The sequence below is a fragment of the Chenopodium album genome, chromosome 15 (genome assembly GCF_948465745.1).
Source record: "Chenopodium album chromosome 15, dcCheAlbu1.1, whole genome shotgun sequence".
In the NCBI taxonomy this organism is placed as follows: Eukaryota; Viridiplantae; Streptophyta; class Magnoliopsida; order Caryophyllales; family Amaranthaceae; genus Chenopodium; species Chenopodium album.
Genome location: NC_137848.1, coordinates 5,774,914 through 5,846,508, shown reverse-complemented (window position 1 = coordinate 5,846,508; position 71,595 = coordinate 5,774,914). Strand labels below are relative to the sequence as shown.

Below are 71,595 nucleotides of genomic sequence, written 5' to 3'. Positions count from 1 at the left end.
CTTTACTCAGCAGTCAGCCAGTCACTACTACTGAACAAAGAGAAACTCCAAGTAACTGCAGAGATTAAAACTAAGCATATTACATATTAATGAAGAGCACAATGGAATTCCTTCTTTAGTCAGACTCAATGATACCACCATACCTTCAAGACAAAAAAAAGCCTTCGCATGGATGAAAAAACACCCCCAAGCAATCACAAATCACAAGCCAGGCTGAATACACTCCCAGTACTACTAAGCCCAATTCTCCAATAAAAAATCAGCATAGTGTTTAATGGGCTTGATTATGCTCCCAGTATTACTAAAAACAAATCCCAACCTCTACCGAAATAAAATTAAGAATCCTAATGCTCGAAACTGTTCAAGATTCTTATAGTAAATAAGAACCCAGACACAATCCAATTCAAAACATGTCAAGCAAACAGCAAATATTAATTTCAATAGAAACAACATAATGAGACTAGAAGCAGCCAGGGATACTAACAATGCAAGCACAGTACATAGATCCACATAAAAATCTACTCTTAAGCACCCATTAATTAGCCACAATTCACTCTCTCAAACTGCTAGCATAACACATAACCCAAACATGGACCATAAACCTTCTCTCATAACAGAATGTAATCAACAGAAAAATCTAAAAAGAATCCTGGCAAGTTTAACAAATCCAAAGAAAATCAACAATAGCTGCTCTTAAAAACAAAATCAATCCAGGATGTAAGCAAGTAAACAATAGATATAAACCATGTGATCACAGCATATCCTCCACACAAATAAAACCTCTTTTCCTCAGTAGAACAAATTATACTCTACTTTTAAACACCTACTTTCTCCTGTATCAGTGCTTCTCATCACCCTTAGACTCCATTATCACATTGCGCAACACATCAAGATGAATAAGCCTTGCACCTCAGAACATAATTTCACATTCTCAACAACTCAAGGATAATAATAACTAACTTCAAATATATATAGATAAACCTTTGTATCCCAAGACAATAACTTTCCCCAATGTTCTCCCATTCACAAAGACCAGCCGTTACTTAATCAACAAACATCAAGCCACATATTAAACCATAAGCTAATCACCATACCTCAAAAAGGTCAATTTGAAAACTTGCTACCTATCACACCAATCACCAGCAGCATGGCCAATTGAACCATATATATGTCATTACCACAATAACGACCAGCAAAAAAGCTCCATAAAAATTGAACAGTCTTTATTGAACTCAATCACAGTATATCACCAGAATGCTCCTTAAAACCTTAGTACCCTACTTTCAATAAATCAATCAACGCCTTAATCCCATAATTGGGGTCGGCTACATGAACCAAATATGATTATTCTGTGTGTTCAGTACCCTACTTTCCTACAATAAAATAGGGCAATATGAACAATATAGAGGTCCTAGACTGGCATAGTTGGAAAAGAAAAAAAAAAAAAAAAAATCAAATTGCAAGCTTGCTAAATCATACCAAGCCTGAATAAAGCCTGCTAAATCGTACCAAACACAAATGCAAACTTGCTAAACCATACCAAACCTGAATGCAACCTTGCTTAACCCCACATTTAACTTGAATGAAAGCTTGCCAAATTGAATCAAACCCAAATTTGACAAATCATACCAAACCCAAATGCAAGCTTGCTAAATCATACCAAACCTGAATGCAACCTTAACTGGTTAACCCCACATTCAACTTGAAAGAAAACTTGCCAGACTGAATCAAACCCAAATGCAAGTTCAACAAATCATACCAAACCCAAATGCAAGCTTGCTAAATCATACCAAACCAGAAAGCAAGCTTTCTCCACATTAAACTTAATGAAAGCTCGCCAAATTATATCACCCAAATGCAAGCTCAGAGAATCATACCAAACCCAAAGATATTTGTCACCAAACACTCCTCAAAATGCAAGCAGTACACAGTCCCTTAGTTCATTATCAAGAAAAATCCGCACACAAACTACCACAAATTCCAGAATCTTGATACATAGATAAAAGCATTCAGGTCACAGAATAGCAGAAAGTGCCTAATTCATAGCATCAAATTGCTATCTCAACAAGTCATACTAAACCCTCCAATATTCTTCATCATCTAACACTTCCCAAGTCAGTACTAAGCCCACAATTTACCATATAATGCAAGCATAACACAACCTCTTTCTCCTGAATAATAATGAAAACCAACACACAAACTTTCACAAGTTCCATAATCTCATTTAAATGCATTCATGGGCCACAAAATCATAAGTTCCACTGAATTCGTAACACCAAAACATCATTAAAAAATACATCTCCTCAACAACCAATCACAAAAAACAGAAAATGAATCATAAAAAAGCAGTAAAACACAGAAAAGCATACACCTTAGGAAAACACACAGAAAAGCAACGCCCAAAACAAAATCAGAAAATACAGAAACAACAGCAGTAATACGATAATAACAACCATTTAACAAGACCCAAAATCTGATCATAACAAAATCCGAAAACAAGATTAATAATAATTATCTCAAATACTCAAAAAGTTTCCCAAGAAACAAAAACAAAAAGCACCTTACTAAATGTTTCTCAAACCCCCACTTTCTCCTAAGCAGTAAGAAGAACAGCACCACCATTCTCCTTAATCTTCTTCTCAGCAATCTTAGAAATCAACTTAGATTTAACAACAACAGCTTGATTAGCAGGCAAAACACCCTTACCCAGAACCTTAAAATACCCAAATTGCGTGACATCAATGACAGGCGCTTTCCCCTCTTTTGAGGCCTTCTCCTTGACATCTTCAGGAACCATAGACCAGAGCTTGTCGAGGTTAACAATGGGGCAATGAAACCTGTTGCGAAGCTTGTGAAAGTAACGCATACCAACTTTACCGAAATACCCAGGATGGTATTTGTCGAAGAGGATACGGTGGTGGTGCATACCTCCGGCGTTACCGCGACCTCCGGGATGTTTGCGGTGTTTTCCGATACGACCGTGACCGGCGGAGACGTGGCCTCTCTTCTTCCTGTTCTTCTTCAACCGGGTTGTCATGGCAGATTTTGATTGTTTCTCTCTCTCTCTCTCTCTCTGTGAGTGAGTAGGGTTTTTGGGGGAGGGGGAAGTGTGGAGGCCAGAGAAGAGGGATTAGGGTTTCTGCTTTTATGGAGTGAAGGGAAATCAGGAGATGGGGTTTTGGGTTTGTAGTTGGGCTTTTGTCAAAAGGTTTTGAGGCCCAGTTGGTGTGAGTGCCTGAGTGTGTCCATTGGTATATGGAAATTAAATTTTGGTTTTTTTAAGAAAATGAATTTTTTCAAAAAAAAAAAAAAAAAAAAGAAAATGAATTTTTAATTTTATTGTTATTATTAAATTAAATAATCGTTATGGATTATATATTAGTCACATCTCAGAAGAGCATTTTCAGAACATAAAGGTTAAGGGACTAAGGCCCCGTTCTCTTCACCTTATTTTTGTTGAACTGAAATTATTTTTACTAAAATAAAATTATATTTGCTGAACTTAAATTATTTTTATTGAACTTAAATTAATTTTACTGAACTAAAATTATTTTTCCTGAACTGAAATTATTTTTACTGATTTTCTATTATAATTCTTTTTTAAGAAAACTGAATTTTACTGAACTTAACTTATTTTTACTAAAATGAAATTATTTTTACTAAACTGAACTTAATTTTACTGAACTGAACTTATTTTTACTAAAATAAATTATTTTTACTTAATATTATTATTTTAAGGTGAAGAGAACAGGGCTTAAGTTTTTTATCTCACACTAGAAGTGCATGAATTTTTAAGACATAAAGGTTAAAAGGGGTTAAGGGACCAAGTTTTTTTTAACATCTTTGTTATGGAGTAAAAATTAAAATTAATTCATACTCTAATTATGTTGGTCGAAAATACAATAATTTACTAGACAAATCAAGCTCGAATAAGAAAATTTAAAATCACTACTACAAAAAAACCCCTATCGAGTCGCCTATAAATGACCTAACGAGTCGCTTTAAAGGCGACTCTATAGCCACCGACACAATAGCTTCCAACTTTAGGAGTCGCCTCTGAGGCGACTTGATAGCTTTTATATAAGTCGCCTATTAGTTATTAGGCAACTCTATTTGTTAAGCTATTGTGTCGCTTGTGTTGAAACAGGCGACTCCATGGATTTATCTATTGTGTCGCTTGTGTTGAAAGAGGCGACACGTAAAAAATCAACATTTTTTCCAATTATTTTTATTAGCTCATATAATGTCAATGTTTATGACACTCAGCATGCTTGATCTCTGGTTCTTTGCCTGGAAGGTTGAAGTTCTTGCCATTATGCCAAAGTTACTTTTCATATATATAAGATATTGTAACTATTTTAAATACACTCTTAGAATTAACCTATCGAGTCGCGTCTTACGTATTAGGCGACTTATTAGGTAGTGGTCATATAATAAAGCACCTAACAAGTCGGACATTTAAAGTTGCCTGTATATAAGGTGCGACTTGTAAACATATTGAGTCGCCTCATACTTATTAGGCGACTTGTTAAAATCAACAAAGCACTTAATGAGTCACCTAATATACATGAGGTGACTTGATAGATTTACAAGTCGCACCATATATGCATGCGACTCTATAACCCGACTTATTCGGTGGCTTAAATTAGATTTTCAAAGTCACTTGTATATAAGGTGCGACTCATTAACCTATCGAGTCGCCTTATACATATTAGGCGACTCATTAGGTGAGAGTTATAGATAACAAAACTCACCTATTGAGTCGCCTAATATGTAGAAGGCGACTCGACAGGTTTTCGAGTCGCACCTTATGTACAGGTGACTTTGAAAATCTAATTTAAACCACCAAATAAGTCGGACTATAGAGTCGCATGCATATATGAGGCGACTTGTTAACTTATCAAGTCACCTCATATATATTAGGCGACTCGTTAGGTGCTTTGTTGATTTTAACCCCAACTTAAAGAGTCGCCTAATAAGTATGAGGCGACTCGATAGGTTTATAAGTTGCACCTTATGTACATGTGACTCTAAAAGTCCGACTTATTAGGGGTTTTTTGTAGTAGTGAATCTTGTTCAATATCCAGCATGCTTAGAACCAATATACCTTACCAGATTCAACTCGAACACGCAAATACCCAACTTGATTTAGTTCGTTTGTACCTCTGTTTATATGTATTGAAAGATGAGCAAATAAAACAATGTTACACTATGACATTGCTAGTTTTAAGAAACTTTGTTATTCCTCATTAAGTGAGAGAAAAAAAAAAGAGAGAGATTTAAGATGAAGTGTTAAAGAAGGTCCATAGTACCTTTATGTACAATTAAAAATGACAAGTATTTGTATAAAATCACTTTATCATTATAAGACCACTTTTGTGAGTCATTATAACTAGTTAACTACATAACCCTATTCACTGGCGGACCTAAGAAGGCACATGTTGACTCATAATTTTAGGCAAAAATGTTTTAGGCAAAAAAATATCAACCAGCATGATTTTATTTACAAGATTTACGTATAATGGGTTTTGGCGTAGTTAGAGCACCCACAATGGTGGGGTGGCTCACAATTTTCTCTTCCCTACTTTTCCCTCTCCACATCATATTCCACTCTCTTGAGTCACTTCCCTTTTTTTGCCTACAATGGTGAGTAACCCCACCACTCTCTCTCCTACTTTTATCAATACCCCACCATGTTTTCTCTCTCCTACCAATGGAGTTTATGTTTAATTATTCTTTTAATAAACATATTAGTCGAACTAATGACATCTATAAGTTCTTGAATTTGCATTAATTTAGACTATGTAATAATTATTTGTACTAATTATCAAAGTATTCGTAATAATGACATGATTAATTTAAATATTATTAAAAAAAAAATATTGAAGACTTAACTATTATTACTCTTAAAATAACAATATCACATTTAATTCATAGATGGAACTGAAAAGAGGTTTCACAACACGGGAAAACATTACATAAGAAAATAATTATCCGACTACTTGTATCGTCATTCATTACCAAAACGACTCCATACGTGCTCAACCAAGTCTTTTTTCAATGACACATGAGTCTCCCTGTCTCGGACATTATTTCTGTTTGTCATGTAACCCGTTAAATTGAGATTACGTAGTCGTCCTTCTCTCACAGTGAATGGTTGGTTAATATCTTGGTTTGAAGATCCGGCTATATTTTGACTTTGATCAGTGATAAATTCAGATGCATCATAATGCAAATAGTTTTCTCACTCATCTTCAACAATCATATTGTGCATGATAATGCGTGCCATTATAATTTTCCATAGGATTTTTGTCGACCATGCGAAAGATGGTTGCCATATTATTGCGAATCGAGCTTGTAACACTCCGAAGGCACGTTCAACATCTTTTCGATAACTTTCTTGCTTCTGCGTAAATAATCTTCGCTTAGCGGTTTGTGGAAGCTTGATGGCTAGGATAAATGCTGCCCATTTTGAATATATACCATCTGTAAGGTAGTATCCCATATTGTATCTATTTCCATTCACATTAAAACTCACCTATAGGGCTCGACCTTCACAAATATCATTGAACATTGGCGACCATTGAAGGACATTTACATCATTCAGTGAACCAGGTGTGTTAAAAAAAAGCGTGCCATATCCACAAGTCTTTGGAAGCAACAACTTCTAAAATTATGGTGGCAGTTTTACTTCTTCCTTGGTACATTCCTTTCCATGCACGTGGACAATTTTTCCACTCCCAATGCATGCAGTCAATGCTCCCCAACATACCGGGGAATCCACGAACATTACTTTCACAAAGAAGTCGCTCTACATCCGCGGGTGTTGCCCTCCTCAGGTACTCTTGTCCAAATTTAGAGATGATCCCTTCAACAAAGTGTTGGAGACAATCTCTTGTTGTACTTGCCGCGATTTTGAGATATTCGTCAACTGCATCGGTTGTTGTACCATACGCCAACATCCTCATTGTCGCAGTGCATTTTTTGAAAGCGGAAGCACCAATTCTCCCAGTGGCATCAGGCCTTAGTCGAAAGTATTCGTTACTTTCGCTTAGCTCCTCAACAATGCACGTGAAAAAGTGTTTACGCATGCAAAATCTTCGACGAAACATATCGTCATTATAAAGTGGTTTAGGACTGAAGTAGTCGTTATATAACTGGGTATCAGCATCTTCACGATCTCTTGGTACGCACCACCTTTGCTTCTCAGGACCGGGAGTGAATGTGTAACACCCTAGAAATTCCTTTCCTTTAAAAATACCTGTTTTGCTCTGTTCTAAAACTTTAATTAGGAATATCTAAGATATTACCGCCACCGTGATAACGGCTAGGGCAACTATCAAAGACACACAGCGGAAGACTAATTTCAAACCCTTTCAAAACAAGTCAACTTAAAAAGTAAATCAACGAAAATAAAGTCAAACCAAAGTCAAACAAAGTAAAATAAAATCAACCTACAACTTGGAACCATTATAGGCCCTTATTAAAACCAAACCAAATTTAAAACCTTTTCGTTAGTCGCGCATAATAATATTATCATAAATAATTAAAGCGATAAACACATCATAAACTTATGGAAACTAGCATGATACGCTCTTCACTCATGCCCATTCATGAATATGCTTTAACATCTGAAAAGCTTATCTCTACCTATTTCCACTACTCTCCATTATAAATGGGTCATCATAGGGCCAAGATAAAGACAAGGCCAACAAACACACAAAACACACAATCAGCAAAGCTGAGTACATAAACGTAATTAACACACTAACATACAATTTACTATCAACACACTATTTACCTTGTTGCACCTGTTTTTCAAGCATACCACATTCAATAAAAATTCTCACTAGACACTAAATAATTTATTTAGCATTGATTACGCATCGAACGGGTTTCCCCTAGCCTCCCCCAATAAATTGAGGTTACTGACACGGGAGCTAACCGTGCCAGCATCAAAACCACACATAGGTGGCGGAATTCCTGCGCATAATAATATGAAAAAGGAATATACAGCGTCCTGTACTCCATTAGAAGTTATGGTTAAATATAAAACCCCATAACTCCCCTTTTATGTTCATACTCAAGGTATATACGTTCCAAAAGTTTTGGTGCGTAATCTCTTTCACTTTACGTTATTTACCGATTATTAAACTTGGTGATGACTCTCAAACCATAATCATTCAATCAATAATAATTATTCAAACAACCAAATACATCAATTTAATTCTTGAATAATTAGTGATCACATAATATTTAATGTTGAACCCTTTTTAGTTCTACCTTGGTGCCAATGACACCTTAAACGCATAAAGCGCCACAAATCCTATCCCTCGGTGTTAAAAACACCTTAAGTGCACTAAGGCACCAACATACAATTTATTCCTCGTGTACGTAGACACTTATATAGCTCCTTCCTCATGCTTAAAGCATCAATAAAAATTATATGAACCATAATAAAATTCCTTTTCAATATTCCAAACCAAATTAAACATTTAGTTTAATTAAACATGCTCTCTATCATGCCATAAATAAATACGTAGTTCATAAATAATATTCCAAACTATTATTTTCCATCCAATATTCCATCACAAATAAATCATGCTTCATAATCCAATCACCAATAACATCCAAATCATAATTTCCAATCCAAACCTAGCATGATACTACTTGCAAACACATTTAGCATGCTATTATATCGACATAATTATGCTAAGTACGCGAACGTACCTTGAATGCGATCTTAATATCGCCACAATTAATAGAAATCACTCACTTCAAAGTCTCCTACAATTTAAAATCATAAAAGGATATTAAAACCCACTCTACACAAATTTCCAGCAATATATACTATTATAAAACCTCTCATAATTTATTTAAAATAAGCTGAAATTATATTTAAAACATTATAATTAAATCTCAATTAATGGGTAATTAAAATTCCTTAAAGAAACTTGATTTCTAATGCTTTACCAAAAATTCCAGCACTTTATTTTAATTAAATCTTGCTGTAAATTGGTCTTAAAACACTTTAAATCAAAGGTTTACACCGTTATATATCATAATCCTTCAATAATTTATAAATCAAGAGCCTAGGGTTTCAAAAATTGGGGCTTTTTAATTAAAAACATAATCTGAAAATTAATTAATATAATACTTCTAATCAAACATCAAAAATCAAATCACAAAACCCATAATTAATATTTAGATCTAGGATTAAATTGATTTTTAAAACAAAATTAATATTTTTTTTTTTTTTGGTATTCGAAAAAGGAGAGAAAAAGAAGGTGGCAGCCACCACCAGCCGGCCAGCGGCGGCGGCAGCCACCTGCTGCCGGTGGCTAGCAGCGGTGGTGGTGGGGGGGTGGTCGAAAAAAAAGAAGGGGAAGGGGTGAAAGGAAAAAAAAAAAGAAAAATAAGGAAAAGAGAGAGAAGTTTACCTTGGGTTTTCTCCACTCTGGGCAAAGTTTGATTTGCCTCATATGTGGGATATTTATACCTCTTCTCTAAAACCCTTTCTCCCTAGACTTTCCCTTTTTAATTTTCCTAATCCCATCCATAATAAAACTTTACTAAAATAAACTTTCCTAAATTAAACCCCAACTTAATTAAAATCATTAATTAAATAAACTTTCCTTTTATAAAATATTTTCAATTTATTAAATTAAATAAGTAAAATACTTTAAATAAAACATTTAAATTCAATTAAATACTTCTCAAAATACTTATTTTAAATAAAATACGTATAAAAATATGAGGTATTACAGAATGGGACCTGAAAAGTAGAGGTGACAAGGGGGACAACAGCTGAATTGATCGCTTCCTCAATCAGTTCCTCTTCCTTACGCCTCTGAGTAATTGATTCGTGCCTCTCAACATAGTCGTTCACCATATAATCGAAAATACCAGTATTTGATGAACTAGATGAATTTGAATCAGAATTCATTTTTGGGTATATATGGTAAGAGTAGTGTTTAGTGTGAGACTGTTTTTGTGAGGAAGGGTATTTTTATTTGTGTGTTGAACTACAAAGTGAAAAGGCCTTACATAGAAATTTGTAAATGATTTAAAAACAATTATGGATAATATAATGTATGAGCACAAAACTGTAGAAGATGAGATTTTTGATAAGGTTTGCAGATTTCCATCCAATTACAAAACAATGCATGTATTGGCACACAACTCTAGATGATGAGATTTCTGATGATATATCTAGTTCTATCCAATTACGAATTATTATATGGGCACGCAACTGTAGAAGATGAGAATTCTGATAAGGTTTGCAGATTTCCATCCAATTGCAAACTAATATTTGTGCACACATCTCTAGAAGATGAGATTTATAATGTGGTTTAAAGAGTTTCTTCATTGACAAGTCAATGACTTCAATTATATTTAAACAACATTAATTAAAACAAGTTTAACATATGCTCAGAAAACGACTGTAAAAGCATACCAAAGGAACAACAACATAAATTAAGGCAAACGATGAAGAAGCTTAAACTAACTTAGAATAATATAACTAACAACATAAATAACTAGCCTAAAAGGTGGCCGAACTCCTCTTTCAATTTCCGAAACAGTTGTTGGTCGTCTTCGGAGAGGTTTGGTTTTGCAAGTAGAACACTAAATAACTTGAACCTCTTTTCCTCTGTCTCTTGATGACATCTAGCTCCTTTTAATAATCCAACATTTGTTTCGCTACATCAACTCGCTTCTCATCAACAGTTTTGTATTGCTCCTTCATCACATTCATCTTTGATAGGGCTTGAGTAAACGAATCTAAACTATTAATTCCAGAACTAGCTACAGATTTACCTTTTCTTTTTGCCTTCTTCACCCCATCTGGATGTCCACGCCTACCTACTTCCGTTGGAGTATCAGGTTCTGATCTTTTGGAGCTATCACTTTCACTAATATTCGGCACTTGCTTGTTTGTTGGCCTCCATTTATCAGATTTTCTCAACACTTCCCATATACTGATTAAAGTGAATCGGGCTCCGTGGAAGGATTGTTTTCCCTGGCTTGCTCATACAACTCATATATGGATTTCCACATCATAGCCAAACTCTGATCAGTTGCTATCTCCGGATCTTCAATCGTACATTCTATCCAAGCTGAGACAAGTGCGTCGTCTTCTTGTGCACCCCACTGCATTTGACGAGGTGGTGTTGCTATCTTGCGGATCTTCACCATCAACGTCATCATCGTCATTTTCATCATTATTGACATTTCTTTCAAGAGGAGTTTTGTTACTACTTCCATCTCCCCCATGAGTTGTTGGACTATTCTCCACTTGGTTTCCAACGTGTTGAGAAATTAGGAATATTAAATCAAAAGAAAAATTTTGGGGAATTTGATTCATGAATTGTTGTTGGAATTGGTTAGGAAACTGTTGTGGAAACTGGTTAGGAAACTGCTGATTAAGATTTATTACTGGTCGGTTAGGAATGTTATAATATAACATTCTTTGAACATTTGGATTAGCAAGACCATTTGGATCAAAGTGGAGATTAGCTTGAAAATTTGGAGAATTGGAATTAATTTGGTAATTTGGGTTATTTGGGTTATGTGGGGAGTAGAAATTATTTCCTTGATTATTAGGAATATTAGGATCCATAATTTGGACTAATATTATTTTTTTAGGTTTAGATAATATATAACTTAGCTTTTGTGGGTTAGTAGAGGGATGGTAAAAATTTAAGTGTGAAAAACATTGGCAATATTGGTCTCTTTTTATAGGAAAAAATATAAAAAAAGCCGTTGGTAAATTTTTTTTTTCAAAATTCATAGCAGTTTTTTTTTTCACCGTTGAAGGATATTTGAGAGACAAAAATCAAGTGAAAAATAAATCCCCAACAGCTATAAAATCAAAGGCCCAAAATGAATCAACACTCCATTTAGTGGGACACATGACGAAAATCTGTTGGGTCGAGTCCTCCTTGATGCGCGTCAAACATCTTGTCAATTTTTTATTTTATTTTTTAAATCAAACGGTACCGTTTTAACTCACAATATGGCAAAAAAAAAAATGAATTGATGAGTCTTGCTTCACGTGGGCCGAGGTGTCTGGTGACCCGCCAGAGAGGGCATCCCCAACCTATGGGTTACCCATGAGTCACCTCCTACAATGGTGAGGTAGTTCAAATGGAGGAGAGAGAGAGAGTTGTGGGGAGGGTGCTCCCGACCATTGTGGGTGCTCTTAGGAGGTCATGGGTTTGATACCTTCCTAATATCATTTTTTTTCAATTGTTTTAGAAGATTAGTAATTTAGTATTGATCAATTAAATTTCCTACGATCATTCATATATATTTTCAATTATATTGATTAAGATTTATTTTGGAAGAAAATTAGATTGATTAAGATAAAAAAAAATTCAATTAGTAATCAACAATTATAATGATAGTTATAGTTTTAGCAGTTTCACTCTTTTTAAAATGTTATTACTACCGCCTCTGTTCCTTTTTATCCTTTACGTTTTTAATATTGGACATTTATAGTTATAGTTTTATTCATTTTCACTCTTTTTAAAACGTTAATACTACCGCCTCTGTTCCTTTTTACCCTTTACGTTTTTAATATTGGTCATTTAACTTTCTTTTGACAAACATTTAAAAATATCGAATGTACAATAAAATATTGTACATCCGATTCAAAGTTACCTTTTTTTTTAGGAAAAGCTTCAAAGTTACCTTAAAATGAACAAAAGTTACTCTATAATGAATGAAAGTACCTAATATAATAAATTATCCTGATATAAAATAAAAGTTATTTAATCCTTATAGATAAAAGTTACCCTAAATTCAACAAAAGTTACCCCAATGTACAATAATATTACTATACACCGGATGTATACAAAAGTTAGTGTTTTTTTTTATGTTTTTTTTATAAAATAATAGGAATATTATATAAATTGATACTATGGAGTAGAATATATGAAGTAAATTATTTGTACGAGTAAAATAAGAATTAAATGTTCAGAATTTGACGGCTAATACTCTGCATTATAAGACGACAATACAACACATTATTATATTTAGTATATATAATAAAATTACTCATTTATTGTTTCAAAAAAAAATAAAATTACTCATTTATACTTATTCAATTTAAAAAACTGTCTAATTCTACCCTTGTTCAAAAATCCTAGATCCTCCACTGACCTTATTTGAGGTTTACTCTTTCTTCAACCTAACCCACCTACAAGATAGTCTTATAATGGTAAAACGGTGTTAAAGCCGATTTTATGGAATAGAACTGATATTACGAATCTGACATACTCGTATTATTCTAGGACGGCTAAAGAGAAGATGTGAATATTTAACCTACTTCATGATTTTTAAGGATGGAAGAGGTATGACTTATCTGGTTATCCCTCTTTATTTTCTTATATAGCCTACCAAAAATCTAAAATAATAAGGAAAAATTGTCAAAAATAATACAAACTTTGAGTGATTCGTTAAAAACATGTCAAACTTTAACTTATTTCTAAATAATACTCCCTCCGTCCCCGAATGATAGTCACTTTTGGGTGAAAATCACGGAAATTAAGGAGAAATAAATAAAGTACATGGGAACTAAAACCCAATCATTTGCAAACACAAAAAGAAGAGAGAGAAACTCATTGTCATTAAAAAGGGAGACAACTCATTCAATTAAGGCACAAGTACAAAGGCAAATATGAGGGTATTTTGGGAAGCACAGATAATACATCCAAAAAAAATGAGGGTATATAGGTCATTTTGTGTTATTGTGTGGGACCTAAAATTGTGAAATGTGACTAACATTTTGGGTGTCCAAAAATGGAAATAGTGACTATCATTCGGGGACGGAGGAAGTACAAACTTTAAGGACTATCCGCTTTAAACAGGATATTTTACCTACAACCTATATAATCGGTTAACTTTTTTTTTTTTTTTTATGAATTCGTCTAAGAATTTAATTAACTCCTAAGTAAAGATTTAATCGTAGTTAATTAACAAACAAAATAATTCAAAAAAAATTAAAAAAAAAACACATCCCTATCTTACCACCGGCCACCCTTCCTCTTCCATCGACAACTCCACCAATGGTTCCCCTCCCCCAGCCCAACTACCCCACCTCGTCGGCCACCGCCTTCCCCCTCCCTCGAACCACTATCACCGAAACCCCATTCCCCTTGCTCCAAACCACCATCACCGAAATCTCTCTCCCTTCCCACAAAAAACCCACAAACCTGCTCTCCCCACCACCAAAACCCCCAAACGCTCTTTCTCCGACCGTCGAAAACCCTAGCCGCTAGGTTTTTGGGGGTAGGAAAGAGGCTGTTAGGGGTTTTGATGGGGGATTCGTGGGTTTTTCCGTTTGTTTTAGGGGAGAGGATTCGTGGGTCGTGTTTCGTGGTGGTTGGAAATCGCTAGGGTTTTGGCTGGTGTCGCCGGCGCGGGGGAGGGGGGCTGGTGTCGCCGGCACTGGTAGGGGGGGCAGGGGCGCATACGTGGGGTCGCTGGAAGGCCGGGAAAGGTTGCTGATAGGGGAGGGGATTGGTTTTTCTTTCTTTTTTTTTATTTATATATATATATATATCAGATGTCTCCGAAGAGATTTTATATATATATATATATATATATATATATATATAATAATAATAATAATAATAATAATAATAATAATAAATATTATTTTATATCTTTTAAAAATTATAGCATTAATTAAATAAAAATAAATTCAAATTCAATTGTCAAACTAATAAAATTACAACACGTGTCCCATGTACCTGTTATTCTAAGTCACCAACCGGTTATGACTTGTTTAAAACGGATAGTGCATAAAGTTTGCATTATTTAAAAATAATCAAAAGATTGACTTATTTTGGGCAGACCGCTCAAAGTTTGTATTATTTTTGACAATTTTTCCAAATAATAATTGCAACTCACATATGAATATTAATTTTGAAAAATAGATACATAAATGCAAAGGGAAAGATGGAGCTAGAAGGATAACCAGAGCATATCCAAAAAAACCGAGACTGTAGCATATGGATCTCCCTATGCATCTCCATTCTTCGAGAATGAGCCAAGTCCAAGATAAATTAGACAGCAGAAACAAGAAAAAAAAAAATCATGTGATAAAACAGAATAACTAGTAGATGTAGAAGGCCGACCTTACGTTAGCCCCAATTGCAGAAAGAATGCAATGCTGATTCTGCTCTAACATTACTCACAATAAACATGCACATTGCCACATATATATATTATATATATACATATTCAACATGATGAAAACCTTAGTAATCAAGAATTGGATGGATTCTACTTATATATAGGAATAAGGGATCATCTCTGAAGTAATAGTGCAGCTCCAACCAAACCAAACCATAAAGTTACTGCAGCCCAGAAAATGCGATTATCCTGCAAGTCAACAGGGGGTTTCCACTTTAGGAAGTCCCCAATATAATCTCTGGATGAGGGGAATGCACTCGTAGTTGAAGAACCAATGAATTGTTCCTTGTCCTTGCTTTTGTCGGTCCAAGTCGATGCATAGCTGCAAGAGACAATAGAAGTATCCAGGTGTTAGCAAGGGTTAAGCGCCAATCTGCGGAAAGAAATACCACTCATAGACAAAGCGAGCAAAATTGCAGCAGTGATAAAAAAAAATGGTACAACTTAGATACGTAACACGTTTTACATTCCAAAAATCCATGAAAGCCTACAACAAGGGGGTGACCGAATACCATATTTTGTTATGTTTATAGTTTGCGGAGATTCACCTAAAAGACCCTATCAACAGATAAAGTGTAAATGTGTAAGCTTAATTACAGCTTTTGTAGATACATTGGATCAGATTTAATAAAAAATACTTTAATCAATACATAGTTAAGATAGGCTTTTATAGATTTTTATAAATAAAAGAACTTAGGAAGCATTAAATAATTTGGCATAGTCCCTAAGCGGTGTCTTTGATCCAAGACGAGAATTCGCTCTTGGTGACACTCTACATGATCCAAGAAGTCTTCTGATATGCTATTTTGGTGACTTCATTCTTGTGAGGGTCTTGTGATTTTTCCAGTCTTAAGAGTAGTTGTGGTCCACACAGCAGGTTCATATAGTAATTCATGTAGAGTATACCAGATTCATGGTCTGTCTAAGCCCCAATGGGTTTAATGGCGAAACCAAAAGCTTCATTATAATCAATGTGAAACTAAGAGTTAAAACTAGTGTCTACTCTTGGATATGTAATGTGCACATGAATAATATTAGCTGGTAATCAAAGATGAGTTATTTGGAGGTTGTCTTCATCAACTAGAAGATAATACACTGAAGTAATTTTCTTTGCCATTGATAAAAAAAAATTCGTGGTTTATACCTAAAATAGAGGAGGAATCTCCCATGTTATACCTAGTGTATAATTCTCGTGTTAAACTGTGTTAATCTCTCTTTTGCTTCTGTGATGCTAGATACACTTAAATTCATAGCAAGTGGTGAAAGTGCCCTTAATCCATAACATGAAATCTTAAGATAAATGAGGTTGAGATGTAAGTCCTGAGAATCACCTGTCATAACTATTACCAATTAGCGGGATTGTTACCATCTCTTCTTGGGTTATCTTTATTTTCGGTGCTTGCAAGATGTAACGAAGCTCTGCAGCTTGTCGGCGAATGCTGACACTGGGATGCTTTTTTTCTAATTGCTGATATAGATCAATGCAATCTGCATGCCGGTTGTTGGCCTCATACGCCATAGCAAGCCATATTTGTATCTGCAGACCATAAAAAGAGAATGATATTAGGTCAACCACAAGTACATTAACCCACTATAACAAAAGAGAACAGCCATATTTCATCATGTGCTAGCAGCCAAACCGACCTCGCCACCAAAAAGCGTAGGTCTGGGAATGATTGTCAATGCAGCTTCTAAAAACTCAATAGCTCGTTTATACATGCCCCTACCATAAGCCTTTTGACCCAGCTCAAACATCAATTTAGCAGTTGCTCTTTGTTCAGCTTGTTCCTTTGCCACCTACAGTATCATGGAGAGAGAAGAATTGATAAATTGGCTTCATTTAAAAAAAAAAAAAAAAGCAAATTCAACAGCACACAGAGGGAACAATAAACCAAACAAAAGCCATCAATCTTTATGCCTTACATAGACCCAACAAATTACAAATACTCTATGCATTAAGAAACAGTTTTAGTAGGAAAAATCTAGTCATCAACTCTTCATCATTGCCTCTAGCTAGATAAGCAAGTTGTAGTTGACAATTTTGTGCTTCAGTCCCTCACCTAACTGCTCAAATCACTTATCTGAAACAATTACATATCCACTAAAGGCTTGAGGATGTCCATAGGCGGCAGACCAGCAGCACAAGTCCTAACCCTCAACCTAACCAGTTTAAGATACGGAAAAGGCGATCCCAAAAAAGACATCCTGAAGACTCTCCGAAAGTATACAACACAGAGGAATGGATGATACTATTGGAAGCAGTGGCTAAACATTTTCAAGCAAGTAGCAGCTAACTTAATGCTAAATAAGAAAGATGATAATAATAATAATAATAATAATATGAACAGTCACTTGTCAATAAATAGTAGTGGGCAAAACAACTACGGATGCAACTCTACAAGTAATTGTCCAAAGCATAACTACGGATGCAACAGCTAAATCCTGTTATTTTACTATTCTGGTCACTCAGAAAGTCAGAAGGCTCGGGTAATGACTCGACAGTGCATAGCAGAACATATGCCAGTGCCTATGCTCTTAGGACTTAAGTATTCAAAACGGAACAGTAAGCTTATTTAGCATTCAACCATCATCTCTACAACACTACAAGGCATTAAATCCATGATATCATGCAACACTCAAAAGAAGCAATAGCAATCACGGCCTAAATTACTTCAACTTTGTATAGCTTTCCACTATCCTACTTGTCTGCAGATAAGGGGAACCAAAATAATAAAAATCAAAATAACCCAAGAACGGCATCAAGAAACAAATATGGATATAAATGTCAAGAATATTTCTTGATACTATCTTCTCAAATCATATTTGGCACAGATCATAACTTTGACTATGTGAATATCTTCTTAGGAGAATATTATATTTGATTATGCAAGTCATATCTTTTGCATGAGGATGAAGCATTGGATCGTAAGGGATGGAGGAGGAAGATTTTCGTGGATGACCACACGGAATAATAAATTTGGTTCATGTAGCCGACCCCACTTATGGGATCAAGGCTTTGTTAGATTGATTGATTGATTTTATGCAAATCATATTCCTAGAATTGTGCAAATCATATATATCAATTTCTTCCATTTACAATGAGATCATCAATGTGATGTTGGGAATTTTAATCGAGCTTCTTATATTATCAGCTAAGTGTAAGTGTTCATTTAGATGGTGAGATTATATAAGGTGGCACAGTGGCAGATTTTATCACTTAAAAAGGCGATGTGCCATCCATTCTACGACTGTCATGCTACAAATTTATATCATCACTCATTTTAATTCTTGCACAAGTAATAAAATACCAACTCTTTCCTTCATCTTTGCTTAAACTCAGTGCTCCTTTGGACTTAATATCCTCAAGATGGTAGAATTCATTGGTTCTCTCCTATGTTAACCTATAAATTCTACAAGATTTATGTAGATCGTTTTACTAAGGTCCTAATCTCTTCACCTTATTCAAATAATATCATAATTTCAGTGCAATAAAAAATAATTTAAGTTTAGCAAAAAGAAAAAGTACAATTAAGTAAAATTAAGTTGTACTTTGTAAAAATCATTAATTTTAAATAATAGAGAAATTTAGTTAGATTAGTTTTAATCATTCAAAATAATTCAAGTTTTGGAAATATAATTTAAGCTCATAAAAAATAATTTCATTTGAGTAAAATTAATTTAAAGCAAATATAAGGTGAATAGAACAAGGCCATAAAAAATAATTTCATCTGGTTTAGGCTCTTAATATAATCCAACATATCAAAAACATATCACCATTTCCACGCCCTTCATAAACTATTCTTCAATCCTCCCTTTCTCCAATTTTTATTCCAGCAATGGAGGCGAATATCTTTAACTAACCCTCTATTGTCTCTTCCATGGCACTTCACATCTAACATCACCAACTTATACACAATGACTGTGTTTCATGCTAAACTGCCAACTACTCATCGGCCTACCATTGTCTGCCTTATTAACCGCCTCTTATGCCCTCTCCAAAACAAATCACCTTACTCATATGCTTCAACACACCACCATCTTTACCAAACTCAAAGCGTTGGCCTTTGCTACCCTTGGCTTTACCCGATACTTCTCGTCTTCTCCTGAATTGCAGGCTCTACTCCCTCCATCTTTGTCGGCTATTCTTCGTTTCTACTCGCCAGAACCTCTATTACTGCCTTGAGGCCCTTGATCTAACCACCAACAAAGTCTATACTTCTTGTTATGTCAAATTCTTTTTATCAATACTAGAATAACCAAATGTCCGCCCCTCTTCTATCCTACATTCTTACCTGCACCCGATAATTTGAATTGGGCACCATCTTCAATTCTTCAGTAACTCTAAATCTATAACTGCGCAAAGTTTGCAACCCTCACTCATAAAACAAAATTGCTTATGAATCTGAATACTAACAAAACTTCCTCAATCAATTGATCTCCAAACAAAAACACAACAAAACATTAAAAATGAAATACAAGTAATTAAATAATAAACAAAACTAGGCATTTAAATATTTCTAAAAATCCACAAAATCATCAAACATCGTCAAAATTCAAAACAACATAAATTATAAAATCACTCAAATAACAAATACATCATCAAATCAAAATCAAAAGGAGAACAGATCACGAACCTTTTCCAGCTCTTTCCGAACTCTCATCTTCTTCTCCTCCTCAGTTTCATCAACACCATCACCTTCACTAGCTTCAGCATCAATCTTCCCTTGCAATTCCTCCGCCTTCTTCTCCAACTCTCTCATCTCCTCAAGCTCCTTCACTCTCCTCCTCATCTGCATCTCCCAATCAAACAATTCCTCATCATCACCACCATTACCGCCGCCATTTCCACCTTCTCTGCCGCCATTTCCATTCTCTTCGTCGCTAGAATATTCTACAGCGTTCGACTTCCTCGAGAAACTCACCCTTCCAAGTGTCGAAAACTCTCCCCATATCTGAAACTCCTTCTCTTTCTTCGGCAAGCCCAAGCTCAACACGACATCGTACGGGAGTAATCGGAGCTTTTTCCGGTGATCGGAGATTAACTTCGCCGGCAAATTTAGATCTACAGGTAAAACTAGGTTTCCGAGAACAGTCGCCATTGTCGCCGGAGAAGTTTGAGGAGAGAGAAAACTTTCACAGAGAGAAACAAAGAGAGCCGTGAAGGAGAGATCAGTGATGATGTGTGAGAGGTTGAGAGATATTTTGAGAAGTGGTGGATGAAAAGACGGTTTTGTCCTCTATTACAGGGTTTATAGACAGTGATTAAATGGGTGGTAAAGGTGGAATAAAGGGATTTGTTGAGGGTATTATGGTATTAACAGGTTTGAAATTACGTGGCGCGTTGTTAAGGCGGCTGCCTTGTGGCGGGTGTTTTATTTGGGAGTTTGGTCATGCGTTCAAGAAATGGATAGTCTTAACGATTAGGATCACGGCATTGTTACGACGTCGTGTAACTAGGATTGTAGAGTATTGATAATCCAAGCTTAGATTTAACAAAGATTTTGAATTACAACCTTATAAAACATTGACCGGTTAGGTCAACCCCGGGCCAACCTAATCAATCGAGTAACCCCAGTCCCTAGACCAAGACACCCTGATCACATATGAATTATAATTTTTATAATATACATAATTATAGCTTGAATTTTACATCGAAGTTATACTATAACAAAGATATCCAGGTTTCTACTCAATACTCTATCCATACCTACTATTTAGCTAACACACTTTGAACGGCACATGATTTAGACAATAAAATAATTGTGTGTGTGTGTGTTTTTTTTTTTAATAATGTAACTAAACCATTGAATATTATTTTGAACTATTTAAGCTAAAAATAAAGTAATGAGAATTTTGTTCACTACTTATGATACATCATTATTGCTAATATCACTTTTAAGGATCTGTTCTGATTTACTGAACTGATTGGAGCTGAACTGAATATTTTATGAGAGAAAGAAATTAGGTGTTGAATTGAACTGAACTGAATATTTTATGAGAAAAATAAATTAGGAGCTGAACTAAACTAAACTGAATTGAAATTAAGCTGAAGAGAACAAACCCTAAGTGCAATAATATGAATATATTCATTTAGCATAGTATATTTTTTAGCAAAATAATTTCACTATTATCTTTGAATTAAAATTAAAATAAAATAATTCTAACCAATGAAATTTTTTGACAACGATAAATCATAATAACATAGACAACATTTGTGATTTATTGTATAAGTTTGGGGTTTCCGCTCTCTATTAATTCTTCAGTTTTTTTTTTTTAAAAAATATATATATATATATAGCATACGTAGTATTATGTTATCTCTATTTTCGTAATTCGACTAATTTACTATTTATATGGCTAAAATTAAATAACTTTGACAACATTCTATGATGTATATAAAAGAAATAAATTAGCATGTGAAATCTTATTAGATTCCCTTTAATATAAATTTTTCAACTATCAATATTTTTTATATATGTAGTATAATATTTACTTATACATAGACGAAGATATTATGTTCAAATATATTAATTGGAGACCGCGCAAATGCAAAGTGAGTCGAACTTTTAGGAGCAAAAGAAAGTATAATTATATATGTAACAATTGTAACATATCCTTCGTTTCAGCTCAATTTATCTAATTGGTTGTGTTTGATAACTAGTTTTTTTTAGCAAAATTAGCTTATTTGACCAATATTAGCTTATTGACTATTAAATAAGCTAATTCAAGGTGTTTATGGGAAGCTTATTTAAAAAACTTATTCCACTAAATAAGCTCTTTTTCAAAAAGCTACTAAAATGAGTTTTTTCAATTAGCTTATTCAATATCTTACGGTAAATGACACTTACCCCCATTTAAATTAAAATCCAACCACAACTACCCATCCTCACAATTAGCTTATTAGTCATTTCATATACTCAAACAAATTTAAGCAATCGGCTATTTATCAAACACTTTTATACGTACAATTAGCTAATAAAATAAGTTAGTCAAATAAGTTAATACAACCAGTTAGTCAAAATCAGATAACATGATCGGCTTCAGCTTTTCACCAAACATGCCCATTATGTTTTGCTTAAATTAATTATATGTGTATTATACAAAATAACCAATAATTATAGTATTGTTAAAATCGTGCATCGCACGGAACTAGTCTACTTTTGATATTAAAAGCTACTCCACAAGTTATTTGCCGAACATGCCCTTGAAAAACATATATTAAGAGAATAAAAACATGTCGATCTAAGCAGTGTTTTGGTTAGCTAATACAAGGACATAGGTTGAAAAGACAACTTTACCCCCCATATAACTCCAAGACCCTAAACAACCACCACAACACACCAATACTCATTTTTCTTTTACTATCCACAACGCATTATCACTTTTAGGTAGATCTTACACTTAGCATATATGGTAATAAATATTAGGTTAAATTAGAAGATAGGATTAGACTAGAGCTAAAAAAAATCCTAACAATTTATTGACACGGTAAATATGAAAAACAACATGGCTTAGAAAGGATTCTTCGACTTTGCTTTTAGGATTGAGGAATTTTAATAGTCAGAAATGCTTTGAATAAATAAACACAAAACTCAAAGGAAGGTGTAATGTGTATTATTATTGAATGTTTGATGATGTACAATAATTGAATATGACAATTAATATTTATACTAACTTTTAAGTAATTCTAATATGCGCAATAGAAGAATCCAGTATAGGTAATACCGTATACTAATCTGACGACAAATCTGGACATGAGCTTGACTCGACTTTTGAGCCGAGCCAAGAATAGGTAATACCGCAAAAAACCAAGCTTGTTCATGAGCTTTTGAGTCGAGCCAAGAATAGCTCAAGCTTCACTTGTTAAAACCATGAATTAAACTCGAGTCGAGCATCAAGTGGTTTGCAAGCAAGTTCGACTCGCTAACACCCCCCTATAAGACACATGCATAGGGGTGTAAATGAGCTGAGCAGGGTCGAATACTACCTTGTTCATGTTCAGTTCATTTAACTTAGGCGAGTCCGAGCACGATTTCGAGCTTTCAATTGAGCTCAAAAATCTATTCAAGCTCGGCTCATTTAGTACAATGTATGTTCACGAACGGTTTATAAACAGCTCGTTTATTAAACGTGTTGATTAACGAGTGATTCATGAACGAGCTTAATAATAAACGAGCTTTTATAATAAACGCGATTCGTACTTTTGACATTTGAAAATCTCAAAAGTAGCATAATAATTAAATCTTAATCACACCATATAAACTTAAGAATTAAATTAACAAATGTGAATAAATTAATAATTCCTGAACATAAATAAATCAATAGTTCGTGAAAATAAATAAACGAGTTGTTCATGAACATATCTGAACGAGCATATCTATGTTCGTGTCCAAGCTCACTTATTAAACGAGCTTCAAAATTTGTTCAAACTCAGCTCATTTATTAAATAAACAAACATGAACGAGCTTCAACCGAGCTCGAACCCGAGTAGTTTATTGATTGGCTTGGTTAGTCATGCAAGACCATATTTGAGTCTTACCTTTGAGATATACTATGAGATTGTAATAAACTTACTATTAAACAATCTATACGGAGTACTAAAAATAGAGTTAGGGCCTATTTTGATTGATTGAATTGAGCTGAACTGAACTGAATTTCTTGGAGCTGAACTGAACTGAATTGAATATTTTACGAGAGAAGGAAATTAAGAACTGAACTGAACTTAAAATAATCTGAAGAGAACAAACCCTTAGACTTCATCGACTCATTTAAAGGTAACGGTGAGTAAGGCCATCCTTTGAGAATAAAAGATTGTCTTATAGGCCAAAGAATCTTGGCAAAGCCAAGACTTCACCAAGCAATGTTACCAATTACGATTGTTACCAACAGAGTTCAACACATTATTAGAGTGATTTCCATAAAAATAGTTCAAAGATGCAAAAATTCTCAAATTACATTCCTTTTACAAAAAATTCCTCCTATACCGTCCAACTAGGCACTCAACATTTAAATTGATTTTTTTTTTTCCTACTATTTACTAGTAAACCGCTAATTGAATTAGAGGTTTATACACATATAAACCGCTAATTCAATTAGCGGTTTAGTTGCTAGGTGAAATAATCTCCACAATTGTATGCACAAATTCTTATAATACCGCTAATTCAATTAGCGAATTAGCGGTTTTGTGTTGATTGAATTTTTTTTCTTTTTATTTCAAAAACACAACAAACTTGCTAATGTGGACGGTATGAAGGGAATTTTTTGTAAAAAGGGTGTAATTTGAAAATTTTAATCTTTTTGAGCATTATTTATGGAAAACACCCACATTATTACATAGACATAAAAAAAATAAAATTAAAAAAAAAAAAAAACGGATAAATGAAAAAACCAAGGAATTTCTGGTGTGTGTCTTCTTTACGCAGCATAATATCAACGGTAGACTTTGCATTTGCAGAAGTAATAACTACACAAACTCATACCTCATCATCATCAATGGCGCTCTCCACCTTCACCTTCAAACTCACCCCTCCACTTCCTCTTCCTCTCCGCCATACTCAACCACTTCCAAACCCTCGAATTTTCTCTCTCCTCCCCTCACCATGCCCAACTCTTCGTCTTCCTCCTCCTTCCAGAAACTTCCTCCTCCGCCGCCGGCGAATTCTCCCCATCAATGCGGCGGCGTCAGTGAACGGAATTCCAATTGCTACTAATCCAGAGAATCAGGAATTTGCGGAAAAGGTTGAGTTAGGAGAGAGAATTCGAAAGATTTTTGAATTTTTGCCGGCGATTTTGCCCGGAGGAAAATGGTGGAGGTTGTCTGATGAAGAAATCGAGGTTGATCTTAAAGCGAAGCCGGTGACTGTTTGGAATGCGCTTCATCGGATGTGGACGTTGGTTCGGAGTGATCGTTGGGTCATTTTTGCTGCCTTTTCTGCTCTAATTATCACTGCGGTATATTTTTCTCTCATATGTTTTATAAAATGGTTGTAGTTTATGCGCACTAGGTGTTTATGCTTTTCCATAGTTTTTGATATATGAATTGATTTAGTATACCAGTTATACATGTAATTGTTGCGTAATTTGCTAAGGATATGGCGAAAACTGAAAAGGTGATTTGTTTAAAGTTGGAGCGTTAAATTATAGTTCTAAAGGTTAATTGAAAGTCGAAAAGTTGTTTGAGAAGGCGGTTGGAAGTTGAAAACTTAGATGATAATTGGAGTTGAAGGTGGAAATAGTTTAGAAACTACATTATCTAGCTTTTTTGCAAAAGCTAGCTTTGTGTATCAAAATATGTGAGTATTATTTAACATGAGTTAGGGCCCTTTCACATTTACTGAACTGAGCTAACTAAATTGAACTAAACTGATTGGAGCGGAGCTGAACTGAACTGAATAGAGCTGAAAAGAATATTTTATGAGAGAAGAAAATTAGAAGTTGAACCGAACTGTACTGAAATTAAGCTGAAGTGAACAGACCCTTAGAGAGGGTTTAAATGCTGGAACGCCTAACTAGAAGTAATATTATACTCTCTCGGTTTGAATTATTACTTGTTACATTTGGCTCACTTTTATTGTTTCATAATACTTGTGTCGCCTCTGAAGAATATTGATGGAAGCATTCTATTTTAAACTTGCCACTTTATGATACCTTAATATAGATCATTTTTAGAAGTTTATACTCATTGTTTTAAAGTAATTACACATTTGAAGAATTGGATAAAAAAAGTATTTAATTCTTATCTAAGACATGCTTATTTTAGTTGATCTTGACTAGTTATAATTGTCATTATTAGGTTTATAACCTAATTGAAAGTGGTCGCTTAATAGTGCATTCAGTGACTCAGTGTTGTTACTGGCTCATGGTGAGGTGAAGCAAAATGCTTTGCTATTAAAATTTTCGTCTTTTTGGAAACTAAGATAGCAACTACTAGGGTGTCCATTGTTCGTATAAAAACTGAAATCCATGATTGTCACAATCTCAAGTTTACTGTGCTCATACTTTTAGTTTTTTATGAATGGATAAAGGGATCCATGTCTGATACTTATGCAGTTTGTATGACTTTGTTTGTTTAACAAGTCTAATTGATTAGAGATGTTCTGTTCGTGTGTTTGATGGAAAAATGGTGCTTTGTTTTTTCCTTTCAGCTTGCAGAGATCTCTATACCTCACTTCTTGACAGCATCAATCTTTTCAGCACAGAGTGGCAATGCCATGATTTTCCGTCGAAATGTGGTTCTTTTGTCTATTTTTTGCATCATTGCAGGAATTTGCAGGTCAAAATCTTGTATGGTCAATACATCCTTTTTCTCTGAACTATAATATAGGAGATGACACTTAGAAGTTTTCCTAGTGCTTATGCCTCAATTTTTGCTGATTTCCTGTCCCTTGAATCATCCTTTGTGAGTTTAGATGTTGGTCTAAGCATACATCTACACACTTCAATTGTAATGAATTTCAACAATGTTGCTTGGCCATGTTTTTTTGCAGCAATTTGATATCATGTTATGTTGGCATGGATTGTATGTTGGGAATGACTTATTGGAAGAAATTGAAATATGTAGACAGTGATGAATTGCTGCTTGATATATTTCATGTTAGTCAACTAATAGGTAATAGTTAGGTTTTATCCCATGGCTCAAAGTCTCAAACCATAGTTGTCAAAAATATTGAAATATTGTGTTAAATATTTGAAGGCATTACAAAGGTTCTTGCAACTGATTTTATGGTCTGAATCTTGTCAGTCAATGTGCCAAGTTATTATGATTGTTATCTAGTATCTACCTTATGAAATCCTTGACTGGCCTGCTTTTTACTAAGTATTATTCCTTATATTAGGTTGACAAGAGCTAGGAAATGCTTGAGAATTAGAGATTACTCAGTGGTTCAATTTAGTGTGATTTATTCACAGGACAACTTTTCATTGAACTGTTGACATGTTTAGCGAAAATATCAAGTATACAAAAGATGTTCTATTTGATGGGGATTAATTAGAACAAGTCACAAGAAAGTCCATGTTAAATGTTTAGTGAGAAAGTTGTTTAACTTTGTCATGTATTTATTATCTACTGTTGGCCCTTTATTGCTCATCGATGTTGTTGGGTGAAAATTTTTGTGGGTTTATTACACTGTTCTCATAAAACCATGTGAATTTTCAGGGATTAAGTCTTGGGAAATTTGAGTACTGAGATAGTGTGAATTTGAAAGCATAATTTGTTGATGTACAAACTGTTGTTTGTGTTAATAGTTTTAGTATAAAATATATGTAAATTACGTGATAGAGCAACTGACTTGTAACATGTTTATTTGAGCTACAGTGGCATAAGAGGAGGCTGTTTCAGCGTTGCAAATATGATCCTAGTGAGTGGAGGTTTTTTGTACATACTTTTCTTCTTCACTTCTTCTGATTTGTAAATATCCATTGGCTGCATCCTTTCAAAATTTATGAACTCCTGGTTTCAGCTGACTGAGGTCAACCAGAGCAAATATCTGCAAATCAAACTATATTGAAATTTTGTTTCTTCCTTTACAAACGAGCATTTACTTGGGGAAAGGGAATAGCTCAAATTCATAAAACCTCCTGCCTTTTAATTATTGTTTGGCATCTTGTATTGCCCATCTTGATCATAGTTCTTGCTCATATGCAGGTCAAGAGAATGAGAGAAACGTTGTATTCTTCTCTCATGCTTCAGGTTCTGAGCCTTCATATTGGTTCCAAGACCCTCCTTGGGATATAGAAATTTTCATGTTTTGATATGAGTCATTCTCTCTGTAGGACATATCCTTTTTTGATGCTTCAACAGTCGGTGATCTCACTAGCAGGCTTGGGGCAGATTGTCAGCAGGTGTCTCGTGTGATTGGAAATGATCTTAATTTGATATCACGCAATATTCTGCAGGTTCTCCTTTGCCTTATGCCTTTCAGGAATGTTTTCGTTTTTTTAAATTTTTTTTTTAATTTTTTGTATGCTTATTTTAAGATCTTTGTTAATGTTCACTCTTTGTTTGCTATCTCAGGGCACTGGTGCCTTGATCTATCTGCTAATTTTATCCTGGCCGCTTGGTTTGTGCACGTTAGCAATATGCATCACTCTTTCCTCAATTATGATTGTATATGGCCAGTAAGTTTTCATGCCATGCTTGCTTCATAAACTTGGAACATAGAATTCCTTTGCTTTCTTATGCTGACCGAAAAACTGTAATCTATTCACTTAAATTTTATTATGTGTGATCCGTGGATAATTTAGCATTCCAAAATTATGCTCTGAACAATTTTGTGCTGGTCGAAATTAAATGTTGAATCTTGCTTCCATAGTGAAAAGAAAAGAGAATTGATTTGTCTTGGAAATATTCCCTTTTAGGGTACTTTCCTTGCTTACCTAAATTTAAATTTCACTAGAGAAGTAGAGACTAGAGAGTCTAGAGACCCTGAGATAAAAAAACTTGAACATATTGCTGGAGTGCATTTCTAGTCTGACAGATGACCTTATGCTGATCTATTCATTTATTTGTTGGAATGAAGATCTGACTTGTCCTTTCATGGTCTTTTGTGACTACTAGAAAATTTGAGTCTCAACACACCCCTCCCCTCTTATATTCCTCATCATGTGATTGGAAATTTAATTTTAATATCACACCTACCAACCTAAGTGACTCAGAAGAGGTGGTATGTTAATCATGATTAGTGGGCCATGATTTGGACTTGGGTTATGCATGTTTTCATTCAGATTTAAACAGCTTTGTCACTTTTTTGTGAGAAAGGATTTGAAAGCTGTCTTACAGGTATCAGAAGAAGGCAGCAAAGCTGACCCAGGAGTACACTGCCTCTGCCAACGATGTAATGCGACTAATTCCCATAATTCTCCTTGTTTTTTCCTGGTAACATCTTCTTACGCAGTTTTTTTGGGACATAGGTCGCTCAAGAGACACTTTCTTTGATGCGAACTGTTAGAGTTTATGGCACAGAAGAGCGAGAATTAGGAAGGTGGGTATTCTTGTACAAAAAATTAAACCAGGCTGTTTGTGTGCTAAACAAATGAGCTACATTTAATTGTGGATAGGTATGAGGTGTGGCTGGAAAGATTAGCTGGTATCAGCTTACGACAAAGTGCTGCATATGGACTTTGGAATGTCAGCTTCAATACTCTTTATCACTCAACGCAGGTTTGCACAATATTTATTTATTTTTTTTTGTAGAAACTATTCAACTTATGCTTGACCACTTTTATGCTTGTGTGATTTGGAAAATCGTTGGCATTTTGTATACGACAAAAACCATTTTGGACCTAGCTGCGCACCATTACTTTTCTGATTATTGATATGATTGGATAAAATAATGAAGGGAAAACACAAGCATTGTCTAACAAGATGCTGATCTCAGATAGTAACATTGGATAACACTGCATAGTGCATACCTTTTGGCTATTTATTGTTTGAATGCTTGTTCTTAACTTTGGGCTGAGTTGATTTAAAAATTCTGGTACACTTTGCTGGTTGCTTTTGTCTATTGGTGTCTATCGCATTTTGCTCTCATACCACAATTCTACTTCTAGGCTATGTGCAATTAACCTTATTTGATCTGATGTGATTTCCTGATTTGACCAAGCTTTGAGTTTATATGTACTTTTTTTTTGGGTGTAGAGAGAGCCACAAGGGCAAATGATGTACACGGGATTTGATCCCAGGTCTTGGGTACCACCCCTCAACACTTTGACCTAGTTGATCATCCACTATATGTATATAAATCCTAATTAAATGTTAGTTAATGGGATGTATTTATGTGTACTTTCCAAAAATGATTTTCTTATATTTTAAGACCACGGAATTCATATTTTGCGCTTAACAAACACAATTAAAATGATATGGTTTGATCTAATCTGATCATTTTGGATAAAAGAAAATATTTACTTAATTAAGTTGAACGGAACGTAGCCCTAGTCTTGAAGCCATGCCCTTAGAGTAAAAACTTGAAGTCATGTCCTTTGAGTAAAAACTGCTGTTTGTGGTAATTGCTCACAACAGTGTCAGATTTTCTTTTTTCTAAACATTATAAGCCTAAATTCTTGGTATTGTGCAAACTGACATATATCTTTTCACTTTTTAGGTCATTGCTGTGCTGGTTGGGGGAATGTCTATTCTGGCCGGTCGTCTATCAGCTGAACAACTAACTAAGTTTCTTTTATATAGTGAATGGCTAATCTATTCCACTTGGTGGATAGGGGATAATGTATCATCATTAATGCAGTCTGTGGGAGCAAGTGAAAAAGTATTTCAGCTGATGGATCTTGTGCCTAGTGAACAGTTCATCTCGGAAGGTAGTTTCTCAAATTTAAGGTTTTTCTTGGTCAGAAAATTAGATATGTATAAAATAAAGGAGCACAAGATTCACCAGGATCTTAAGTATCTTTCTGGACCTCTCAGATCGATACATTCAATATTTTGCTTTCTGATCATGGTCCTGACATGCTCTCCTTGCTCCATTGAATCCTTGGTTGCACTTTTAAACTGAGACCACTTAAATAATTGTGCTCTTATGATATAATGGCTTTCCGCATTCTAAATCTGGACCTCTCATATCAATATTCACTATTGTGGATTTTGTGATCCTTTTTGCTTGACATGTATTAGTTGCTTGGCTATCCATCTCACTTTTTATAAGAAAATAAAACATGTCTTGCTATGCAACTCGTGTTTCATCTATGCTTAAGCCCTGTCTGCTCTTATGTGTGAATATGTGATCACTTATTATTAGTAGTTATTTACTATTTCTATTTTTGGAAACATGATGCAGGATTGAAACTGCAAAAACTGACTGGGCATATTGATTTTGTGGATGTCTCCTTTTCCTATCCGACAAGGCCTGAGGTATTTTCAATCTTCAGAGATTCTTCTGCTCGGTTAGCACATAACCACTAACACTGGTAGTGTCCTGAATTGTCTAACACTGTGCATATGCTATTATATGCTGGTGTTGCTTGGATGATGTGTGGAACTTTGAGAGTTGTGAGTCTTGAGACCATGGAAATAAGCAAATATGCAGGATCTCTCTATTGTAACTTAGATGACTTGTGAAAATTTAGAGATGCTGTTTTTGGGTAACTTGTCTTTCATATTTTGAGAAATGAGCTGTGGTCTATTCTTCTTTTTTGTCGCCATCTCTTCCAAATTATATTCTCAATCACTAAATTGCTTGAACCATTTGGTATAATACAAAATATTCTAGTTTAAAGATCATAAATGTAGGTTTCAAGTATCTCAGAACTGTAATATAGATTACAAAATTCCATAGTTTAGCACCTTGTAAATGACTTGTTCAATTGCAACCTGAATGTTTCTAGCTCTTATTTAGCTGCTTGCACTATTCTCTGTGACTAACATGCTAAGTTTAAACAGGTACATGTAGTAGAAGGCATAAATGTTTCCATGCACCCGAATGAAGTTATTGCTATAGTAAGGGACTACTCAATTCTTGATAATATTTTTTTGGTACTTTGGTGTTAACAACGGGTTTAAATTCTTTGCTGTTGTGTTTTTTTTTTTGTTTTTTTTTTTTTTTGTTGGGGGGGGGGGGGTGGGAGGTGGGTGGGGCTGTTCTGGATCTTTTTTTTTTTCTAAATACAACTACCTTTTGTGGAGTAAAAAGGAAGGGGAAAGTAAGTTGTCAAAAAAAAAAAAAAAGGAAGGGGAAAGTAAAAACCACATAATCAAAGATCTGCTAGTGACGTTAAAATTCATAAGCTATTACTAATGATCCCTTCTAGGGGGGAGAAAAACTATTGGAGCCCATTCTGGAGGGGTAGTCCCTGCCACCCATTGGTTCTTCCACTTAGTCCAATCAATCACAGACTTGTAGTCTTGCTTTTCATGTTTGCCAGGCTTGAACACAGAAGTTTTCAATTTCCTGGACCTAGTTGGGCCCTAGTAGGCAGTTTGTCCCCACCCCCCCACCCAACATAGCCCTGATAACCTTACATTAGGAGAGGAGGAGCCAGGGGCTTGTGTAAACACTTGAAGAATAAACCAATAGCTCATCAGCATTTGAAAGGGACTACTAACAAAGCTTTGATTTCCTGGCTGCATAATGACATTAAGGACCCATTTTAAATCAAGTTATTTTGTCAGGTTGGTCTTAGTGGCAGTGGTAAAAGCACAATTGTGAATCTTCTTCTACGTCTTTATGAGCCTACTGGTGGTGAGGTATGTGTATCTTAGATTCCGTATGCTTCTTCTCTCTCATACCAAAGGTTTACACTCTCTCAAAAGAATATTTTTTTCTTTTGTCTTTTCCTTTTCTGCAGATATTAATTGATGGCTTTCCTCTTAAGAAGTTAGACGCTCAATGGTTGAGAGCAAGGATGGGATATGTGGGCCAGGTTTTTGTCTTGCACTTTTGAGTTAAAGCTTGATGGATCAGCCAGGCAGCCAGTAACCTGCCTGTGTGGTAATAGAGATATAGTTTTCAAAACCTACCATGCTCACACATTCTTTGAACAGGAACCTCGGCTTTTCCGAATGGACATAAGCTCAAACATTAGATACGGGTGTCCCAGAGAGGTCACACAAGAAGATGTTGAGTGGGCTGCTAAGCAAGCTTTTGCTCATGACTTTATCTCATCCTTGCCCAATGGTTATAATACCATTGTTGATGATGATCTGCTCAGCGGTGGACAAAAACAACGGATTGCTATTGCTCGAGCTATCGTTAGAGATCCAGCCATTTTGATTCTTGATGAAGCTACTAGTGCCTTGGATGCAGAAAGCGAACACAATATCAAGGTTTGTGTGTAACTCAACCATGGGATTTATCATGAGTTCCTTGAAACAAAAAAATTGATAAATCCTTGGTAGGCTCTGAGTAAGCTGTATTAGATTTCCTCTTTGTCTCCTCAATATATACTCTGCTTACTTAAAAAAAATGGGAAAAAGAATATGAAAGGAGGGTATTTTGACATGGCTATTAATATATCATTTTGTATGTAGGGCGTTCTTCGTGCAGTAAAAAATGACTCGCGATCGAAGAGAACAGTCATAGTAATTGCACATAGGTCTGTCTCTCACCTATAAGCCTTTAATGAATAGTGATCACACACAGTTTCATGGCTTCTCACTGTGTTGAATATGATGCTCCATTTATGCAGGCTTTCCACAATACAAGCTGCTGACAAGATAGTAGTGATGAGTGGTGGTCATATTGTCGAGGTAGGTCATGTCATAAATGATTGATGATCTTGATTCTCAAGCCTCTGATTTGAAGCTTTCTAATGTATAATATGTCTTATTTGGCACAATGTTCTAAATTTCCCACCAAGTAATGGTAGAAAGTTGATGAGATGAAAATCTTTAATTGTAAATGCAGATTGACCTATAGGAAACTGTAGCTGTAGCCTGTAGGTGAACTTTATGTGCAAAATTATCCTTTTGGCGTCCAAAAGTGATGTTAATTTTGTTCTTCTGTGGCTGTCTTTACGAGTCCAGTTTTATCTGTGTAGGTGGGTTGTCACAAGGAACTTCTTCTAAAGGACGGCTTGTATGCAAGATTAACCCGTAAACAAGCAGATGCTGTGGCTTGAAGCATTATGAGCAATTCCATGAAAGTTACTTGGTATGAAGTACAGAACACATTGGTGCACTGTTTTACCTTTCTTAACAGTAGTCTTCTACTGCAGTCACGACCCACGAGAGGTTGAAGCAAACTGTTCAGCTGCTGATCTATGAATTTGGCGAAAGTCAAAATTTTCATGCAACAGATCCAATGAAGAAATTGTGCATTGGTGCTTTGGTGGGTTGATGGTGGCGACCACATGGCTTAAAAGGCGCAGCTCAAATTTTTGATGTAGCTGCGACACATATTGTTTTTCCTTCCAATTCTTATATCCTTGTGTATTAATAACCCAATATATATAAACTAGTTAGTTCAATCTGGAATTTGACTAACTTGCAAGTGTACATTATACAATATTACTTCAATTAGAGCGCATTTGCACCTTGTGCCGTTGGATCCTTGTAACAGTATATGTTGGATATTGAATGTGGAATTTAACTTCCATCAAATCTATCAGAACTTTAAGATTAATTTTTAATTTGTTGTCTTATAACTTACCATCTCACAAGCAAGACAATATTTGGTAGACCTAATGGGGTTTTGCAATTCAATGAGCCTTTAACAGTTGAACATGACCATTAGCTCATGGTTCAACACTTCAACCTAGCTCAATTGTGGGTAAAAAACTAAAGGGTTTAACAAACTAAAGCTTAACCTAGTGACTAAACTATTCAAATCATACTTGCACCAAACCCTAATTGGTTTGAATTGATTTTTAGCTAGTCGAAGTGATTTACGTAGTAACTAATTTGAAATCTTGCTGATTCAAAATAATGGAAAGACAAAGTATTTGTTGATCACCTTAATTGGAACGAGTAAAGTTTAAGATGATGATATTCAAAACTCGATTTAAATCCCTTATGTTGAGTCATCACTGAAAAGCGACGGAAATATGAAGCAACAGACCAAAAGCCAAAAAATAATTTGAGAGAAAAATAATCTTCCTCTCCTCGAAAAAGCGCGACACTTCTTCCCCCAAATCAAATAGAACTGTATCACATATCAGAGAGAAACGAAAGAATAGAGGAGAGAGAAAATAAAAATGGAGTCCTACCAACAACCGCACCACCATTACATGAGACCTCCTCCGCCGCCACCACAACCTCAAGCGCCGCCATCAATGGCGGGGGATCCCCATTTTCCTCACCACAATCAACCGCCGCCACCTCCTCCGCCGGCAAACTCCTGGTATTCCGGCCAATTTCAATACCACCCTTCTCACTCTCCTTCCCCTCCGCCGCCGCAGCAGCAGAATCAGTGGGGCCCACCACCTCCGCCGCCGCCGTATTCCGGGCACTCTCACCAGCCTTTTCCTGCGCAAGCTTACCCTCCTCCGCCGCCTCCCCCTCGTCCTTCTCAAGCACCCCCTCTTCCTCCTCCTTACCAGCATCAGGTATCCTTTTCTTTTTCTAGGGTTTTTGATTTTTAGGGGTTTTTGGGGTTGATTTAAATTAGGGTGTAGTTGATTTTAGTGTAGGTTTTCTTTTTGTTGAGGGTTTCTTGGAATTGTTTAAGCTAAGCTGTTTTGTTTTGATTGGAATTGTTATTAGGAATATGAGAATATTGTAATTTTATTGAACTGTGTGGATTTCTAATAGACATTTTGTTAAATTATCTTCCTTTTATGGTTGATTGTTTATGTATACTACTATGGTTTTTGTGGGTTAATGTTATAAATCGACATTTTTTGAATCTCGAATGTTGTTGCCTTTGCTGGAGGACTTGTGAAGAATATATGATATCCTGTAGTTTTTGATTTTAGCTCTGAAATATATGATGATAGTGATTAGAGATAAGTTTTTGCATGTCTTACCGGCATGGGAAGTTTTTGTTAAAAGCGGTTGGAGTTCTTAAGCTCAATGAATGACGATTGTAGCTGCATATATCGAGATGATAAGTTTTTGTAAGGGACATTTTGCTTGTTTCTTGTTACCATAGTTGGGCATGGTGATCGAGTCAAATTTTAGGGTGTTAAACTGTAGGGTGAACCATGCGCACCTGTTAGCCCCTTGCTTCTTTAAGTCTAGAAGCAAGGAAAAAGCGAGAAGGTAACTTGGTGCTATATTGATAATTTGGCCTGATGACACCTCAGTTATGCAATGGACAGAGTAATGTTTTGCATGCTTCTTCATCCGGTCAATATGTTTTACTTTCACCTAAGATTTAGCCGTATCATGTAGACTTGTATTAATAATGAACTGGTTTGAATTTATTTACAAAGCTATTAGTTTAGTGGTCTATACCATGAGCACCTGTTAGCCTCTTGCTTTTTTTAGTCTGGAAGCAAGGAAAAATCGAGAAGGTAACTTAGTGCTATATTGATAATTTGGCCTGATGACACCTCAGTTATGCAATGGACAGAGTGATGTTTTGCATACCTCTTCATCTGGCCAACATGTTTTACTCTCACTGGAAGATGTAGCTGTTTCATTTAGACTTGGAGTGATGATTATAACTCTTTTACTGCCTTTGTTGATGTTCCAATATGAATTTTCTTATATGATATACTCTGTGGATTATGACTCCTTTCATATGCTTAAACTCCTTATGATTGGTATATTGCTGTGCTGTCTTCTAATCTATAGCATCCATATTGCTTTAAGTTGTTTTTTTTTTTTTTTTTTTCTTTCCGAGGGGAATAGGGGATACACCAATACAGTACTTTTTGTTTCTTTCTTGTGGCTTGCTGGGATATATAGTAGTTACTAATTGTTTTTTTCATACATTTACAGGATTGGACAAATGCAAATTGGAACCATCATGCAGGTTGGGAACATCCAGGTAAACCATCTTGTTACTGATGCCTAATTACTTTTTTTTTACTTGAGTTTTGGTCTCCTTTGGTTATGATAGTTACTGCATGGTCAGATGTTTCTTCTGCAATGCCTTCAGCAATATGCTTATGTGAATTCGGCTACTACTAAAGGGGCATAATTAGTTGTTTAGGTTTCTCTTTAGTCCAATTCTTAATTGTATTGCACTATTGCATTTATATTGGCCATATTCATTGTCTTTTCATTGGGAACTTTATCTTATCAGGATTCATGTTTAGGATTGTAGATAGACATACTATACCTTCAACCTCTAGGCTCTAATGTTTTCCTTTTTTGTCTTTTCATGAACTTAATATCAGTTCTTACCTTCTTTAGCGGTGTCTATTTGTACGTTGGTCCCGTTCTGTCCAACTTCTTCTGACTTATAAAGACAATATAAGTTTTGATGATTTCAGATAAGTTTAAATTAAATAATTCCAGATAAGTTCAGCAATAAGCAACAGTGAAAATCAAGTTATGACACTCTCACATATAAAATTTTCTACTGTGTAAATAAGTTCAGACAAAATAAGCTGAACTCCTCCTCTTCCCCAAATTAACGGTAAAAAACAAGGAAGGTGACAATCTCTTTAATGATCTTATTTCTATGAAACAGCCCATGCAAATGAAGAAGACTGGGAAGCCAAGGCAAGGGCTTGGGCATCTGCCAGGTCTGCAATGGAAAGTCAGCCTCAACAGGCACAGTTCACGTCAGTGGTACGGCAAGAAGAGCCATCGCACTATGCAAACCAGTATGCCCAACCTGTTGAATCTCATTATCAAGATGCTCAGCAAGCTTCCTATCCCTCATCTGGCTATCAGAATTATCAAGGATCAGCTGCACCGTTAAATAGACCACCGACGGTTCATCAGCAGGAGCCTGCACCCTTCAGTTCATATGCCCCAGATGCGCATCTCTCATACGCTACTAAAGATGGAGCTCTTGGTGGAGATATGAGTGCTGCATTTCCTCGCCATCAAGGATCAACAAGTTCTTTTGTTCATCAGCAGGAGGTACCTTCTAGTTATTCTTCTGTTCCAGGTAATTGTTAACTTGGAGTTTTGTGTTTTCATGTGAAGTAGCTCACATGAACGATTATGCCTAAAGCTATGACAAGACTGGCTACTCAAATCCTAGCTACTACTGCTTTAACCACATGTTGGATTTTTAGCTAATGGCTCAGAAGAGGACATTTAAGAACCATTTTATGAACTGAAGGTCTTTGTGCAGAGTTTATGAATCACATTGTTCAAGAAACTGACCACCTTTAAATAATGTCTTGATGTTTTGGCGTTCTTCGTATATTAATGATGCAATGCCACTTCTCTGGGATTACAGAACAATGCAACGCTGCCTTTTAACTTTTTTTTGTTAAAAATATATTATTCAGTGTAGTTCATTCTTCTGATTGTTTATAAGCTTTCCAAATTTATTCAGTTATGTAGGATACAGTTACACTTACATACTCCTGGTGGTCTTATTTTAGCTATTTCATAATGCATACAACTGTCAGATGCTTGCCTGTATTACCGATGTGACTTTTGAGGTGTTTTTACCTTTTTAGTGTTTAGTGTGGTATGACCTAGAATAAGCTATCCCATCTCATAAAGGATGGTTTAAGCAGAGTATGAGTGCATGTTAGTGTGAATTTGAAGTCATATTGTCAGCTGGCTGATTACAAAACATGTGGCAGGTAAGGAAGATGGCTCTCAGGGACAGCAACATGGACATCCATTGCTTCCTGCTGATGGTAGGTCAGTACCAATGGATCATACTCGGTTTGCGTATGGAAATCATGCAATGGATCCAATGGATCAACCTCTTAGCTTTGCTCCAAGATACAATCATGAAAGTGAGTCAAAGATGCAATCCGGCTATCCTGATTCATCAGGTCCTGTAAGAGGAACAGATTCTTTTACTGCTGTGCCTTCTTTGCATGCCTGGTCTGCTCCTGTTACACCAGGCGTATCCTATCCACCTATTACACCTGCATTTCCGTCAGCATCACAGGTCTTTGATTTGACATTTTTATATGTATACTTTTAAGTATCTGCTTAAATATAAGCTTATAACATTTTTATATGTATACTTTTAAGTATCTGCTTAAATATAAGCTTATTTTTTAAAATTATTGCAGCATGATCCGTCTATAGGTATACCTCCACTTCCTGGACAGCCTGCACCTATGTTTGGAAGAGGCCCAAGCTTTCAGCCAACGGTTCCATCCATTACTTCACCTGTTGGTTTGGGTGTAGGAGGTTCTCTTCATTCTACTGCATCTTTTCCCATTGATGCGTATGGGGCTTCGTTGAGTTCTGAACGTCCTAAAAAGGCATTTTCTTTTGTTCTGACAAGGGTCAATTTTGTTTTTTGTTTGAGAAATTGTATTGTCATATTTGCTCCTTTTTGTTCTTGTTAGGCTGCAGTGCCTAATTGGCTAAGAGAGGAAATAATTAAGAATAAAGCAACAATTACAAGTTCGGCACCAGAGCCCTTTAAAGAGGAAAGTCAATCAAACGAAGATGAAATTATTGATAAGTCAACAGCAAAGGGTGATCAGGCAGACAGTAAAAGCATGGATTCAGCCAAGTCAGCTGAAGAGGAGGATGAGGTATTTTATCCTGTGTTTGTTTTAAGCAGGTTAAAAGTGTTCAGCATCATGTTAACTAGTCTTGAGGTGATGTTATTGATTTTAAAATGATTTTTTTTTCTTAGGATTATGAAGAAGTACAGAAAACTGCTGCCATCAACCAGGAAATAAAACGTGTTTTGACTGAAGTTCTCTTGAAGGTTGCTATGGGAGTTGAAAGTTGTCTTCATTTTCATGTTTCTGGGTTTATTGACTTTTTCATTGTGCACATAGGTGACGGATGAGCTTTTTGATGAAATTGCCACAAAAGTACTTAGTGAAGATGATCCTGCTGCTGACGGTAATTGTTATGATGCTTGCATGCACATGTGTTTTTTTTTGCCATCTATTACGATATTCACCTGACATCTTGGCCCTTTGATTTGGCGCTGTTTCTAACAGCTTTGGCTAGACCTGAGAACCATGTTCCAATTCTCAAAACATCACCACCACGTCCAACTGTTCCGGCTCTTAAGGCTTCTGCTAAGGTCCTTATTCCTGTAAAAGCAAAAGCATCCGAGGGACTTGTTAGTGGAGAATCTAGTTCTGGTACTCCTGGGGCTGGGAATGTTTTAGGCCTGGCAAATTATTCCTCTGATGATGAAGATGAATACCAGACTTCAAGCATGTCCAAGTCTGACAAAGTAGCTGGAGAGAATGGTCACCGACAGCCAGAGCTTGAAGACTACAGAAAACATGTGGCTGCTTCTGAAGGTGATCGTAGTAATGGCAACCATGATTCTCCTGCTTCTAAGTTGAATAAAGAGGTTCAGCAATTTTCTTCTAGAAGTTCCGTGTCTGTGGGTAAGAAAGGTGATGGTGTTGTTGCTGATGAACAATCTATCGTTAAGTCTGAATCTGCTAAGTTAATAGATAGTGGTCGCAAAGCAACTTTAAGTGGGCCAGATGTTCTCACTGAGAAAGAATATGTGAGAAAGTCAGCCAAAGATGATACCCAGGAAAGAGATGCCAAAAGACGTGATAGACATGAAAATAAGAGGAGCTCATCTGGAAAAGACAATTATAAGGAGATGGAGGTTGGTAAGGAAAGGGAAGCTGGGAAGGAGGAGACTCGTGGTAGACGAGATCCAAAGCGTCAAAAGAAGGATAAAACAGAGGATTATAATATTTCAAGAGAGAGGTCGAAAGAGAAAGATGATAAACACACGGAGAAAACAAGGGAATCAGATTCTAGAAGGTCTCCTCACCATGAAGACAAGGATGGCAAAAAAGAAAGGGAGAGAGACAAAAAGAGAAGTGGTAAAGATGACGCTGACAAGAAAAAAGAGAGAACAAAGGATGAGAAAGGTGATAAATCAAGACACAAGTCCTCAAGTGATGCAAGTAGGCACAAACGAAGGCGTTCCTCATCAGTTGGTAGAGGTAGGAAAAATGAGGAAAGCGCAGTAGCTTCAGATGGTTCTGATGATGAAGCCTCAAACGACTCTAAAAGGTTTATTAAGTACCCTTTTATTATCCCCCTCCTGTGTCTCTGGTACTTGCCAATGCTCATTTGTAACATTATTTTGTTTTATATTACAGGAAGGTTCATTCAAAAAGGCGTAATTTGTCTCCTTCTCCTGTCAGGTCTAAGCGAAGGTATGTACCAAATGGTTTCTACATCTTACATATCTCTAAGTGTATCTTTTTATATTTATTATCATTTTGAATGTTGAATGTGTATAAGATTTTCCTTTGGGTTACCGATTTCCTATTTAAAGGAGAGTGCATATGGATGTGGTAATTTTCTTGGAATTATTGGCTGCTTTTTCTCTGAAGTATTTTCTGCTGATTTAATTTAATAACTGATTTGTATTTGATAGAGCATATGTATCTTGATGGATCTGAGAACTTAATCAGCAACTTTTGTCCCTCCTCTTGGATGATGAATCCCATATGTAGTACCCAAGATGAATTAGCAACTTAAGTGTACTATTTTTCCTTAATAAGTCACCTCTGTTATACAGTACCTCACAACAATCTTACCATGGAACTGCCATTTTCTTTTCTTGTTTTTCCTTTTTTTAGCATAATTCCAGATTTGCTTGGCATCTGAAACGGTTTATTTCTGTATACAATTTTGATACAGTTTCCTGTTTAACTATTGGTAGCTGAAGTGCAAGTTGTGCAACTTTGATTCGAACTCTTGTGTAACTGTGTTGCTATGTGGTTGTAGAAATAGATGATTGGAGTTTGTCTAATATGCTTTGTCATATACTGTCCACATGTCTGTTACATACAAGAGATTTGGTTTAATACAAAAATGTGATGTATGCTTATTTGATTTTGCACAAGCTTGTGCGGTTGGTGGTGTTCATTTTTTTATGCTATCTTGGTTGGCTCAATTTAAGCTTGATAAATCAAAATAAAATCCTAGTGCATTGACGACTAATCAATTTAAGCTTGATTAAAGTTTAGCATTGGGTTGCATTGTAGTGCTTGTTGAATCTTTGTTCTTCAAATGCTTTTTCTTGACTAATAGCAAAACTGAAAGTGTGTAAAATGTTGTGATATACTGAGATGTATGTCAATTAATTGATTAGTACTCTGTATCTGGCTACAGTGTTTCTGCAAGGTATTGCTGTAATCATGATAAAACTCACAAGTATAACATAAATTTCAATTTTTATTTTGAAATTCCTAAAGTGGTCGGCCACTTTCCTCTCACTGATACCTTGTGCCTGTATATTTTTGTTCACTTTTCCGGACTTATATTGTTATTTGTACGTTTGTGTACCTTTTTTTTTTTTTTTTTTTTTTACCCTATCTACCTGTGGTTGTAGGTTGTACTGTACTCCTGTGGTTGCTGCTACTGTTGCTAATGTTACATCATGACTACAGTTATTATTTTAACATTGCTAACCATCATATTCTTTTAATAATCAATTTATAATATATCATCTAGTATTGATATGTTTTGCTTGACCAGTAGCTTTGGGCTTGTACTTGCAATTTTTGCTTTTCTTTTGGGATTAGATTTTCTTATGGGTCTCTCTTATAAATCTTTGACTAGTAAGGGTAGGGTGAATCTGCCTCCGTAGGAGTTTCTCTCTCTCTCTCTCAGCATTGCGTGCATGTATGTTTGCTGGGGTTAGGACATAATGCTATATGAAAGTGATTATGTAGCCTTTGCACGCTATCCAGGGTGCATTGGAAAGTAACGTCTTGGCTTGTCTTATGCTTATTTAGTCTGGCACTTAACTTCATGCTTTTAGAGTCTTCCAAGTGACATAGTAAACAATAAACACCCTTCTCCTTTTACCTGTAGAGTGTAGACGGTTCAGTTTCCTGTCGATAAGCAATGTTCATTTCAAGGGTGCTTGTTCTTTATTAGTCCTGCAGTGATTAAGGCTTAGCGTCATGTCTTATATATAAAGTCATTGCTCTTGGGATCTGTATAATGGATGTTTTCATTTTTAGACAAGTTTCACGGTCTCCTCATAGCAAGCATTCACAGCGCAGGCATTCTCCTTACCCTTCTCTTGACGGTAGCAGGTATGCTTTGGTGTGATGTTTAAACTTCTTTAGTCCTTTTTAGTTTATCTGTTGCAAAACCGAATAAAAAGCAGAAACCAGAAGAAAGGGGAACAACTGTAAAAGATCAGCTTTTTAGTTACCATTATATTGTATTTATTTTGGGATGACAGCAGTATAATACGTATGTAATAGGAGAAAACTGTGTATTACTAACACTGATTAATGTAGGTGAAGGTAAAGTCTGCCAATTATTATAAAGCTGCACAAATTGTCATAATTTTAAAATTTCTACGCAGGGGGAGAAGGTCAAGATCTAGGTCAAAGTCAAAGTCAAGATCAAGGTCAAGATCACCGGTCCGTTGTCGTAGATGATCAAATGTACACTGCGCTGAATGATGTTATCAGAGATGGATGAAGTGCTTCTTTCCGCAAAAGTTTTGAGCTTTGGCAGATTCCAATGAGTTTAAGGCCCCTTCATGTAGGATGTGAGGATTAACTCATTGTATGATGGTGCTTGCAGACTCTTGAATACTCGAATTCAAGGTTACTGCTGAAAGATATGTGCGAAGCAGTGAAGTTCAGGATGCGTTCTTGGGTTGCTAAAGCAGATATTCAGAGGGTTTTTTTGCCTTTTGGTGTGTATTCCTTGTGTGATTTTAGGCGTTCTTGTCTCTTCATTTTACCTACAAATTTTGTAAAACTGATATAAGGTTGTATCATGTTTTCCCACACTCGATATAGTTTTCTACATGTTAATTTATCAATCTAAAGCAATGTGCTGTGGAGTATATGACTTACACGGTTACACCTGAGTAATAATTCATCTCACTTGTCTTCCAAAAAGTCCAACAGTTCGATGTATACTTCTGGTAACATATGACTTTAACCATAAATACTCTTAGGGCTTGTTCTTTTGAGCTACTATAGTTTACTCTGCTGAAATTTGGTCAGCCCTGCTTTGCTCTGCTCTGTTGAGTGTTAATAATTGCTCTGTTAACACCTGATTTGCTCTGTTGAGATCTGCTATGCTCAGTAGCTCAAATGAACTGTTAAAGCTCATGTGTTGCATGGGTTGTTTTGTTTGCCTTGTACAAAAAGTCCTATTACACGTAAGGCCAACTAAAATTCACCAAACCTAGCTTAGTGTTTGAATTAAGGGTGTTGTGAGGCCAACTAAAATTCACCAAATCTAGCTTAGTGTTAGAATTAAGAGTTTTGCGAGTCGCTTACTAAAATTACGTAAGGGAATTCTTACCTCTCCCTGTATTAATCTGTTTTTCTAAGGGTTGTTAGTAACATTTAGGAATATGTGGCAAATGAGCCCCAATACTTGATTACTGTGTACAAATTAGCCCTCTGCCCTCTTACTATTAATTGCAGCAAATTAAAGTATTAAACCCACTATTTTGAAAATTAAGCAATTTAATTACCGGTAACATTTATCTAATCTTAATGCACAAATTCTACCGGAAAACCACCACTTGTGTCACTGATCTTACACAAAATCAGAATAAATCTTAGACTGATCTTGTTTTTGTTTTTGTTTTTTTTTTTTTTTTGGATTTATCTTATGTCATAAAATTGTTTTGTATTCAGTGACTTTTTGTTTATAAATAATGACGTTTTACATGTTTCATATACTAAGTTTAAAATTCTTCGTATTTGAATGTGTAAGGGTTGTACTATATATTGGTAAAATACGGTTGTATTCCGATAAAACTGAAAAATTATAATTGTATTATGATTAAAATAAAATTTTTAGGATAGATGTGGCCGAAAAATGTCATATACTACGTATGTGTTATTTGCACATATTATAAAAGATATTACAGGTTAAATTTGAAACAGCTAATAGTAAGGGGGTTAATTTGCTCATGGGACTAAGTCTTGAGGCTTATTTGCACACTTGTTAGTTCAACAAAAATTGTTAATTTTTCTAATGAGTGTCTATGCACACATGTTAAATTAAGTGTTTGTGTTTCCTTCGGATTTTTCTTCTTTTTTGTTATTCACAATTTTTTCTACAAAAAAAATTGTCACATGTGATAATGTTAGTTTCTTTTTAAAGTATTTTTGAATATTGACTTATTACAAGAAAAAATTGTTATCGTTGGTTAGTCTCTTACATTAACTCTTTATTCAGGGCATGGATAGAATTTGGGGTAGCTCAGCGTTACATTGTGAGATGGCAGCCATCAAGAGGGGTGTGGAAGAGGCAAGAACATGGAACGATCAGCTGGTAGTCTTCAGGGATAGTAAGAGAAGCGTTCGGGCCTTGCAAGATCCAGCTCAAGCACTGAGGAGCTAAAGAATTTGACATATGATATCCTTGACATTTTTTTTTTGAAGGAATGATATCCTTGACATAGTTAAGCAGCTCATAACCTTGCTATCAAGGCTAGAAAGGCTCTTTCCCTTCTTCTGTTTCTCCTTGCCACAAAAAAAAAAAAAAAAATAAAAAATAAAAAATAAAAAATAAAAAAAAAATAAAAAATTCAATGGGGTAAAGCGAGGTAGATATTGGCCTTCTTATCCTCCTCCCACTTAACATTTTCATCACATCCTCATTTCTATCTCAGTAGCGAGCCAAAACTAATTGACATCCCCACTTGGCGGATACAATTCCAAAACCATTTCCGTTATACTCCCCACTTAGATATTCGCACCCACCTAATGTCCACCAAAATCGGCCTTATCCCTACCTCCAAATAACAACAATAATACATTATATAATTTACAGTAAAAAAAATTACTTAATAAGTTAATATTACACAGTTTTTTTCTTTACTGTAAGGCTATAAGTCTATCACAAAGCATTATATTTGTTTACTATTTTCTTTTATTTAATATATATGGATGCGCGACTATCACAAAGTATAAAAGTGTAATATGGGGTGGGTACAAACCTAAAATTCACCTCCGCCCATCATCTATGACGAGTATGGTTTTTATCCTCATCTCCATTACACCACCGGCCAAATCGAGACCGTACTACTTGACTTGCCCCATTGACACGCCTATTCATTATATGGTTTTTCTTTCATTTTGACTGCGAACTAGAATACAAATTACTACTCATTATACAACGCTTTTTGGTGTGGTCAACCATATCGTGTGGCAAGATGACACACACTAAACACTGACCGAGTAACCCGTGACCAATTGAGTGATCCATGATCGACTAAGTTATCCAGGCCACGACATAAACCTCGTGATTTTTATGACATAATACTCCCTCTATTTTTTTATAAGCTAGAGTTGGGATTTTCCACTATTCATATGTTTGTTTTTTTTTTGGTGTTTAGAGAGCCACAAGGGTGGGGGTGAGAATCGATCCCAGGATCTCCTGGAACCGAGAGGGAAGCTTTAACCACTTGAGCTATTCCTCACTCTCATTCATATGTCATTATTGACTTAATTTTTTTTTTACCAATATATAGTATATAAATATGATCATATAATATGTTGTTTGATTTGTCATAATGTCTAAATTTATAAATTAATTTTTTCATATTTTTACTAATAACCTCTAATTATAGATATTGATGGTCAAAGTTGTGTTTCGACAAATATGCAAATCTAACTAGAGCTTATAAAAAAAACAGGGGGAGTAACAACTTTATATTTGTAGTTCAGAATTAAGAATTATGGAATAATGATTAATGTTCTAACTAGGTTTTCTCCTTGGGAGGGTTTTTTTTCCTCTAGGGTTTCTCCCTTAGGAGGTTTTTCTAGCCTCCATTGCTAGATTTTTTTCTGCTTTTTTTTAAAGGTATTTTTTCACTCTTCTCCCTTTCTCTCTTTCTCTTTCATCTGGTCTCAATTGTAAATTTTTGTGCGGGCTTCCACCGGTGTTTTTATCGGTGGTAAGCCCCCAAAAACTTTTTAATTGCTTTCAATAAATGGATCTCATCTTTATGATGATGTTTATCCTATTAAGCTTAATTTCTTTGTTTGTAGTCTATCAAAGATTGAAGATTTAGAGTTTCATAATCTCCGGAAGTATCTATAAGGCCATCCGTGGATCTCAAGCTGAATTCGTGCTAATTCACAGATTGTATTGTTTCTGATGAAGTTTTTTTTATTAAGGCGATCGTCGATCTAATCTGCGATATAACTAGTTTGAAGGTAATTTGCACTGGGTTGAAATTTTAGATTTTTTAGAAATTGTTTATAACTAGTTCGAAGGTAATTTGTACTTGTGTTGGAATTTTAGATTTTCTAGAATTATTTGTAAGTGCCGTTTTGCTATATTTCATTAATGAAATCCTTTCTCTTTTCTGTGAAAAAAAAGAATTATGAACGCAAAAATTGTTATAACCCATTTTAGAAAAATATACTACCTCCGTTTCATAAAATCTGCAATAAACTCTCTTTCACATTTCCCAAGACAAAATTTCTTAAGCAAAGATTAGTAAAAAAGGGCATGGATTAATTAGATGAGATAGAAAATAAAAACCACCACCCACCTTGTAACCCACCCTCCCACCACCACTAAGATGAGAAACCCCATAACCACCACCCAAAACCCACCCAAGAAACCCCACCACTACCACCAATCAGCTTGAACCACCACCCAAAACCCCCACAACCAACTCGACCAGCCACCTATCAACTCTCACCACCCCAAACGAACCCACCCAACCAACCAACCTGACCAGAATTCACCCAACCAACGAACCCACCCAACCAACCCGACTAGCCGACCACCAACAAACCCACCCAACGAACCGAAACAACCACCTTACCACCTCCAACAAACCGAAACCCCAACAAACCACCACTAATTTAGATCTAAAATCCCAACAAACCACCACTAATTTAAATCTCAAACCACAACTTACCACCATTCAATTTCGATTTTGAAAAGGGGTGAACTTTGAAAAGGGGTAAACTTTGAAAAGGAGAAAAGAGGCGGCCTCGGTGACTTTGAAAAGGGGAAAAGAGGGGCGGCGGCGAACTTGCGAGGGTGTTGGTTGTTAAGAGGGAGGAGAAAGAAAGGTGGTTGGTGGTGAATGTGGTTGTGAGGGAGGAGAGAGAAAAATTGGTGGTGGTTGAGAGGGAGGAGAGAGAAAAATTGGTGGTGGTTGAGAGGGAGGAGAGAGAAGGTGGGTTAGAGTTTTAAGTATGGATAAATTAATTTGGGTTAAAAAGTTAGGAAAATTTGTAAATTGCAGCCATTTAAAGTTCGTATTTTGCAAATTGCAGCCAATTAAAAAAAAAATACAAATTGCAGCCCAAATGTTCGTATAAATTGTAAATTGCAGCCCGATTCAACTTTTTCATCGGTTTACATGTCGAAAATCTTCGGTTAAGGTTTTAAAGGCCATTTTAGTCCTTAGGGAACGGAATTGAGCTCGGAATTAGCAAAAAAATAACGCAAGTGCCTTGTTTTGCGTAACAAAAATGTATCGATTTGTGGAAAACTGTAAAAATGAGACACATACGTCATTTTTTTTGCTAATTCCGAGCTGAATTCGAACCCTTAAGAGCTAAAATGACCCCTAAAACCTTAACCAAAGATTTTTCAACATGTAAACCGATGAAAAAGTTGAATCGGGCTGCAATTTACAATTTATACGAACTTTTGGGCTGCAATTTACAATTTTTTTTAAATGGCTGCAATTTTCAAAATACGAACTTTAAACGGCTGCAATTTGCAAATTTTCCAAAAAATTAATAGGTTGTTTATTGAAGTTAAGTAAATATAGTAAAGGTATAACAGTAAATTTACATCAAAAAATTTACTATATTAGGAAAGTTTTTTTTTTGTTGCACATAATGTGTAGCTTTTATTTTGGATAATTGTTGCAGATTTTATGAGATTGAGGTAGTTAATCCAAAAAAAAAACGAGGTCATCATGTAGAATTTTTTTACGACAAATGGTCAACATTGTTATGAAGTTGATGGACTTTGGCCAAATTGATGAGCAACAAAGTCCGCAATGAAGAAGTGATTCAAACTCTTTCTCCGCTCACATGGAATTTTGCTTCCCATTTTTCAATGTCGCCGTTGTTGGTGGTGGGGTGTTTCTCATGTCCACCATTTACGTGTTTGTTACTTCTCCACTTCCCTTCTTTTCCGTTAATTATTCTCTCAATATTAGTCAAAACTTCCCCTTTTCAAATCATCAATGCTTTCTTCAATCATTTCCACCATGAATTCCTCTCTCTTCTTCCCATCTTTAAGCTTCAACAAGGTAAAAAAATTAAACTTTGTTTAGCATAAGTACCTAGGAATGATAATGAATTTACATATTCTGTATTTTTTAAATATAATTTCTGCAGTAATATATTATTTTGATTCTGGGTATTTGGTTGCATTTGTAGGCGCTGAAATTGGGGGTATGGTCAATTTGGTTATCTGGGTTTACATTAATTTGCTGCTCATTTTATGCAACTCAGTTCTTACCTACTGTCAAAGTTGAATTCAGAAAATCCAGTTTTTTGTACCCAAGAAATTCAGCTGATAAGAGTGATCCCACTATAACCCTTTTTAGTGCTCCAAGCCCTTTTAATGGTTCTGTTGGAAAAAGGCAGAGTCTTGCTGTTCGATCATGGCTAGGATTATCTCCTAACATCAATGTTGTTTTATTTGGCAATGACCCATCTATTCAATCCTTTGCTTCTGCCTTTGGCTCTCGGGTTTATGTCGAATCCGACATCGATTTTTCGTAAGTGCCCATGATTCATGTCTTTATATCTTTGTCAAACCTTATAATTGTGATTGAATTCTTTGAAGCATGAGATTTTTATGTGATCATGTCACAATTTTTTCCAAACTTGGTCTTGTAAATTGTAATGGGTTGAATTGCTGTACTCAGGAGTTACAATGTTACATAGCTAGAATCCTTCTCAGAATTTGCTACTTTTCCCTAGGCTTAATTGTTTTGGCCTTTTGGATGTGTGTAAAATGGCTTAGATGACACTATTGTGTGAACAAATCATAAATGTTGGTACTTCATGTTGCTACTTGATGCCCTTTTCTTTTTCATGATTTCCTATTGATCTTTCTTGTTTTGATTGTTTTGAGTATCAAAATCTTAGGCCGTTCAGACAGTGATTCTTTGTTTTATAAGCAGTATTCTTGTAGGTTTTTGTTTTCTATTATTCTTTATTTTATAGGCTGTGTGAATGTAATTGTTCTTGTTGCCTGCTAGAGTTCAAAACGATATTTTGATGGTTTAATATTGATCTCCAGTGAGACTTGTATAATTTGAGAAACAACTTTGGCCATGCTAATGCAGCTTAAACATAAACAAGCTCAAAAAAGTTGCAAGAATCTGTGAGGCTGAGAAGTTTTTGTTGTGTGTTCTCTTGTGTAGATTCCTAAATGTTTCATTCTTCCACTCCATGGTTGCTAGAGCTGAGGCATCCTCTTCAGATATTTCTGTTCTTATTCATCCTGAAACCATTCTCCTTCAAGACTTCCTTTCCACAGTAAATCATGTTTATGAGCTTGATCATGATTGGTTCCTTATCGCCTCTTCAAAAAGAAGTTATTTCTTCCCGTTCTCTTTGGATAATTTTGGAAGGCAATGGCTAAGAGAGGCTGGTATACCCATTTCATTGCAGAAGGTATCAAAGAACCTTGTACAAATTCAATGTGGATGAGCCAATTAGATAACTTGATTGAAATTTTGCTCTATTCCATCAGTTGCAGGAGGTTCTTGCTCAGACATGGCAATGGGATTATTGCGGAGGGAGAATGCTTATGGCTTGGAATAACAAGGATCTGCCTTTACATATGGGTGTTCTCCCTCCCTTCTTATATGGGAAAGGAGTACATAATCATTGGTTCGTCAATGAAATATATCATTCCAACTATAGGTTTGTGTTTGATGCAAGTTGGACTATCTCGAATTTTCATGTGCAGAATTCAGATGATGATCATGAACCTATTCAATCTAATGGAGCGTCCACTTTTGCTGATCATGCAAAGACAAACTGGGAGTACAATGGTAATCTTCAACTAGCAGAACTGTATGGCCTGTTATCTTCTAATCAAGCTAATTTCTCTGATTTCGCAAAGCTTGTAAAGTGTGATGGAAAATTTATGTTTACCAACAAAGACCAGAATATTGTTTATTCACCTAAACATCAGGGCTCAAATAGCTTGTGGAAGGGGCAAGTCGAGCAGTCTAGGATGCAAAAGAAACTAATTGCTTGTCTTACTGGATTTAGCATCTCTGCTAGGATTATGAATTGCTCTGTTGAGAGCAAGATGAGTGGTCCTGTACCTTTACATCTTCCATATGGCTTAGAAATACTCCTGCCTAATTTAGCTGATGAAAACAAGACTGTGGTGCTTGGTGTTGCTGGATACAGCTACAAGGACATGTTAATGAATTGGGTTTGCAGATTAAGGCATCTAATGATTAATAATCTTCTTGTATGCGCTCTTGATGATGAAACATACGAGTTCTCTATCCAACAGGTAACAGATATTCCCCTTTTGACACTCAGCTTTAGTGTTTGTGTTCCTTAGTTCTACATTAAAAACCTAGGAGTCCCATATTATGATGCTTTCCTATTGTCTTAAAATGATTTTGTCATTTCCTTTTGACAGGGCATCCCTGTTTTCAGGGACTCGTTAGCACCAAGAAATATCAGTTTCAATGACTGTCACTTTGGGACTAAGTGCTTCCAGAAGGTCACCAAGACAAAATCCAGATTAGTTTTGCAGATTTTGAAGCTGGGATACAATGTAATTTTAAGTGATGTTGATGTTTACTGGTTCAAAAATCCAATTCCATTGCTACAGACTTTTGGTCCTGCTGTATTTGTTGCACAATCTGATGAATACAAAGTATCAGGTAATCTTTTAGTCCCAATGCATGATAATTTTTTTTGTATATCTAACTTTTGGAGTACACAGCATGTATACAAGTGCTGAAAAAACTCTCTTCAAAAGAGCAAGAACTATTTACATTAGCAGATAGCAGATTAGATTTGTAAATAGTGAATAATAGATTAATAGATACCAAATTTTACTAGTAGACTGTAGATCGCAGATTCTGTAGTATTTGCCTTTTGGATGTATACTTGTGTAGTATGACACATAATGATATGGGTACAATTTGCTTTACATTGTAGCATAAGGTAAATATATAAATTTTTAAGGGGTGCGAAAAAGTGCTTATGGGTGTTTAAAATTTTAAATCAGATACCCTCTTCAATATGCTCCTGTTATTCGCTTATTGGATAAGTGTACATTCACTTGAATCTACTTACTGAACACCGCCTTATAGTTAAGTGACTAATCAGGATTGAATACACTCTTTTTGGCCCAATATACTTATTACTTTTTACCATATACCCTCATTATCTGTGTCAAACAAATAATACTTGTAGAAAATAAGACTTAACAAATTCTTGCAAAATGCATGTCTGACATGATATATGTCAACAACTCAATCTTATTCTGATCTCAATTTCATCTTCTAGTGCCTATTAACTTACCAAGACGCTTGAACTCTGGATTCTATTTTGTTCGGTCTGATGATCCTACCATTGCTGCCATGGAGAAAGTGGTGATGCACGCTATGACTTCAGACCTATCCGAGCAGCCAAGTTTTTATGACACTCTATGTGGTCTAGATGGCGCAAATCGTGTTGGAGATGATAGATGCTGGGAACCCACAACAAATCTTACTGTTCAATTTCTGGACAGGAATCTCTTTCCTAATGGTGCTTACCAAGGCTTGTGGGAGGAAAGAAATGTTCGAGCAGCTTGTGTAGAAAAGGGATGTTACGTTCTCCATAATAATTGGATTAGTGGTAGGACAAAGAAGCTAAAACGTCAGGTACATTCAGGTCTATGGGACTATGACATTAGCTCAAGGATGTGTTTGCATAGCTGGCAAAGAAGGAAGGTGCTATAATAGCTGTAGGAATTCAAAACTCTTTACCTTTGATTTCAAATAAGCTGAACAGCTGATAAACAGTGTACAGTTCTGTTTGTTCCCAAACTGGAACTTGGTGTGGCCTTGTTTTAGCAGAAAGAACACAAGGTCAGTAGAATCTCACTCCAAAAACAAATATAAAAGAGATACATTGGTGCAGTTGCTTGATTTCACGCATGCTGACCATATTTACCAAAAGATGCTGTGCTCTTTTTTGCAGACATACTGAAGAGCTGCTTTAATTTCTGGGACTAGTATAATAAATCTTTGGAAATGAAAAAAAAAGGTACGATATTGGATGTCTGCATGATCTAAAACCTATCAGGAGCTTCTTCCAGGAAAATACTATCAAAAGTGTTCTTTCCATGACCATTTTTGTTTCTGATTAAGAATCTTGTTTTAATGTAAGATTTTGATTGGTGTGGATAATAAGGAAAGGACGATGATTCTTTTTTCATGTCTCTGATTAGAGGGTGCTTCCTAGGCTGTCTGACTCCAGTGACATCCATATATCATCCAAGATTTCACGGTACGTCATCCCTCTTTTACCTTTGAAATCAATGTCTGTCCCAAATCTAAAGTGTTTATTCTTATGCAGTCAATGTGTGTAAATAAGATTATTGGCTTGGCACATATGCTTAAGTTGGCAGAACTTTGTGATATAAATGCTTTTGTCTTATATAATCTATGTTGTTCTCTGCAAATACTTGGGAATTTATTGGTTCCATACATAGTGATTGTTTAATTACTGAAGATACTGTAAGAAACATGAATTCTTGGAACCATAGCTTTAGTTGGTTAACTTAGACACAAATAAGATTTACATACATCATAGTTACTGTGCTAACCCGTTCTTGTGTCCATTGTCACGGTTTCATGTCTGAAGACTTGATTGAAGCCTGTTTATAACTACTGATCTTTGGGAACTTAGTTTGAATACAGTACTTGGTGGTAACACAAGACTCTCAATTCGCTTAGAAACTTCAGGCTAGATTTCAATCAATCAACTAATCAAACTTCAGGCTAGATTTGTGGATTACATTGTTTTTAACTTCCCATATAGTTGACATATATAGTTTCCTTGATCTTTATTTATATCAACAAAACCTTGGTCAAAATCAGAAAATGGCAATTTCTTACCATTATGATTGAAAATGTCACACAAAGGGTGTGTTCTATTCACCTAATTTGCATGAGAATGAGGTATTTGATCGTAAGGGATGGAAAAGGAAGATTTTGTGGATGACTATACGGAATAATCACTATTGGTTCATGTAACCGACCCTAATTATGGGATTAAGGCCTTGATTGATTGGTTGATTTGAACTTATCTTATCTTATCTTATCTGAACTTATTAAACCTTATTAAAACTTGTTTTAATTGTTATCTGTAGTTGTGTAACCCTTATCAAATTTTTTTTTATCCTAAACTGAATTTATTTGAACTTATTACACCTGAAGTAAGTGAAAATAAGGTGAACATAACAGGCCCTAATTGCTGGTCTTTAACCTTATGCCTGCCCTAATCTTCTTACAGTTTCAGTGTTCTGACCCTGATAGCATTAGTCTAGATAAATGTGCACTTTTGTCTTCTCAACAAAGCCATACCATTCTGCATTCTCATTCTATAGAATTACAGGGGTAAAGATTTAGAATTATTGTAATTTTACATCTCATATATGATGAACATATATATAAGAGATTGTGGTCATAAATATACGAAATGCTGAAGTAATGTACTTCCGATCTCCAATAAGAAATAACCAGTTGGAGAAATATTCTGTCCTCACATACAAAATCAAAATTCTCTCAATTTTAATCTGATGTACCAATGTTCTAAGTTATAGTTGAATCATGTTCATAATACAAACGATAAACCCTTGGTCAAGATTGCTGTGTATAAAACTGCTAGTATTCCACCCACAGGAATTGTCACTGCCCAAGAAGTGACAATCTCCTTTACTGTCTCTGCTCTGACACTATTTAGCCCTCGGGCAAACCCTACTCCCATTACAGCACCCACTAATGTATGAGTTGCTGAGATAGGTAACCCTAGCTTTGATGCAAAGAGAACCACCGATGCAGCTGCAAACTCTGCGGCAAACCCTCTTGTAGGTGTAAGTTCAGTGATCTTCTTTCCAATGGTTGATATCACTCTGTATCCCCACATCGTAAGACCTGCTACAATCCCAAACCCTCCCCATGCAAGAACATCTGTTGGGATATGAATCGCAGCTCCTGCAGCAGCCCCTCCTTGCAGTAGAGATAAAGCTGCTGCTAAGGGACCAATAGCATTAGAGACATCGTTTCCACCATGAGCAAATGACATGAAGCATGCTGAGAGGACCTGCATATATCCAAACACGCCATACACTATCTCCAGTTGGGTTCCCTTAGGGCCGGCAATGTCAGAAAGCAGCCCAATGTTCTTCTGTTCGTGATGATCAGGATGATGGTCATCTTTGTGTTGGGTTTCCGTTGATGAATTGGATTTGGCAAGTAGATGGCCTAACTGTATGTTGATCACTCGATAAACGATAACTGCTCCAACAGCTCCACAAGCCAATGCCTGGACTATAGCCAGGGGAAGGGTCTTGCTAAGAGGGAAGGCTACAAATGATATTCCAGTTACACCCATGAATACTGCTATTGGTGCAGATGCAGCAGCAGCCTGTCCTGGATTCTCAGCACTGTAAACGAACTAGAAAAGGTATGCCAGTTAGATCTTCTGAATTTTGTATCAATTGAAGTTTCTTAAAAAAAAATAAAAATGATCTCATAAGCTATAGGCAAAATTCCCAAGAAGATAATCATGAATTAAGTGGAACTTATGTCTAGAAATCATCAGCTGAAGTTCATGAAACATATACATACTCTGCGGATACATTTGTACACGAGAAATGACATGGCTGCACCTAGTACGGGTGAAAAAATCCATGACGAAGCAACCTTTGCCAGTGAGCTCCAGAAGACGGCATTAGCTCCTCCATAGACAAGGCCAAACCCAACCATGGATCCTACTATGCAATGAGTTGTTGAAACTGGCCAGCCGTAATAGGAGGCCACCTGTAAAGCACAATATAGATTGTCAATCCTGAGCACATATGCTGCATGTCTGCATTATGTTAGTCTGATGTTCATTTCTTACTTTTGTGTTCTAGTGGTTATGTTCAGAACGTTGCTAATTCCTGCAAATTGAGTGAAAGGGGAAACGATGATTGCATGTTGCATCCTGTGGTTTATGGTAACCTTAAGCACAACTGTGCAAGGCTTGTTGGCTGTAGGAGCACTGACATGTTTACTCTCTCTGCCATGTCCTGTCTGAAGTATTCCGTGTGAACTAAATTTTGTAACAGTTTCTCAGCTTCTATATTACAATATGATGCTTATTATAGTTTAAAGAACTTTATGAAAATACAGTTCGCACAGCTCAGGTATTGAAAATACTATTCTCTAATCGCTGATTTAAAAGAAATAATCTTGATATTTGATTATTTGAGGTTCTATGCATTCTTCAGGTTTTATCTTTTTGCTGTTTTTGTTCAAATAATTTGCATTTTTTACCTTGAGACCTTTAAAGAAGAGGCCACATTCAGAATTTTACCAGAAATTAAAGATACTTTAATACAATACTTCATTCATGTGTGATATGATTTGTACCTTTTCTATGTTTTGCTAATTTGAGCTGAAAATCATAATTACATTTTTGTTACTTGCTTCTATTTGGGATTCCTATATTCCTATTATATGATAAACTATACTTATGAACCAGAGCAGGAAACTCGGAAATTTACCTGTAACCAAGTCCCAGCAGCTGCAAGGGAAGAAAGAAGTCCTGCAAACAGCAAAGTGTCCTTCCCCTGAAACACATTAGCAACAAGAATCCCCTTCTGCATTGTGCTTGTAACATGTGTACCCATCAAGAGTGCCCCGGAAAACTCCAAAACAGCAGCCGTCACAACAGCCTGTCGTATTGTCAGAGCACCCGAGCCAACAGATGTCCCCATTGCATTGGCAACATCATTCGCGCCAATGTTCCAGGCCATGTAGAACCCACAAAGCAAGGTAATATATGAAAGCACCTTAGTCTTAAGCGGCATCCCTTGACCAAGGGACTGCATAAACAAGGGGAAAATCAGAGCAGCACAAGCAATGCATACTGATATAGCAACCGCTGTTCTGGATGATATGTGAAAAGCCTTGGCCATTCCAGATAACTCATCCGTTTTCGCCGCCTCTTCATCATCAGCCTTAATCTGTTGATGATTGGCAATAACTTCTTCATGTTCTTGGTCCCCTGCATCAGCAAAGGAAGACAGAGAAGCAAGAGGGTAGTTAAATCTTGAAGTCCTTAACCTCAGTATTGGATGAGAACCTGATTTGAGTGGTGGTAATTGAAGCTTAAAAAGAAGACAATCTCTATTGTCTTTGTTTAAGTAATTATAGTGATGCTTAGGAAGGTAGGAAGCAGTAGCAGCAGCCGTGTTTCGGGTTGAAGATAAGAGGCAAGAGGAAGTCATAGCTGATCAACCCGAGGAGAGAGATAGCGCGAGTGGAATGAAAATGGTTGGAAGAAGTGGATGAGAAGAAATGAGAATCTAGAACAAATGAACAATACTATACAGTTAAGCTCTTAGCCATGGAATCTGAAGGTGATTGTGAGATGAGAGAGAAAGTGGGCATCACAGCAAATTGGAATTAAAGTCATGTTTGGTGGATAATGGTGAGTATGAATTTGGATGTTTGTTGTGTTTGCTTGAAATGAGTGGTGTGTGTTTATGTGTGTTTCTTTAGACTTCCAATATCATAACCACACAACCTTTCTTCTGTCAAAAAAAATAAAAAAGGTCTCTATTATCAGATTCTTAACAAATTAGAGCTCTTATCTATTGATGAATAAGTATTTACATGTTTTCATCATTTTATGAAGACAGTTTGACTTCAAAGTACCTTATTTTGATCCAACATCTGTAGTGATTTGATGGAATACCTTAATAGTGAGTCTGAAAAATGAAGTAATCTAGAATTGTGTAGTTCACCTAATAATTTTTATTTTTTGAGATTTGGGTAGAGGTTAAAAATAAATAAAAAATTAAAAAAAAACCACTCGTGCTTAGGCCCGGTTCACTTCACCTTTGAAAAAATAATATTCGGTAAAGAAAATTACAGTTTAGTAAAAATAATTTCAAGTCAACAAAATTAATTTAAGTTCAGTTATAATAATTTCTATTTAGTAAAAATCATAACTTTAAAGACGAAATATAATAGAAAATCAGTTAAAAATAATTTCAGTTCAGTGAAATTAATTTCAATTCAGTAAAAATAATTTCAGTTCAACAAAACTTAGGTGAAGTGAACAGGGCCTTATTCTTCTCGCTTTATTTTAGAAACTTATTTTATTTTAATCAAACAAAATAAGACTTGACTTGAAAGATTCAAAAATTGAATTAGGTTGCGTTCACTTCACCTTAAAAATTAATATTAAGTAAAAATAAGTTTAGTTCATTAAAATTAATTTTAGTTTAGCAAAAATAATTTCAGCTCATTAAAATTCAGTAACATTAAAAAAGAAATATAATAGAAATAATTTCAGTTTAGCAAAGTAATTTCAGTTCAGCAAAAATAATTTAAGTTCAGCAAAAATAATTTCATTTCAATAAAAGTAATTTCAATTTAGCAAAAATAAGGTGAAGTAAATGGGGCCTTAGACCAAAAAATTCTTATTTTCGTTTTCATATTAGGCCCTGTTCACTTCACCTTAAAAAAAAAATTCAGTAAAATAATTTCAGTTTAGTAAAATTAATTTCAATTCAATAAAAATAAGTTCAATTTAGCAAAAATAATTTCAGTTCAGTAAGAATAATTCCTGTTCAGTAAAAATCAGTAACCTTAAAGAAGAAATATAATAGCAATTCAGTAAAAATAATTTCACTTCAGTAAAATTTGTTTTAGTTCAGTAAAAATTTGTAAACTTAAAGAAGAAATATAATATAGAAATTTAGTGAAAATAATTTCAGTTCAGCAAAAATAAGGTGAAGTAAACAGGATCTTACTCGTATTTAATATTAATAAGATGAAATATTTGGAATATTAAATGTGTATTAATAAAAATTGAATATTTGGAACACACTTATAACTTACATTAAGACAAATTTAATAAGATTTATTCTGATGATGGTATGTTTTATCTATAAATGTAAGAATGGTTAGGGTTTAGGTCCTGTTTACTTCACTTAAAAAAAAAGTAAAATTAATTTCAGTTCAGTAAAAATAATTTCAATTCAGCAAAAATAATATCAGCTCAGTAAAAATAGTTTTAGTTTAGTAAAAATCTATAAACTTTAAGAAGAAATATAATTTCATTTTACCAAAAATAATTTCAGTTCAGTAAAATTAATTTCAGTTTAGTAAAAATAATTTTAGTTCAGCAAAAATAAGGTGAAGTGAACGGGGCCTTAGTCAGCATACCATCATATTAGACCTTTTTGGACCAAACCTTAATAAATTTACGTCAAAACACCTTATCTTTTAAGGAAATTTTAGAAAATAACACCACAAATTTCTCAGAAAATGGATTATAACACCATATATTTTCAAACTTTTATTATAACACCACATAAAAACTCATAATTTGGATTTCACCATCACTTGACGAATTCTTGGATGGAACCCATTAACAGGGTCGTCCCAACCTTTTTGGAGGCCCTGTGCAAAAATGGAGTATAAAATTTGGCTTATGAATTTTCTCTACTTAGGGCTTATTTTTTAATACAGGAAACAAAATCGTTGTTCTTCACAAATACGGAGTATATAAAGTTTGTAATTATCAAAAATGAAATATTTTGTATAAAGAATTTAGTCATTTATTATATATGGCAGAAAAAGAAATGCATTAATGATTGTGGAAATAGTAAACATTAAATAAGTATAGGCATTAAATACATTTTGTACATAAATAAATAAATCCAAAAAAGAAAAAAAAGACTTTAGTGAGAATTGAACCACGTATCCCTTACAAGTAAAGATTTTGGAGGCTTGGAGCTCATGAAACCACTAAGCCACAATTAGTATGCATCAATAATTCTACATCATAAATTACTTATACATTTTTAATGATTTGAGGCCCCAATCAAAATTGGGCCCTGTGCGGCCGCTCAGGCGGCACACCCTAATGGCTGGCCTTGTCCGTTAGTGGGGCCACAACTGACACGTGTCAAAAGCCTATTGCTTAAATTAATAAAAAGAAAAAAATTATAAAAACCAAAAAAAAAAATCAAAACCCTAACCTAGCTAGCCAGGCCAGCTCTACCACCGACACCACCCACTCCAGCCTTCGGCACCCTTTTACCCCAATCGTCGGCACACCCTGCCCCCACCAAAACCGGCGAAACCGACCCCCCTCCCCGATAACCACCCCAGCTCCCCCTAGCTCCATAGATCCAACAACACCAACCACGAAATTCGCACCAAGCAACCCTCGCAACCACCTCCGCCACTATACACAACCAATTCACACCCCTCCAAACCACCTCAAATACCGATTCCCACCGATCCAGTGGATTGTGGTTGGTATTTGCGGTGGTTTGAAGGGGCAGAGGTTCGAAAATTTGGTTGAGATTTGCGGTGGTTAGCATCGATTGCAACCTCGATTCAACGGGAAGAGGTGGTTTTCAGGTAGGGTCCGAGGAAGGGGGTAGGTAGTTCGGCTGGTTTCGCCGGCTTTGGCGGGGGAAGGGGATGCCGGCGACTGGGGCAGGTGGTGCCGGTGGTGGAGCTTGGCTAGGCTAAGGTTTGCATTTTTTTTTTAATTTTTCTTTTTTTTTTTTTGAAAATTTTCTAAATCAATAAATTTATGACACGTGTCTATTGTGGGCCCCACTAACAGATTCCATTCAAGAATCCGTTAAGTGGTGGTAAAATCCAAATTTTGAGTTTTTATGTGGTGTATAATAAAAGTTTGAAAATATATGGTGTTATAATCCATTTTTTGAGAAATTTGTGGTGTTATTTCTAAAATTTCCTATCTTTAATTGTTGACAAACAATTTGTTAATTATTTCCAAGTTCCAACGATGTTCTATACTTCTATTCATTCAACTTGTTCATTTTAAAATCAATCTTATTACATTAGACCAAAAATATATATACTTTATTTATTTATTATGTGAAAATTGCACAATTTGACAAATTTAAAAGTCCTCACTTTATTTCATGTAAGGAAAACATATTCTTAGTATACATCTGTTTTAGATCCACACCCACAAGTACTGCAGTCAGGAGGTTTCAACCTTATGATGATCTCAAAGTTACAAAGTGAATCATCTACCAACTACATACACTAAGCTTTGCTTAAGCTTAGTATTTACTTGGTATATAATTATATATGGACTTATGGAGTATTTGGCCTTGTTTAGTTCACCTTATTTTTACTTATTTCAAAAAAAATAAGTTTAGATCAGATCAGAAAAAATAAGTTCAGATCAGACCAGGAAAAATAAGTTCAAATCAGATCAATCAGAAAAAATAAGTTCAGATCAGATCAGATCAGAAAAAATAAATTCTGATCAGATCAAATAAGTTCAGATCAAATACAAATTATTATTATTATTATTATTATTATTATTATTATTATTGTTGTTGTTGTTGTTGTTGTTGTTATTATTATTACTAGTGTTATTATCATCATCATCATTATTATTATTATTATTACTATTACTATTACTATTACTATTACTATTTCACTAATAATTAAAATTTCACTAATAAACGATAATAATTAAAATTTCACTATAAGATTCAAATCATAAATGTTTACAAATATAATTTTTATCACAAGAAGTTCCAAATTTCCTTCGCTATATTAAATTGTACTTCGTTCATTACAGCCTTACGATTCTCGTTAAATAAATCATAATCTGCTCTTGGTTCGATTTCTATACCACTATCAATGGGTATATCCAACTCGTGTAATCAAATAAAATTGTGAAGTGTGAATGTAGCAACCATAATCTCCAATTGATGTTTAGTGTCCATATTTGGCATCATTGTCAGTATTTTCCATCGAGATTTTAATTGTCCAAAACATCTCTTGATCGTTGTTCGGAGTGAAGAATGAAGATAATTAAAATGTTCAAGTATGCCTTGAGGTGGTGGACCATTTCGAAATTCGGGCATATGGGTTCTAATATCTTTATGTTTTATTGGACTCAAATATCCAACGGTGTTCGGATATCCAGAATCTACTAGATAATAATAATAATAATAATAATAATAATAATAATAATAATAATAATAATAATAATAATAATAATAATAATAATAATAATAATAATAATAATAATAATAATAATATAATAATAATATAATAATAATATAATAATAATAATAAAACATTAATATTGATTAAAATTAAAAGTAGAATATTGAAATAATTAAAACAAGTTCATATAAAAAAAATAAGTTTAGATCAGAAAATATAAGTTCAGATCAGATCATATCAGAAAAAATAAGTTCAGATCAGATCATATAAGTTCAGATCAGATCAGACCACACCAGATCACATTAAATCAGATAAGCAAATATAAGGCGAACTAAACAAGGCATTTGTCTGTATATTGTAACCTTTCTGACTTTCGGTACAAGTTTATTGAAGATGATGTTGGGCCGTCAATTTAGTTTGTTCAGGTATCTGGTCAAAATGGGCCATTTGATCCACCTGTTTACCATACAAAGTATGAGGACCAATGCACCTTGGCAATTTGGGTCAGCAAAATGGACTTATAAATTCAGATTAATGCTTCCATATAATGAGTTACTTTCATCTTTCCAAAATGTCCGAAATTGATTACTAATTCACTAGTCAATAAATAAATAAATACTTTCTATGTTTTTAATACTTGTAACACAACCTTTTGACACGTTATTTAAGGAGGTGATTAGAGCAGGTAAACGGATGAATTAAGTTGTAAAATTTAAAACATTACAACTTACCACTTTCTTCTTATTAGTGATAAAAATTTGTTAATTTGTTTGTCCGTATACCCCTAAAATATGTGTAAAAATGATGTGTTACAAGTAAATAAAAATTGAGGAAGTGTGTATAAGAACATACGATATATTACCTATGTTCCTGCAAATTGTAAATCCCCATCTCTTAATAAATTGTAAAAATGCTTTTTATAATTCAAAACTATCAAATCTTATAATTACTTAAAATTTGCGAGCACGTTTTTCTAACGAAAAAAATGTATTGATGATGATTGATGAAGTTAAATAGAGTAGTTTTCATAGGCAATCAACCCTAGTCAAGTTAGATAGTTAACACCGTAACTTTGGTATCAAATTATGAAATGAAAGGCCAAGAAGTTTGACAAGCCAACTTTTAGAAGAACCATTACTACCACAAATTTAGCATCGTTTTTTTTAGCAATACTTAATTATTCCTCTTATTTAAAAATGCAAATATTTATCAAAAACTAGTAATTTTGCTACGTGGAGGTGTTGTGGATTCCATGATGCAAGAAGACATGCACAATTCTCTATTCTATGTTAGTTGCAGTTATATATTTTCCTAATTTAGAAGTTTATTTTATATGTTACTTATCCATACTTTATTATCTATCTTCATCGTGTGTATATAAATATATATATATTTTATACATGATAATCTTAATTTGGACGTTTTTTTTACCCATATACCATATAGCATACCGAACTACCAACTATCATATAACGGATGAAGTATATATGTGTCATCACTCATGACAACCACGTGATTTGTTGGAAACAATATAGCCTTAGGTCAAATCATACATGCATAAGTTTTTAGCTAAATGTGGAACTTCAATTCAATTATTATTACATATGTAGTGAGATTATTGTAAGTTGTAACACAATGTTTTCCATTTGCCAGTAATTTCCTTAGGTATTGCCTTGTTTGGGACCCAATCAATACCTAACAGTTCAACAGGAAAACTTATATGCCAGTAATCTTGGCCTATACATGCTACTTAATTATCGTCTTATTTTATGTAGACATAGAAAGAGACATTGGTGTTTCCTGCTCCGAGGAACAATTAGAGACCTTTTATTTTCCTTTGTATAGCATATTTATTTATGGATCTTTTTTATCATACAATTTTCCATTATAATCAATAATTCTATCATACATTCGGAGGTAATGAAGATGCATGTGCAAATTTGACATACAATACACAGACATAAGGTTTGTATCTCATCGTTTGATAGTTGATATATGTATGGGTGTGTCATGACCTTGATGAAAGTTACGAGGTAAATGTTAGCCAAATAAATGTATATATAACTCCCGAAGCTATAAAGTTATCAACGATTACTAGTTTGTATGAATTATGATGCCTTCGTATGTAACCAATATACTTATATACTCCATATCATGATTTAGTATTATATACATCAATTACTAGTTGGAGATGATCAACTCATTATGAAAATTCTCACTATCGAAGGCGAATTTAGAAAATTACGCTTGGAGAGGCATTTAATGAATAATTATGTAGACATAACCTTTTATTTCATCAATATAACTAAAAAAAGAAACCTAAAATAATTTTGGTGGGGCCCGTGCCCCCCAGGCTGCATTTTAAATTTCGTGGAAGAATGACATGACCTGTAATTTAAGTAAATATAAATAAATCGTGAATTAAAATGTTTTCCATATTTGATTTGTGATATATAAATGTAAATAGAATTTGTTATATACACCTGGATAATTTGCTTATTAATTTTTGCTCATTTAATAAATGAGCAAAAATATTCTAATCATTTATTGAATGAGCCAAAAATTAATGAGTAAATTACCCGGGTGTACCGTACACCCGAGTGTATAGAACAGGTCCTCGAATGTAAAAGGTTTCATTTACTCTCTACGTTTCTTAAAACTCACATTCACTTTGTCATTATTTTTTAGTAATTTAAAAAATTCAAACATTATTATGTAATAAACTGCGGGATATTTCTTAATATGTATTTTTAATATTAAATTATTTTTAGACGGGGTAATTAATAATAGTGTAATACACAATCACATAGATTTGTGGTTAAACTTGTGCATTGTCTAAATCAAATTGTTGCAAAAAAAAAAAAAAAAAAAAAAAAAAAAAAAAAAGAAACATATGGCACTTTTTCCTTACGATTACTAGATGTTGAGCATTTCTATCCATGTGTAAACCCCTAAAAAGGAAGTTAGATTAGATGCCTACTCTTTTATAAAAACACAATCATGTTTAATAAAATTTCTTTTTTTTTTTTTTTGAAAACTGTTTAATAAAATTTCTTATATAGGAAATAGATATTATCACTTAGGAAATAAAACTTGGTGTTAATAAATTATAAAATTAGGAAAAATTGACATCCTAAATAAGTCAAGTGAAAATAACTTGTTCTTTTGTGTCAAAAAAATAAAATAAAAAACCTTGTTCTTGTCATGCATACGTGTAACCTTAACAACAAGACAGCCGACTTTGAAAGAAGCCCATCATCCTAGCTTGTTTAAATACGTTTCGAGTAATTGGGCCCCCGATAGCTACTTGTGGGCTGGGCCCATGCTACGTGTAAATGAATTTGCAATCTGCTATTTTGAGTAATATCAAAATTCTAACCGTATTTCCAACAGGCCTTGAGTACTTTCTTTCTTTTACGTATTTTCATTTTAATTTTAATTTTAAACAAGGTAGTTAAGTATTCTTCTGGATTCTTCGAGTACAAAAACACAAATGATAGCGAAAGGGCTGGGTTTGATTGTACAAGAAGATAGGAAAGAATCTATAAAAGTTGTTTTTGAATGAACATCCAAAATAGAAAAGGGGAATCAAACATATTTATCAATAGTCCATTTTATATGTTGTGTGACCACTTATAAAATAACAAAGTAATTCTTATAATACAGACCAAGTAACCCTTATGAGGCTATAATACTGACCAAATAACTCTTATAAAACTGACCGAGGAACCATATAAAATTGACGAAGTAACCCCGATGACCACACAGTGACCAGCCATATATAAGAATTTGTGATATATCGAAAAGCTAATAGAGTTTCAGGTTGAGTTGCCATTTATAACATCTATTAAATCTATTACTAATTTACTATATGAAAATATAATTACTCCGTATTCGAAGTATTATTCTTCATTCTTCATCTAAATTTCTTTTAAAGGAGATCATAATTAATTTATTGAGCGGATTATATGATGAGAAAAAAATGATACAAAATAGATATGTAATTGCCTAAATTGTGCTAGATAAAAAAATAATAAAAAAGGTATAAAAATAGATGGGAAAGAGAGATGAGTAGATTTTTTTTTTTTTTTTTTTTTTTTTGGTTATAAAGAGAGATGAGTGTAATGTATTACTATCCTTATTACTTTTTAGTTGTAATTAAGGATTATTTTTATCTCACAAATAATATCCCTTTATTGCAACTGAAAATAAAGTAACGGAGGTAGTTAATTAGGCAGTGTTATAGGCATTATTTTGTTCTTTACAAGTGATCGTATGGTCTGGTTAGCCGCACACAAAACGCGTTGATTGTAAAGGATGGTCATAGTACTCTATCATATGATCGCTCAAATGATAAATGATAATACTTTTAAAAACAAACTATTAAATTGAATGTAATATATTATGAAATTTTGTGAAAAACTACCCTAAAGATGGGCAATTTTGTGAACAACTGTTCGTTTTTTTTTCTTAAACAACTAACCCAAAAATACAAAAACTTTGTCTGACACTTTTCTCTAACAATTTCCGTCTAATTTAGCCGTTTGTGGGGCTCACATTAACGTTTCTCCACTTAATTAACTTTCTTCCAACTTATTTAAAGGCGTACAATTAATTTTTTTCCCCAAACATAACGAAATATATTCAACAGCCAAAAATTTAAGTAATTAAATACAATTACTCACCAAATTAGATAATGTCATAAGCTATTGGTGTAATTTGTGATCAATTTTTATGATTTTGGGTTTTAATTTACTTCAGTTATCATAATTGGGGATTCAATTTAGGGTTACGGCCTGACTTCAATTGAATGAGGCGATTTGAATTTCTAGGGTTTAAGGTTTGAACTAAATTAAGGCTTTGCATTATTTAGGTTTAGAGTTTGAATTCAATTACCTAGCACAGTAAGAAGATAGTAAGAAAGAGAGAGATAGCGTATGAGAGGTAAGAAAAGGGTTATTGCCCTTAATTTACTGAAAAAGAGAAACAATTTGAAGTTGTAAGAGTAAGATGTTGAAATACTAAAAGGTTAAAAGCGAAGAGAAAATAGAGGGAAAGTTTAAACAAAAGAAAGATAGTTGGAAAGGGAGTTAATTGGGTGGGGAAACATTAATGTGGGCCCCATAAACGGCTAAATTATCGGACAAAATTTGTTAGTGGGTAGCTAGTGCAATACAAAATTTTCGCACCTTTAGGGTAGTTATTTATAAAAAAAATAATAATTAAAAAAAAATGGATAGTTGTTCACAAAACTGCTCACCTTTGGATTAGTCCTTGAAAAATTTTCCACTATATTATAGTATAGATATATATACATCATATTTTAAACTATACATACATGTTATGAGACACACACGCATTGCGTGTGCAGTTAAGAAATCTATATGGCTTGATTCTGCCTTTTTTCTTGAAATATTATCTACTTTATTTAGGATATAACTTCTCTCAAAAAAATAAAAGATGACTATTTTTTTTATTTTTTTTTTAATTAATATAATTGAACTTCAATTTGTAAAAAGGTGTTTTAAAGCAATTTTAAAGGACTAGCCCTCTTATATACGTACAAAGCCAATATTGTTCATAATATTGATGATGTGATCTTGTGAGTTGTTATGTATAAACTACCAATGGAACAATTCATGAGAGGTTAATCTCTAATCTACCATCATTAGTAATATAAGACGAGAATGATGATGAATTATATACAAATTTTGCGAGCAAAATGACAGAGTCTCATCATGTCTATTATAATTGCATTTTTGTAAGTCTTATCTTGATCTACTCAACTTACAATAAAATTTGTATTCCAAAGAACATTAAAACGAACCTAGGAAGAATTGATTTTGGCTTAAAACAAATGATGACGCAAGTTGTCCCAAATATTCAAGGTCTGGAGCGCAAAATAGAATTTAAATAAAATTATGATGACGTAAAAAAAGCAAATAAAGTGACATAAATTCTTTAATTTGATCTCCAATTATCAGGATAAGGAGATAAAGTTGTAGAGTGACCTAAGCAGACAGGCAAACAGGAAAATGAATAAATTTAACACATAATTTATTGCTTTAAAAGGGTTATCAAATTAGCTTTCAAAAAGAGATTGACCGTATATATTTAAAAAATGTGAATTTTTTAAAATAGATAAAAGAGACCCCACTTTATGGAAAGCTTAGCTATTTACAGGGTATTTGATTTATTGCAAATTGCAAATGACATAATCCATGAAAAAGACCTAAGGATTAGTAGTTTTTGTTTTGTTTATTGGGGTTTTTTTTAAAAAAAAAGTATCTCACTTATCTTATCCTAAAGTGTAAATTAAGAGAGTAATAGAGGATAATTGGATATTGTGTACGTGATTGGTACAGTCACTCACGAAGAAACTTGGGGAAAAAGTCAAGATTAGTTTAAACCTTGAATTATACGACAATACATTTTGTGTTTAAATATCTTTTAAGGCTAGGGGCAAGGGGTCACTCCCTTAGACATTTACTATGGTTTTTGTGGCATGATGATGATGAATAAGAGAGAAATTGTACTTAATGCAATATTATTTATTTGCACTACCTAGCTATGTATAATAATATGTAGCCAATTGAATACTTTAAATAAATTACAAGTTGGTTGTTTAAGGTTAATGATGGAGATGATGTGGACATTAACAAATGATGCTTGATTGGATAGCCTTGTGGTTGTGATAGAGTCGTAGAGACTACTGTAGTTGTGGTTTTGTAGAGCACTACCACAAATAAACTAGCAAAAATGTATTTATTTTATTATATATAAGAAAAAGGTCACTCTTTGGATCAACATATAATGTAAGTCATGACTAGACGTCTAGACTTATGATTTGTCTAGTATATGTGCATGAATGAATGTGTGGACGTGGAAATAATATTTAAAGTAATGATCTTAATTATCTTTTATAGTTTGAATTAAGAAATATATGTACCACATTCTTTTGATCGATTTGGAGTGATCTATATGGTACATCATCACCAAATTTTGTCTGTGTTTTTTTCACTCTTTTTACAAGATAAACAAATTTAGATGGAGTTTAAGTCAATCAAGATTACACAAGTGCCACTAAATTCTCGTATAGTTTAGATCTATTAATACTTGACAAATGTATGTAGTTTAAGTATGCAAAAACAATGAATTTTGCAACTCGAATATATTAGGAGCTTTGAAATTATTACGTCAAAGCTTGTCTAAATAAGGTCGTAGTAAAACTGGAAACTTATAAATATAATGAGAACATGTATGTGAATTTATTTTAAAATTTCAAATATCGAGACGATCAAAACGATATATGTGAAGTGTCTTATTATTATTAATTTATATCAATCTTTTTGGGAGTTCAGACTCTCGCAAAATTTTCTCTTACTATTCATGCATTTTTGAACGATCAAAGGATGATGATCGTTATTACAACAACTAGCGTAGAATATATGGGAAACATACAAATTTACATTTTGAGAATTGTGGATTACAAATAATGCTACAACATACTTGTATGTCCCATTAAATCCATACACAGAATAATGCCATGCAGAAAATGTCGTGGTTGATATACGCAATAATAATTTTTTTATCACATTCTTCTTCTCCATAACATGCATGCATCGTATAAATGATTTCATTTTATTTTATTTTATTTTTCTTATTTAAAATTAGCTAGAAGTGGTATGGCTAACTTGATCAGGGGATATTCCCTTAGTAAAATCCAATAACGTGAGGTAGAATTATGGATCTTTTCGATCTGTTGTGCGCTTTAATTTTCCCATAAAGTAGGGGCCGATTCATTGATTTCTTATCCAAGGACCACTATTATTATTAATTCATCATTCAACATATATAAAACCAATTATATAATAATGGACCAACAATATGACCATTCTCCTAGTCCTAGTTAATGCCTTCCCAACCCCATAAAAGATATGGAATTGAAATTTTGATTTTAGGACAGGTAATAATTTAAATTTATGGTATACATTATTCAATTCTCCTAGTTAATTTAAATTTTGATTTTGATTTTGATTTTCTATTTACTCATGTTCCTTTTATATACAGTACTTCAATTTCTTTATATTCTTAAATTTAAACTAATTAACTTTTACATTTATATTTATATACTGTACTATATTTAACCATACCACATGATATTTGGTGTTTATAGGTGGTAATAATGGATTAATGGGCAATGGGAATGAACCTAGTTTTTATATATACTTTGATTTGTGAACATATCTTTTATCATCTCAAGTTATAGCTGTTTCAATGTTCACCACTACTTATAGTATTTATTTTTCATCATAAATTTTCATTATCATTCATTGTCACTTCAAGAGTGGAAATGTGGAATTGAGTGGCCGTAGTTGAACTTTTTGAACTGTATTATAAGGTATTATGCTTGCTTTGTAATGATGTACAACTAAAATCCTTTCTTGTTAATTACTACTCATACCTATCAAACAACCTTAAGAAATAAACAGTGGATAATATTGTAATAAAAACCCAAGCCATTAATTGCTTACTGAAAACTTAGGGTATGTTCTGATTTATTGAATTGAGCTAAACTGAACTGAATAAAGCTGAAATGAATATTTTATGAGAGAAGGAAATTAGGAACTGATGAACTGAAGTGAACTGAAATGATTGGAGCTGAAGTGAAGTGAACTGAACTGAACTGAAATTAAGCTGAAAAGAACATGCCCTTAAAAACAAATAGCAGATTACATGGCTAGTTTAGGTTGCAACCACCTTATAGTGGTTTATTTCATGAAGACACATAGTGATAATTTTCATTTGATCATCTATAGGGATGAAGTAGGTTGGTACTTTGTTAGGAAATAAAGTTTGTTAATTTAATTAGGATGAAGCCTGGTTTAATTAGATTGTTTAAATTGATAGATCTTTGACCTTAGATATACTTTGTACCAGTGGCGAATTCAGGATTTTCGAACTGATGAGTCACTATTAATAATTGATCACATGTTTCAATCCAAAAATTTTACTCATATATATATATATATATATATATATATATATATATATATATATATATATATATATATATATATAAGCTTTTTAGCAACTAAGTTTGCAATAGATTTTTAAAACTTTGCTAAATAGCAACGAATATAATTTTTTCCATTGCCTAATTAAAAGCGACATTTTATACTTTAGTTTTTCAATAATTAATGGCTACATGTTTTTGATTTGTTGCTGTTTAAAACAAATTGTTTGCTAGTTGTTACTAGATGGCATCATATTTTTCTCTTGTTGCCATATAGTAACAAACTATAGCAACAAATATTTTATTTGTATTGATTTAAAACAAATAAAGGCAATGAATTTTTGAATTGTTGCCATTAGAAACAAGTCGTCTAAACTATTATTGCTAGATGATAACGTATTTTTTTATTTGTTGCTATTGGAAACCAGTTGTGTTATATTTTGTTGTTAATTTATATGTAGGCCACTTTTTGCTATTATGTATAAAATTATTTGAAGACACTCTTATCATTTGTTGCTATAATGACATCAAATAGAGACGGATTTCAATTTCGTCTCTAATTTAGATACGGATTTTTGATTTTGTCCCTAATTTATAGACAAATTTTTCAATTTCGTCTCTAATATTTTGTTCACTTATTATAAATTATATGCATAGAAGTAAACAAATAGTACTTGATATAGTTGGTAAGAGAATCAC

At 34.4% G+C, this 71,595-nt stretch overlaps 5 protein-coding genes, 1 long non-coding RNA gene and 1 pseudogene across 8 annotated transcripts; 3 read left to right on the top strand and 4 right to left on the bottom strand.

Moving 5' to 3' along the window:
- Nucleotides 1-2,435: 2,435 nt before the first annotated feature.
- Nucleotides 2,436-3,118, bottom strand: LOC145582794 (large ribosomal subunit protein uL15x pseudogene; annotated as a pseudogene).
- A 2,969-nt stretch (nt 3,119-6,087) lies between these two features.
- Nucleotides 6,088-10,004, bottom strand: LOC145581712 (uncharacterized). Its single transcript, XR_014099669.1, has 3 exons — nt 9,776-10,004; nt 8,731-8,787; nt 6,088-7,659 (listed from the first exon to the last, which is right to left on the bottom strand). It is a non-coding gene; the product is annotated as an uncharacterized LOC145581712 (long non-coding RNA).
- Nucleotides 10,005-14,925: 4,921 nt separating this feature from the next.
- On the bottom strand, nt 14,926-20,402 carry LOC145582793 (uncharacterized). Its single transcript, XM_081639816.1, has 4 exons — nt 19,836-20,402; nt 16,846-16,998; nt 16,533-16,738; nt 14,926-15,523 (listed from the first exon to the last, which is right to left on the bottom strand). Exons 1-4 carry the CDS (start codon nt 20,298-20,300, stop codon nt 15,316-15,318), a joined length of 1,032 nt encoding a protein of 343 aa, XP_081495942.1. The 5' UTR covers nt 20,301-20,402; the 3' UTR covers nt 14,926-15,315.
- Nucleotides 20,403-24,576: 4,174 nt separating this feature from the next.
- LOC145582792 (ABC transporter B family member 26, chloroplastic-like) lies at nt 24,577-34,183 on the top strand. Its single transcript, XM_081639815.1, has 18 exons — nt 24,577-25,152; nt 26,346-26,473; nt 27,515-27,557; nt 27,845-27,889; nt 27,973-28,095; nt 28,214-28,317; nt 28,979-29,033; nt 29,110-29,180; nt 29,257-29,359; nt 30,300-30,510; nt 30,987-31,060; nt 31,589-31,645; nt 32,318-32,392; nt 32,494-32,568; nt 32,690-32,971; nt 33,176-33,240; nt 33,334-33,394; nt 33,685-34,183. The coding sequence occupies exons 1-18, from the start codon at nt 24,580-24,582 to the stop codon at nt 33,763-33,765; spliced, it is 2,226 nt and encodes a 741-aa protein (XP_081495941.1). The 5' UTR covers nt 24,577-24,579; the 3' UTR covers nt 33,766-34,183.
- Nucleotides 34,184-34,739: 556 nt separating this feature from the next.
- Nucleotides 34,740-43,505, top strand: LOC145582790 (uncharacterized). Of its 2 annotated transcripts, XM_081639813.1 has the most exons (12): nt 34,740-35,190; nt 36,530-36,578; nt 37,227-37,652; nt 38,305-38,621; nt 38,749-38,943; nt 39,031-39,222; nt 39,327-39,401; nt 39,475-39,541; nt 39,643-40,693; nt 40,783-40,839; nt 42,661-42,735; nt 43,014-43,505. In XM_081639813.1, exons 1-12 carry the CDS (start codon nt 34,840-34,842, stop codon nt 43,087-43,089), a joined length of 2,931 nt encoding a protein of 976 aa, XP_081495939.1. In that variant the 5' UTR covers nt 34,740-34,839; the 3' UTR covers nt 43,090-43,505. The 2 variants fall into 2 exon arrangements, with proteins under 2 accessions (XP_081495939.1, XP_081495940.1); XM_081639814.1 differs by lacking the exon at nt 42,661-42,735.
- Nucleotides 43,506-48,674: 5,169 nt separating this feature from the next.
- On the top strand, nt 48,675-53,183 carry LOC145582788 (beta-arabinofuranosyltransferase RAY1-like). 2 transcript variants are annotated; one of them, XM_081639811.1, is made up of 8 exons: nt 48,675-48,917; nt 49,048-49,391; nt 50,043-50,295; nt 50,375-51,154; nt 51,287-51,533; nt 52,165-52,730; nt 52,843-52,908; nt 53,032-53,183. In XM_081639811.1, the coding sequence occupies exons 1-6, from the start codon at nt 48,852-48,854 to the stop codon at nt 52,599-52,601; spliced, it is 2,127 nt and encodes a 708-aa protein (XP_081495937.1). In that variant the 5' UTR covers nt 48,675-48,851; the 3' UTR covers nt 52,602-52,730; nt 52,843-52,908; nt 53,032-53,183. The 2 variants fall into 2 exon arrangements, with proteins under 2 accessions (XP_081495937.1, XP_081495936.1); XM_081639810.1 differs by having other exon boundaries at nt 52,843-53,183.
- Nucleotides 53,184-54,339: 1,156 nt separating this feature from the next.
- Nucleotides 54,340-57,353, bottom strand: LOC145582789 (inorganic phosphate transporter 2-1, chloroplastic-like). Its single transcript, XM_081639812.1, has 3 exons — nt 56,417-57,353; nt 55,497-55,688; nt 54,340-55,323 (listed from the first exon to the last, which is right to left on the bottom strand). Exons 1-3 carry the CDS (start codon nt 57,140-57,142, stop codon nt 54,481-54,483), a joined length of 1,761 nt encoding a protein of 586 aa, XP_081495938.1. The 5' UTR covers nt 57,143-57,353; the 3' UTR covers nt 54,340-54,480.
- Between the last annotated feature and the right edge of the window lie 14,242 nt (nt 57,354-71,595).

Excerpts from the sequence above, each read along its gene's own strand:
- LOC145582788 (XM_081639811.1), top strand. The coding sequence starts at position 48,852 with ATGCTTTCTTCAATCATTTCCACCATGAATTCCTCTCTCTTCTTCCCA. Across the intron at positions 48,918-49,047 it reads CATCTTTAAGCTTCAACAAG|GCGCTGAAATTGGGGGTATG; the intron begins GTAAAAAAATTA and ends TTGCATTTGTAG. Across the intron at positions 50,296-50,374 it reads TACCCATTTCATTGCAGAAG|TTGCAGGAGGTTCTTGCTCA; the intron begins GTATCAAAGAAC and ends CTATTCCATCAG.
- LOC145582789 (XM_081639812.1), bottom strand. The coding sequence starts at position 57,142 with ATGACTTCCTCTTGCCTCTTATCTTCAACCCGAAACACGGCTGCTGCT. Across the intron at positions 55,689-56,416 it reads CTGCTGGGACTTGGTTACAG|GTGGCCTCCTATTACGGCTG; the intron begins GTAAATTTCCGA and ends TGTGCTTTACAG. Across the intron at positions 55,324-55,496 it reads TGTACAAATGTATCCGCAGA|TTCGTTTACAGTGCTGAGAA; the intron begins GTATGTATATGT and ends TACCTTTTCTAG.
- LOC145582792 (XM_081639815.1), top strand. The coding sequence starts at position 24,580 with ATGAAAAAACCAAGGAATTTCTGGTGTGTGTCTTCTTTACGCAGCATA. Across the intron at positions 28,318-28,978 it reads ATTATGATTGTATATGGCCA|GTATCAGAAGAAGGCAGCAA; the intron begins GTAAGTTTTCAT and ends GCTGTCTTACAG. Across the intron at positions 29,181-29,256 it reads GAAGAGCGAGAATTAGGAAG|GTATGAGGTGTGGCTGGAAA; the intron begins GTGGGTATTCTT and ends AATTGTGGATAG.
- LOC145582793 (XM_081639816.1), bottom strand. The coding sequence starts at position 20,300 with ATGGCGACTGTTCTCGGAAACCTAGTTTTACCTGTAGATCTAAATTTG. Across the intron at positions 16,999-19,835 it reads TTCGGAAAGAGCTGGAAAAG|GTGGCAAAGGAACAAGCTGA; the intron begins GTTCGTGATCTG and ends ATGATACTGTAG. Across the intron at positions 16,739-16,845 it reads CTACGCTTTTTGGTGGCGAG|ATACAAATATGGCTTGCTAT; the intron begins GTCGGTTTGGCT and ends TATGGTCTGCAG.
- LOC145582790 (XM_081639813.1), top strand. The coding sequence starts at position 34,840 with ATGGAGTCCTACCAACAACCGCACCACCATTACATGAGACCTCCTCCG. Across the intron at positions 36,579-37,226 it reads TGCAGGTTGGGAACATCCAG|CCCATGCAAATGAAGAAGAC; the intron begins GTAAACCATCTT and ends TCTATGAAACAG. Across the intron at positions 40,694-40,782 it reads GCCTCAAACGACTCTAAAAG|GAAGGTTCATTCAAAAAGGC; the intron begins GTTTATTAAGTA and ends TTTATATTACAG.